Source organism: Nelumbo lutea, chromosome 4 (genome assembly GCF_056320005.1).
Source record: "Nelumbo lutea isolate HS-2025 chromosome 4, American lotus-T2T, whole genome shotgun sequence".
Classification (NCBI taxonomy): Eukaryota; Viridiplantae; Streptophyta; class Magnoliopsida; order Proteales; family Nelumbonaceae; genus Nelumbo; species Nelumbo lutea.
Window position 1 is genome coordinate 30,371,925 of NC_142687.1, and position 72,089 is coordinate 30,444,013.

General features: G+C 35.7%; 3 protein-coding genes and 1 pseudogene across 4 annotated transcripts in view; all 4 read left to right on the forward strand.

Annotated features, from left to right (window-relative positions):
* The first annotated feature begins 2,108 nt into the window (after positions 1-2,108).
* Positions 2,109-2,983, forward strand: LOC148854932 (large ribosomal subunit protein uL24z pseudogene; annotated as a pseudogene). Its single transcript, XR_016112167.1, has one exon. The product of XR_016112167.1 is annotated as a large ribosomal subunit protein uL24z pseudogene (transcript).
* A 14,491-nt stretch (positions 2,984-17,474) lies between these two features.
* On the forward strand, positions 17,475-17,879 carry LOC148854933 (uncharacterized). The gene has a single exon (XM_088984868.1). The coding sequence runs from the start codon at positions 17,475-17,477 to the stop codon at positions 17,877-17,879; it is 405 nt and encodes a 134-aa protein (XP_088840994.1).
* Positions 17,880-21,936: 4,057 nt separating this feature from the next.
* On the forward strand, positions 21,937-28,428 carry LOC148854934 (amino-acid permease BAT1 homolog). Its single transcript, XM_088941798.1, has 8 exons — positions 21,937-22,282; positions 23,982-24,242; positions 25,651-25,669; positions 25,806-25,875; positions 26,125-26,306; positions 27,198-27,487; positions 27,620-27,832; positions 27,991-28,428. Exons 1-8 carry the CDS (start codon positions 22,086-22,088, stop codon positions 28,355-28,357), a joined length of 1,599 nt encoding a protein of 532 aa, XP_088797924.1. The 5' UTR covers positions 21,937-22,085; the 3' UTR covers positions 28,358-28,428.
* Positions 28,429-61,337: 32,909 nt separating this feature from the next.
* Positions 61,338-72,089, forward strand: part of LOC148854935 (Ubiquitin-like superfamily protein) — an 11,995-nt gene continuing 1,243 nt past the window's right edge. Inside the window, exons 1-5 of the mRNA XM_088981872.1 lie at positions 61,338-61,611; positions 61,713-61,791; positions 61,874-61,938; positions 62,050-62,189; positions 71,309-71,519. Coding sequence (XP_088837998.1) covers positions 61,609-61,611; positions 61,713-61,791; positions 61,874-61,938; positions 62,050-62,189; positions 71,309-71,519 — 498 coding nt within the window. The 5' untranslated portion in view covers positions 61,338-61,608. The remainder of the gene's footprint in view (positions 61,612-61,712; positions 61,792-61,873; positions 61,939-62,049; positions 62,190-71,308; positions 71,520-72,089) is intronic.

Below are 72,089 nucleotides of genomic sequence, written 5' to 3' on the forward strand. Positions count from 1 at the left end.
TGTCTAGAAGCCAATACCTCATCATTCACACTTTTATAAGTAGTATATATATTAGCAATTGTGTCGTGCTGCCCACGACCTAGTACGACAGCCCATGGGTCGGCCCGGCCCAGCACAACCCGCGGCATGGCCCATATATACTATATATATACACACACATAATACTTATACATTTTATATATTTATCTATAATATATAATATATTATATAAATTATAATTATATAATAATATATAGTATGTATATATATTAATAAAATAAACAATTTTTCAATTTTATTATACTAATTTATTTAATTATTGTATATAAGCAATTGTATACATCAAAATTGATATAAAATTAAAATTTTAAGTTTCTTTTTCAAAATTTTTAAATAAATAGGCAAAAATAACTTTGGCTCCGTCCATGGCCCGACTTGGGCCAAGGCTTAGCCCACGGGCCAGCCCGACCCACACAAGCCTGGGGTGTGGGTTGTGCTGGGCCAACCCCTAAAATTTTCACTAAGTGGCACATTTCGCACTTTATGCAAGCAGCCTGCGGCCCACTTGTATATATATATATATATATATATATATATATATATATATATATATATATATATATATGCCCAGCACAGCCTGCGGCATGGCCCATATATACTATATATATACACACACATAATACTTATATATTTTATATATTTATCTATAATATATAATATATTATATAAATTATAATTATATAATAATACATAGTATGTAATATATTAATAAAATAAACAAAATTTTTTCAATTTTATTATACTAATTTATTTAATTATTGTATATTAGCAATTGCATACATCAAAATTGATATAAAATCAAAATTTTAAGTTTCTTTTTCAAAATTTTTAAATAAATAGACAAAAATAACTTTGGCCCCGTCCATGGCCTGACTTGGGCCAAGGCTTGGCCCACGGGCCAGCCTAGTCCACACAAGCCTGGGCCGTGGATTGTGTTGGGCCGACCCCTAAAATTTTCATTGAGTGGCACAACTCGCACTTTACGCCAGCTGCCTACGGCCCACTTTTCCCACTAGGGGCCCACTATGCTAAAAGCGAGAGAAACCCCATCCCTCTCTTTCATTTTTGTGCCCCCATGTCGCTAGACGGGAGGGACATGGGGACGTAAAAAATGGGATCCTATCAACTTGTTCTAACCTAGGATGATAAGCTCATGGGCTTGGTGTTACTTCACCGTCGAGAAACGAAAGAAGACTTCCATCTCCAAGCTTAGCTCAGACGTAGCTCGCTTCTTTTAGGGGGGGTGGGAGACAAAAACATCCATAATAAAGATTCTCTCTCTCTCTCTCTATATATAGATTGATAGATAGATATACAAAGTCGTGTATATATATATATATATATATATATATAATTTATATATGCATGTACTATATATTAGGTGTATCATATTGTATTTTGGGCTATTGGAGGCCTCAACCCAAGGTTCAAAATTTCGATACAATATGCCTTATATTAGGTGTATCATATTGTATTTTAGGGTGGGATCCACTCTTTTTTAATAAAAAATGTCTAAATATTTTCCCAAAAACCAAATTTTGAAAAAAAAAACTAAAAAACCATGCCTCAACTCAAACGTAAGGGCCCATTTGGCAAGTTTTTTAGAGAAGATCTCGTAGCTCTGACAGTCAATAGACACATTGAGCTTTTAACATAAGATCTGGGCAGCTCAAAAACCGTTTGCCGGATGTGCACATTTCTGTGCATCGTTTCAGGTCTTTCCACGCGAGATTAAAACAGAAAAGATGAGGGAAGCTTCACTTGGAGCTTCCCAAAATCAGCCCAAAATGGGCTTTCCGCATCTTTTCAGTGTCCCATCTTTTGGCAACGAGATCTTCTACGTGCCAAACTGGAATATACCGATTTTCGGTTTTCCCAGCTGATAAGCAGCCGAAAGACCGTGCAAATTTTTACCAAAAAAAAACAAGCTTAATTTAAGCCCGAGATTTCAGGCCCGGTCCGCAGCTAGAAAATATAGGTCCAACCCGTGCAAAAACTCGGGTTGGACCCGCCCAAGTTGCACCGCTTTAAATACCGAGGTTTTGGGCATCAAATGGAGGGTCTTATAGTCAAAACACCAAAACCCTAGCTTTTCTCGTCTTACGCCCATACTTGTGTGCATCTCGTTAGTTTTGGCGCCGATTGAACCCTAAAAAGGGAGAAGAGAGAAAGAGGTGTTGCACTCTATTCTATCCCTCTCTCCACAGCATTCATTCCTGGTAAGATCAGCCATGAAGTACAATCCACGGGTCTCCAGCTCCCGGCGCAAGTGCCGAAAGGCGCACTTCACGGCCCCCTCTAGTGTGCGCCGGGTGCTGATGAGTGCCCCACTATCTGCCGACCTAAGGAACAAGTACAACGTCCGGTCGGTGCCGGTGAGGAAGGACGACGAGGTACAGGTTGTTCGTGGAACCTACAAGGGACGAGAGGGCAAGGTGGTTCAAGTCTACCGTCGCAAATGGGTCATCCACATAGAGCGCATCACAAGGGAGAAGGTTAATGGATCCACGGTCAATGTTGGCATCAACCCCTCAAAGGTCGTCATTACCAAGCTCAAGCTCGACAAGGATCGCAAGTCCCTTCTTGATCGTAAGGCCAAGGGCCGCGCAGCCGATAAGGCCAAGGGCAAGTTCACAGCTGAAGACGTCGCCGCCGCCGCCGCCGCTGCACCATCTCTTCAAGAGATCGATTAGGTTGATCTTGATTGCTCTCCATCACTTGTGCCTTTTTCTTCTTTCTTATTAGTTATTAAGGGCATTTGTTTAGCAAGTAAAGTAGTAATTTTTAGCGTTGCTCGTCATTTTAGAGACAGACAATTACCTGCATTTTCTTGGTTGTGTCTTGTCGATTATGATAATCAGCAAGTTTTGTGTTTAATCTTTGGTTAAGTGAACTATTTAGCGAATATGATATATTGGGCAGTGATATCGCTTGTTTCATTTTATATGTTTGGGTGGAAAACGATGATCGCGTTTGACTCAAGTAATTCGCTTACTTTCGCTTACTTTGGATTTAGTTTTATCCGTTTGGATTAGCAGCTTGAATGTGAGAGATTTGGGTTTTGAGTGGATTGCTGATATGTACAATTATACGTTTGAGTTTGATTAGACATTTGGATTTTGCAATCACTGAGCATATTTGCGGTTCTGAAGTTGTTTTCACCAATTCTGAATGTTTGATACTCAAATCTGAGTTTTATGAACCTTTATGCGTTTGACAATTTCTTACGGCTTTGTGGTTTTTTATCAGTGGGCACCTAGGGTTCTTTGCGTACCAAAAAAAATGAAGTTGTTTGGGTAGAATTTTATAAATTCAGTTAAGTGATTAGAAAATGGGCCCTGGTAATTTTCATTGATGTCTTAGTCATTGGGTTGGAATTTTATTGCTTTATTGATTCATGTTAGCAGTTAAATTGATAATTTACTTGCTATAATCTATATGGATTTATTTTAAGGTTTTCTAGTGTTGTACAGCCTCTCCTAAATGCATGAAGTGTCTGTGTTGGACATTTGCCGAGTTCCAAGTTCCAACACTCAATTGATTCTTGATGGACACTTCTATGTGGCATATTTCTCTCTCATTACTTATTTGACATAAGTGAACAGTTAATGTACAGATTAAATGTCATTTTCCCTACAAAACGTTATATTAAGCAAAAACAACAATGATAACCTTTCTAAAACTGCTTCTATAGGTTAAGATGTTAAAGTTCAACGAATTATTTTGTGGGTTATACTTGTTTGTAGACATATTACCAAGTCCTTTTTTTCTTCATCTTGTTGAGTGAGGCTCCTGGACATGTCTATTTCCATGCAACACAAGGTTTCCATTTTGAGTTTGAAATTTTGATAAAAGACACTTGCTGAATGCGGGATTTGAGCCTCCAGTGATTGTTTAAGGTGGTTGGTCTCATTGTGTGGCTACCGTTTCTGGTTGTGAAGAGAAATACCCTGTTGATGTTTTTATGATGATCTCCAAAGGAGGTAGCTAAATATACTGCATTTATCAAAAGATGCATCTAATCAGCTCTTCCCTTGGTTGCCCAATGTAATACTGGTAACTTGTATAGCTTAGCATGTTTGAACCTATTGGTGCTTTACATTAATGTGTACACTGAGCATCTCTGCTTCCATAATAAGGTATTAAGTGTCAAATTTTCTAGCCCTTTGCAAATTTAAATAGATCACATGCTTATTGGTATAGAATTCAAATTGGCTAACATCCCTCAAATCTTTTTTGGATGATTGTTTCTATGTTGGGGTTGAAGATGAAGCTGAATGGGTTATAAACTTTCTTGAGTAGAAAGGGTTGCTCAAGGAAGCAATGAGGGTTATAATAATATGGGATATGGCATTGCATATTTCTTCATTTAGTGCTTCTTAAAAAGTGGCAAGAAACATAACCTATTTTTATTGGATTTATCTGGATGCAAAGCATGGTTCTACTCTGAGCCTAGGACTGGAAGTAGGACTATCTTAGACATATTTTGGTCTACTTTGATTTGCTAATGTGGCAGTGGAGAACTATAGAAAGTCAGGGAGGAAATAATTTGTGTTTCAATTGGACTTGGAAAAAGCATATGATCATGTTGATTGGGGTTTTCTCCAGTGGGTCATGGGGAACATGGGCTTTGGTCAGAGATGGATAAAGTGGATCATGGGGTGTTTTGAAGACCACCCTTTTTTTCATGCATGTTGTTTACCGTAGTGGCTGAAATTTTTAATAAACTGTTGAAAGGGACTGGTGAAAGAAATATCTTTTGAGGTTTTAGAGTGGGGATAGAAAACTAAGTACTTTCCCACTTGTAGTTCATGGATGGCACCATGGTTTAAAGTATCGATATGATACACCTTGTATCGGGGTATCATATTGTATCTTTTGAAAAAGATATGGTTTGAAATGCCTGTTTCCAGGTGTTTCAGAACCCCAATTTTTTTAATAATAAAAAACATGTTTTCAGCTTCCCAAAAAACCAAATTTTGATAAAAAAACTTGAAAAAAAGTGTTTTGGCTGTTTCTAAGTACCGATACGATATGGCCAATATGCGTATCCTATCGATACTTTGAACCTTGGAGGGCACCTTGATTTTGGGAGAATTTAGGGGAATACAAGATATGAGGGCTTTAAGGTGGATTCTGGAGATAGGGGAGAGGGTTACAGGTTTGAAATTTAATTTAGGGAAATGTAGATTGGTGGGGTTTGGAGAGGGGCATCCTAGAGGAGGCTGAAATTGTTTTGGGATGTGAAATTCAAGAGTGCCTTAGATACTTGGGGCTTCCATTGGGGGGCAATTCTAGAGATGTGAGTTTTTCAGAGGGCATCATTGAAAGGTTTGTTAAGAGGCTGGTCTGGTGGAAAAAGAATTATATTTTTAAAGGAGGGAGAGTTATTCTAATTAAAGTGAAGAGGATTGAAAAAATCACCAGGGATTTCTTGTGGGATCCAGTGGAGAATAAAAGTGGTCATTTCCTGAATTCAGAAGAGGTGTGCCAGCGAAAAGAGTTGGGTGGACTAGCAATAGGTAGAATCCAGGAAAAGAAAATGAATCTGTTGGGGAAGTGGTTTGGAGTTTCCCAAGAGAGATTGAGTCTTTATGGCGTTTAGTAATAAAAGTCATCTATGGCGTGCACCCGAATGAGTGGGACTTTGGACCACCTTGGGGTACAGCTATGCAAAGCCCTTGGAAAGCATTTCAGGCTTTACTTCCTACCTACATATGAACTTCATATGATATGATGTGGTTTCTGGACAAAGGATGAAGTTTTGGGAGAATACTTGGTGGGGGAATCTTCCTTTCTGTCAAATGTCGAACTTTCTCTTGAAAATGGACAGGTCACTGGTGTGGGACTTGGGATTGAGAAGACCCTTGAGTGATTATGAAACAAACGAACCGATTCCCCTGTTGAATCTTTAGGAAGTTAATCTATGCCAAACAGGAACATCTATACAAAAAGTCTATGCCAAACGACGGTCAATGAGAGAATTTGGATACCCATTACCTTGGGGAACTTTACCCGTGCCTCCTTTTTTAAGACCTATCCAACTAGTGAGATTCAACCGTTTCCTGTGATAGAGGTGTTGGGAGGCTGTGTTAACCAAATACCTGTGAAGGGTTCCAAAGAAAATGGAACTTCTGTATTCTCTCCTCATGTGTGTGTGTGTCCTGTGTATGAAGAGTGGGGAGAATGCCAATCATCTCTTACATTGCTTCTATGCCTCTAGAATGTGGCAGCTAGCTTTCTGTTTGTTTGGAAAACTGTGGACTGAACCAGCTGAAGTGGCTGACTTGTTCAAAGTAGTGGTGATGGACAGCAGCACTAGACAATAGGTTTTGGCAATGTATGCATGGGCCTCTGTTGTGAAAGAAATGCAATAGTTTTTGAAGAAAAAAGTTGGGATGTAGAGGAGGTTTTTGGTTTGACAAGATTAAGGGCTGCTCACTGGGCTGTGGTTTAAAGGAGTTTTACTAAATAAGTAAATAACCTACTAGGAGGGTAGTGAGCAGGTGGTTGATGATTTCTAAGCACGAGGAACAACGGATGAGTGATCCCCTTGTGCAGGAGGGGTGGCCAATTAAACTTTGCTGGATGTTGTCTTGTAAACCCAGGGGCTTCTGGGGTGGGTGGAGTTCTAGACCATGTGGGCAATGTTATTCTCAGCTATTCAGGTCCGGTTGGTCATGGGAATCCCCTCATTGATTGAAGGCCTCAAATTACTGAAGATGCAGGATTTGAGCAATGTGCAAATGAAAGGTGACTGTCAAGTAAGCATAAGCTGGATGGGGGGCAAGTGTTCAAGTTCCTTGGCAATAGGGGTATTTTAGACCATTCAAATCAAAATCAATTTGGACGGATTGGACAGACCAATGAGACGTTGAATTTGGATGGACTGGACCTGGTTCATCCGTAATGAATTTATATTGGATTGAGCCAATATTTGATCCATTGATAGAAGATAAGAACATAGGTGTCAATGGACCGGGTTTGAGTTGGATTGGACCAAATCCAGTTCAATTGGTCTACTTGGCAAGTTAGGTGCCTCCCTGAATGCCTCGTTCAATTTGGGTACCTAGAAGCGCTAATGTGCAGGCTTGACTCTTTGCCAGAACAGGGGTTGGTAGGGATTGTCTAGTTTGGGGTTGTTCAGGGCCAGGTGCTCTATTGTAAGCTGTATTGTTATAATGTTATGTCGTGTTTTCTTTCGTTTTTTTTCCTTCTCTCTGCTGTTGCTATGTTTGTAAGATTACTGACTGGGTGATCAGTAGCCTGCTCCCTGTACAAGTTTCCCTACTGCCATTTTTCAAGCAGTTGATGCTTTTTAATGAAACGCTTTATGTTGATGATAAAAAAATAAATATCTTCAGGCTTCAGCACAATAGCACTTTTATCCACTGGGGATTGATGTTTCTGGCATAACAGAAAACTGTGTTGGTGATGCAATTGATTAAGAGCAATACATTAAGGGTCCATTTGTTTCACTATCAGGATCAGCATCGGAATGGTCTTTTTCATAGTCTCTTCGGTGTTTAAAGGAATGTGAATGGGAATTTGAATAAGCTGGAATGGGATTTCATTCCAAAGGGAGGGGGAGGGAGTCACCATTCCCTCAAATGGGAGGATGCCATTCCACCAGGAATGGGAATGGGATTCTCAATCTGTCCAACCAAACACTTGGAATGGGAATGGGCCCTTCCAAGTCTGATTCTAGCAAACCAAATGGATTCTAAGATGTGGTGATATATAGCCAACGGCCTACATGCCTTCTTGAGCTTGTACCAAGCAATTAAAGGGAGGGGAACTAGCAGTATATATTGATAAAAACGAAAAGAAAACTAGACTTGCAGTATGGATAAGCAGCCATCCAACACCTAGGCATATTGTCGTGTCAAGAAAGATAATTTGGTTCTTTGGCAACAACTAGGGCCATGTTTGGTTCAATTTCTCATTCTTTCTCATTCTTACTCAAGATGAAATTGTAAAATAGAAAAGAATGGATAAAATATGCATAATGAGAAAATATTGCTATGAACCAAACATTTTTCCAAAAAATGAATTCTTTTTCGGTCGGCAAGTAGAGATGGCATTTTTCCTCATTTCTCCAATCCCCGTGGGGATCTGTCTCGAATGGGGCAGGGATAGGGATGATTTCCCCCCCGCGAGGACGGGGATGGGGAAATTTTCATCCCTGTTAGCAGGGATGGGGCAGGGGCGGGGAGAGCACTCCTCGCCCTGCGGGGACCCTGATCCCCGCCCGTGGGATCCCCACTAATATATATGTATATGTTATATATGTACACATATGTCTATATATTAATGTTTTAAAAATATGGTTGAATCATTTTTAATAAATTGTAAATTTTAATTGTTTTATTTTTATTTTTTAAATAAAATAAAATAAAAAACAAGAACAAAGTTATTAACATTATAAAAAATTATGGCGAATGGGGATCCTCGTGGCGATGGGGATGTCCTTGTCCCCATTAGCGGGACATTCCTGTTCGTAATTGTCCTATGTTGTTCATTTTTATTCTTCAAAAAAAAAATTGTGTCGGTGTTCACAAACTGCCAGCCTAGGTAGGTCTCCAATAGTTAATGTTTACCAACTGGCATATATGTTTTGCAAAAGTACTTTAGTAAAAGTGCTTTTATAAAAGTATTTTTGTAAAAATGCTTTTATACAAAAGTGCTTTTTAAAAGTATTTTAATAAAAGTACTTTTGTACTTTGGTAAAAGTGTTTTCATAAAAGTACTTTTAAAAGTGCTTTCACAAAGTGTTTTTATGAAAGTACTTTCATAAGAAATGCTTTTATAAAAGTACTTTCGCAAGTGATTTCGTAAAAGAACTTTCATAAAAGTGCTTTCGAAGGCTTTCACAAGAATAAGCATATATGGCAACAATTATAGGTAGAGTTTACTTAAAGAATGAAATGAGCAAAGATGGGGCATGATTATTTTTCATGTTATGGGTTAGTCAATTTTTGTGCTATGGTGTTGTTTTTTCATTCTAAAAAGAATGTGGCTCTTGGTAAGAATTTTATAACCAAACACTCTAATGTTGTTCATTCTTATCTATTTTTTCCAATGAATGAGCAAGAATTAAGAGAATAAGGTTAGAACAGTGAACCAAACATGGCTTAGATGTCGCTCATTTGACAAAATAAATAAATAATTGTTCATGTTTTTATGATGCATGTTATTATTGTGCTGAGTGACAACTTGCACCTGATTTTCCAAAACAAAGTGAGATGATATTTTATTAATCTTGATGGTTCAATGTCAACACAGAAATTTTTAGCTCTACATAACTTGTTATTGCCCTGGGTTGCGAAATTAAACTCATATCAATGTATAAATTAAAAGGGACATAATTGCTTATTTGCAGTTTGCACATCCAAGGAAACTGGCACGAACACCTGGGTGATAGCCTAGTCGATGCCTAGACAATGCTTTCCCGTTCAAGAATTTAATACTCTTCCTCTTGAAAGGCAAGATTTTATAGTGTGAACTTTAGCTCCTTTAGTGCAATATTCAAAGGCTTTTTTTTTTTTTTTGTCTTCCCCTCTCTCCTCTCAATTCAAGACAAGGCTCTTTGAGACAACCACTTCCCCAACAAACGTTAATGAATTTTTTCGAGGCAGCATCTTGAGGATAATCAACACTGGTAGTAAGATATTCCAACATAGGTGAAAACCTAGCCGCCGTCTCCACATGTAAATTTGTTTGGTTTAAGAGCTGGTAAGATATTCCAACTGGTAAGATCTTGTTCCTCAATAATAAACTCCCATTGAAAAGCCTTCTTAGATGGAGGGGATGTAATATTGACATCGGGTGAAACATTTGTGGGGAAGAGGATTTGGAACATGTTTTTAAGAGCTGTACATTTGCTAAACAAATGACTAGGATAGTTCTTTGAAAGAGTGGTGGGAATAAGTGTGTAAAAATGATACTGTAGGGGAAGAAAATAAAAAGGAAAAATGTGTTTTCATCCTTTGGCACCTATAGAAGAACAGGATCAAAAAAATATTCAACAATTCCTCTGCCCAGAATCGCCGTTTTCTCAAGGTCCAGTATAATCACCAAAATCTTGGCAGTTGATAACGTCGTATCCCCTGAATATGGAGCTATTAAAAGTAATTTCGATGCTGCTTGTTTTAATGGCAGCCTTTTCTCGGTGGCATGTATTGCGAGGAATCGTTTAGGAGAAATAGTGAACCTTAAAGATTACAACTTAAGACCTGGGGTGAAGCTTGGGCAGATTGGGAAGCCCATAACTTGACTTTTGATTTTTAAAGGTAATTCTATCATCATCGAGGATGATTCAAAATTCATGATCTCTTGCCTTCATCTCAAGTTCGATCCTCCATGGAGATTTAGGAACACCATTCAAGATTGCTTGAAGTTGAGGGAGTCTCTCATCAAAGGTGTGGTCTATAAGCACCTTCATGGTTTTGTTTCTCTAAATCTGGGTAATCTTTCTGGGTCTTTAAATTTTATTTGTTCTAGTGATTTATGGGGACATGCTACCCCCTTGTGTAGCTCTTCTGATTTAAGCTTATCCCCTATCTAGACTATCAGAAGAAAGATCATGTGGTGCTAGGGTGCTAATTCTCGAGAGCTTGGAACAAAAACTTGGAATTTTCAACAATAAGAGCTGGGGGCTAGAACTTTTATTGACCTTATTGCAATAAGTTACGGCCACTGGGTTTATACAACTAACAAGAGAGGAGTTCAAGAGAGTTTGGATTCTATTCTAACCGGGTTGAATGTGATGGCTGGATTTGCAACCATAGGACATGTTAAATCCAGAATGGGTAGGCTGGGTAACCCCTGGCTAATGGGGTGACTAAGCTTTACTTTAAAAGCAATAATCATATATGGGAGAATAGAATCCAACCCAGCCCAAGTTGTGGGGGAATTGTGATCTGTTCCTAACAGAGTGTGCCTCACACCGACCTCACAACCGCATCCCACCCTGCATTGGGAACATCTCTTCATGAATAATAAATACAAGTACGGAAAATGTTTCCGATGTGCAGCCAGGACATGTTGTGAGGTCTGTGTGAGGCGTGCTTTGTGAGGAGCAGATCTGGACTCATCGTAGGGACGTGCTAATCCATCCCAAGTTGCACCAAACCTTGGTACACTTGGCCAAAGTGGATCCCAGTGGCACCATAAAAGCAATAATTATATATGCGACTGGGAGATTGGGACAATCAATTCACTCAAGCTTGACTAGAGCTATGGAGTAGGGGTGTCCACAGTTCAATTAACCAAACCATGGGCAATTTTTACAAACCGAACCAGTACCACTGGTTTAACTAATTCACGATTTCGATTTTTTATCGGTTTGGTTCTTTGGTTTTTTGGTTTTTTATATTTATAATATATATTATATAAATAATAAATGATATATAATATATTATAAATACTATAAAAATATATAATATATTTATAAATAGATTATTATAAATATAACATATGTATATATTTATATATAGTATATAGAAAATATGTGACATATATTAAAAATATATATAAAACATACATGCACACACACACACACACACACACGTCGGCTCGGTTAACCGCTGGTTTTTTTGTAGGTTAACCAAAAATTGAACCGGTTCTTTGATTTTTCAAAAATACCAAATAGAAACCGAATCGATCAGTTTGATTAATTGCACTTTTCAGTTCAGTTTTCTCACTTCGGTTTATTTTTTGGTTTTTCATGGACACCCCTAAGTAACATCAAAATATCACATATCATCTATCTGGAAGAAAACCAAGCAGTTGATTATTTCTTCTTTTGCAATGGCTTGAACTTGTTAATAGAAAAGCTGCTCAACGAGCAAAATATCTAATTCCTTTATAGATAGCTTTCGAGAAGTTTTGTAGCTGGGCTTATACATAAAGCTGCTCAACTGCTCAAGATAACAGTTTAGTTTACACTGTATAAAGTGAAGATGTTCATACGTAATAGCATTTTCCAAAGAAAAACCCCCAAACTGGTAATTAATGAGAAAATGATATTTGAAAGATTATCACACCATCCAACCATATTATGATAAAGTCCTTTTTTAGATTGACGGAATGTATTTGTCTGGGAAAAAGCTCGGAATTTTGGCCACCGAATGGTTGGAAAGAATAAAGTATGAGTCCCATCTAAACAAATCAATAAAAATAAAGATACATAAAAGCATAGAATACATGGCTGAAAATCGAGATTCTTATTGACTTTAGAGGTTGCTGACATCAATAAGTGGAACTCTATATGCACCATTTTCGTGTGAGACTGAGACTAGACGACGAGATCATTTTGTTTGTTTGCCCTCGATAGTATGTGATTTTACAGGATTCTTTTATATTAGGGTGTTTTTTTTTTTGGATTTTGAGAGGAGGAAAGTTGGTCAATGGGATTTTGATTCTTATTGATAAAGAATTTTATATATTTTTTTTTAAGATTTATGTGAAAATCAGGAAATGTTTATTTTCTTGGGTACACATCTCTTAGGTGGATAAATAATTTTCCCATTTAAGGGAAAAGTTGCCAACACTTGAATGAGACAAAAATGCCCCTTTTAATAATAAATTATTATAGTTAAAATGATCAGTGCATTATTTACATGAAAAATAAAAGAACATGGATAAATACATTTATCCAGATAAATGTTTCCTAGGAAAAATTTACCCAAATAATTGTATTTACCTGGGTAAATGACTTACAGAAAAGCAAATGAGGCCTAAAATTGTATTTACTACCATTGCATTTTCTTCATGAAACATTTTGAGGTTGATTAATATAAATCGGCTAGAAAGAGGAATTGTCACATTCCACAAGAGAATCACTTCAACTGAAAAAAATGATGTTTCAAGTAACAACAACAATTTGTATTGATATCTTTCATTACATGACATCACATTTTAACACCAATTTCTATTGATCAACCCCGAAGTTTCATGAACGAATAGCAAAGACAGCAAAGAATTTTTCTAACTAATTATAGTTATAATACCTTCTTAGTCCCCATTTGGGAGGGCTTTCAGGCAGTGATGGGTGAGCAGAAAAGTCCAAGATCTCTTTAATAAGCCATATTTGGTAAAAAAAACCAGAAAACTGATTGATTTACATGTTAAAAAATCGACTTTCATGGGATAAAATTACAGAGAAGTACGGATAGACTTAATGCAAATTTTTTATTTCCACTAAAGATCTAAAATGTCCAAAACCCGCACTGTATCCATCTATACCTGTCTATGAATTGGCATTAATTTCAAACTAACACCTAACCTAAATGTACTTTGAATCTTATGATCCTGAGCTGAACCACGCGCATTCTCCTATAAAATTATCTTAGTTTCTCCAAAACGGCTCAGTCAACCCAGCTCAATCAATCATTCAACATCGAGAGTTGGTATTAACTGAACGGGAATGCATTGTTATTGGTTACACAGCATCATCTAACATAGTCATCCATCGCATTTAGCAAATCTCATCTCCAGCACTGATGCTACTCTTAAAAGGAATCTCTGCTAGGTTTTCCTACACAACCCATCGGTGAAATGTAGACACGTCAGTCATCAAATAAAAACAGATGACTGATGTTTTGACTTCAAAATAAACAGCTATCGTCTTCTATTGTGTGGTCATCGAACATGCACAGAACACATGTAAAAAATGGGTGTCTATATGTATTTTCATTTTTCGGTGTCTGCTTATTAATTACAGGCAGTTTATTGTTAGATGTTAAGTAAAAAACTAACAGCCAAAAATAAAAAATAAAATCAGATTGAAGTATTCGACAATTGATTGACTCTCCCTCGAATTAATGGCAGCAACTAATAACTAAACATGATATACGGGACTAACTAACTGATGTAAGCGAAGATGCGTGCAAGAGCTTTGAAGCCTTCAATTGCTTAAGGCTGCGTTTGTTTTCGATGCAAATGCAAATATGTATCCTGCATTTTTGTCCTCATCCCGGTTTATGAATGCAATGCCAGTTCACATGTTAGTCTTGTTTTTGTACTCTTCTCGTTTGTTTGGATTTGATATAAATGAAGTTACAAATTTGCTGGCGTTTGATTGATCTCGATGTAAATTGGACCGTCCATTATTTGACATGTGATTATTTATATATGATATATTTGAATCTGAGATGGATTTTATCACCCAAGTTCAGCTGTGAGTCGGTAAAAGTAAACTAAAAAGTGAAGATCGAACATGCAAATTGGATTTATACATGAATATGAGAAAGAAGCAACAAAAAAAATGAAAAAAAAAAAAGTCAAAGCAAAATACCAGATCTGTACGTGTGTATGGGCGAAAATGGATTTATACATCAGATCTGTGAAGCTCAAGACAGATCTAATATTACCTTGTTTAGTTCGAAGTAAAGATTTCAACCCAGATGAAGATCGAACATGCAAATTGGTAGGAACCCCGACCATCAACCACCCAAATGAAGATTGGCAGGAACCCTGCAACCTAAATGACATGAACATAAAAATAGCAAAGACAAGTCAATTTAAACACAAGAGGAGATCAATATACTGATCGCCGACCACCGACGACCATGCCATGGTCAGAGATGGAGGTGAGAAAGTTACCGTTGGAAGAGGGGGCGCAGAAGATCTCCTCTCACTCAACACCGATTGGCTATTTTCTTTCACAGTCGAAAAGCACTATAGCATACCCTATTTACATCGTCAATCGAAGAGTGCAAGTTTGCATCCAAAAAATCGATGCAGTAATGCATTCTTCGAATGATACAATCCTGTCAGAAAATGCACTTTTATGCTTATAATTGATACATCTATGTATCTCAAATAAACGCTTGCAAATACAAACAAGAGTACATAAATACCCCAATTCGACGTTTGTATCGCAAATAAATGGAACCTAAGGTAATTAATAATTCATCTACTATTCTGTGGTTTCTTAGGATAAGATGAATTCATCTGAAACCCAAGAAAGTTTTTCTCCTTATAAACGAGCTTTTGCTCAATTAAAATTTAAATTCTAAGTTCGATAGTATTTTATTATTTGTATAAAAGTCTATACAAAATCAGGATATATCTATCTATAAATTTTGTTTATTATCGTACTTTTATTATATATAATTCTCCTGCAAGCTATTTGTAATTTATTTTAAGTAGTCTGTGATCTGAATCCAATCGAAGTTGAATATTAACAGGACTGAATTGAAATCTAAAATCTAAGTAAATCAACCTAATCCGTTTATAAACCTATTCTCAAATCGGACTTGTTGGTGTTGTTGGACTGTAGACTTTTTGTCAAACATTGAGCTGATTTATGTCCTTTTCATCTTTGAAACCTGCACATGGCAAGAACATTACACGGGCGTACTACATTTACAAAACCTGAGGTTGACAAGATTTTGACATCTACTGTGGATGAAAATTAGCTAATGGTCTTTGCTACAATTGGGCGGTCAAAACATCTAGATGGTTGATTGCTTATTTGGTTTTGAGAAAATGGGTGAGGGGAGTACCATGTACTTTTCTATTTGTCGTCAAGAGACTTAAAATATCATTCGAAGTGGGCTGGATTTGAGCCGAGCTGAATTGAATATTTGGCTATTCGAGTTCAATTCGAGTTAGAGATTTGAATTCAAGTTCGGCTCGGTTTATAGCTCACAAGTTTGAGTTTGGTTCAGTTCGAGCTCAACTATAAGCTAAGTTTTTTTTGAAAATAAATTATAAAAATTATTTACTATTATATATAAAAATAAAAATATTATATTAATAAAAATATTATTATACATAATAAAATTATATATATATATATATATATTTGTATGTATGTAATAAAAATTATTTATTTAATACTAGGCTCATGAGCCTCACGAGTCGAACTTCACTAGGCTTGAGCTTGACTCTATTAGCAAACGGGCCTATATATCAGGCTCAAATTTGACTCGAAACTTTGTTTAAACAGAGCTCGAATAGCTCATAAAAGGCTCATGGCCACCCCTAATTCGAAGGAACCTAGAGAGAGAGAGAGAGAGAGAGAGAGTTTTTAAATGCAGCTGCATTATTAAGGTAAACTAAAGCATGGGGGCCTACAATATTCCCACCTACCCTGGTTTGGACGTAGGATATGCTCCTTTCTAATCTGCTCCTCACACCAATCTCACAATGTGTTTCAGCCACACATGGGAAATATATCCTGTACTTTATGTTGTTTTTCATGGGGTGGAGTTCTGATCTGCTCCTCACGCCGATCTCACAATGCGTTTCGGTCACACATGAGAAATATATCTGCACTTCATGTCGTTTTTGATGGGAAGAAGTTCTGATCTGCTCCTCACAGAGCATGCTTCACACTGACTTCATAGCATGTCGTAGTTGTACATGGGCAGCATTTCCAGTACTTATATTTATTATTCATGAGAAGATATTCCCAATATAAGGTGGGATGTAGCTGTGAGGTAGGCGTGAGGCATGCTTTGTGAGGAATAAATCCCAATTCCATGGGAAGATGTTCCTAATATCAAGGCTTTGAGGTCGGTGCGAGGTGCGCTTCTGTGCCATAAAATAGTTGTATTTCTGGGCTGGCCTACTAGTTGAGTTGAGATCTCGGCTTAAGTCAGCCCATCTGTTGGTCAGAGATCGACCGAGTTTTACATTAAATGGCTTTTTAGTAACAGCTGAAATAGCTAAACTGAATATAGTTTCTTGCTCTCTTTTAATTAGCTAGAAGTCTTTGAGGACTAAGGAGGTTTTGAGCTCAAAACCCAAATAGGAGAAGATTCACTGATTCAGACTCCAGACTCCAACCTACGTTTCAAAAGATTGCATGCGACTGGCATAGATATAAGGCGGCAATCAAAAGGTCAAAATTATTTTAGAAAATCAACCCAAAAAATAAAGAAAACAAATCATCTAGAAGCCTCTGTTTGTATCCTTTTCCTGTTTTTCCTCTCAGCCAAAGTAGGACGAATTTGAGCAGTATAGTAAAGCGTGACAATGTTATCTAACTCATGGGAGTGTGTAATCGTCGCCACCAACCTTGAGTTACGTCTAAATAGCAGTCAAATTCGGCTGTTGGCATATTAGTCGACGAAAGCCCAATGACATATGCTCTTATTCATTTATTGAAATCGAGATGATTTGATTATAGCCAGACCGGCTTTGTTGACTCACATGGATGAGAATTTCGCTTGCTGGGAAATGGTTGGGGGGCCTTTGCTGTGATCAGATAGAACTCATTTTCTTTATTTATTAGATTATTGTTCTTTGTCAGACCTATAGCATCTACCACTAAATCAGCCTATTTAAAGGGGTTCTCTTATCTTTGCCTCAGAATTATTGTTTCCATATTCACCTTCTCTCTTCCTAATAATCTCCCTGTCTCTTTACCAGAACTTGGCCTAAATAAGAATTAGAAGAAAAGAAATAGGAAAAAAAAGAGGATGGAGAGCCTTTCTTTGCCATTTTATGGGAGCTTGAAGAGGTACTGGAGGAGGAGAAGATACCATCGGCTCGAGGGATCGACCACCGGAAGGAAGAACATAAAGATAGTGATGATCGGAGGTAATACTCGGCGGGTTTGGAAGATAAGACCGATACCCAGGTTGCGACTAAAGATGCTTTCGCCGATGAAGGTGTTGGTGAGACTGAAAGAAGCTTACATGAATATGATGCTTAAATTGGCTGGCAACGTTGGCTACCTGAACAACAACAACATGTTCGGAAGCAAGAGAATTCCAAAGGCTAGGCAGGTGAAGACAGTTTCTTCGAACGAAGAATTTGAGATGAGGTTGATCCTTGAAATCTACAAGTCTCTGGCAGCTTCTCGTCAACTGTCTTCGTATTGAAGAGAATCAATGTAAATATTTTCTATTTTGTTTATCTTTCTTCAAATTTCTCTGGGTGTTTGTTTTTCTATCATGGGAATTAGGATGCGTAATATGCATTTTTTTTTCCACCGAGCTAGTCTGCTTGGGAGTTGGAGGCCTTGTTCGAGTAAAACGATTCGAATTTGTTTTTGTTGTCAACTTCCAGCTGATTTTGCTTGGCAGCGTAATGACTAATGAGTTGCTTTTTGAAATTTCAAAGGGCTTGGGTGGTTAAATGCAGAGACAGAAACTATTTCAATTAATTGCAATCCAAAAGTCTAAAGTCTAGCTATGATATGCTGCACTCTCTAATCCAACTAATTGTACCGGTAGAGCATGTTGTACTGGCCAACAATGGCCTCCCAGGTCTAAACAGCTTTTAGGATATATATTGATAGATTAGAAAGATGTGAAAACTGGAAAGCAAAGAAGGATTAAAGTATTGTACATATAGTGATGACCATAGAAACGCGCACATGGATGGACCGATACAAAAGGGGTATGAGAATTTTCAAAGTTTGGGAAGGCTGCCCTGATAGTGATGACCATAGAGACGTGCACATGGATAGACTGATACAAAGGGATGTAAATGTAAATGGCCCATAGGGGGGACCAACCGTTGGGTTGGGGAGTCGGGAATTTACATGAAAAAATTGTATTACTTATTAGTGGGGGATTTCTACACCATAGGGGGGCCATGGAAAATGAATTTTTTTGACAGTAATACCCTCCAGGGGGTGGCTAAGTTGCTTACCCTTATGCTGAAAATGATAATCCCCTCCCGCCTTTCTCTTTACCCAGGTAAGTGAGAACACACATTAACATTGTCACAAAACTTTCTCAAGCAACTTTTGCTCGGGAAACACTTGACCGGCGGGGTAAACTTATCGTTTACCCAAGTAAGTGAAAATGAACAGGGCCTTACTAAAACCTCCCCTAACGTTTTGTATTTGTAACCACCTCTTTTAAACTTTTGGATACACTTGTAAGTAGATCCCCTCTATTAGAAATCTCTAACAAGAGAGACAGCAATGTCCAAAATACCCATGCAATTGCTATTGAGACTAGTGTCTATAGGAAAAAAAGAAAAGAAAATGAAAACTTAATTAACAACAAAAAAAAGAGTTTAAAGTCACAACTTTACCTTTGAGCAATTGATATTGAGGGGAACTTAGGAAAATAAATCAATTTCAGAAAAGGGATTGGAAGGCTTTGAGGTAGCAATTGATGTGAAGAGTTGGAAATAAATATTATGGTCAAAATTAATGGCATGGGTATTTTGGACATTTTCATGCCTCTTGTTAGAGGATTCTAAGAGAGAGGGAATGCTTCCAACTATGTTTAGAAAGTTCAGGTGAGGTGAATGCAATTACCAAACTTTAGGGAGGTTTCATCAATTTACCCTAAAAAGGGTTGAATATCCTTTTGTTGTTTTAAAAAAAGGGTTGAATACCTGTCAAACCATGCCACATCAACAAATGTATATATGTGTGTAGGTATGTATACACAAGTATATTATCAATAAAAATGTGTAATCATTTTTGAGATATAATATATGTATATATAAATATTATTTTATGTATAATTTATATTTTTATTTCAGTTTTTAATATTTTATTTATAAAAAATGTTAAAACTTACAATTTAAGGCCTTTTTTTTGTGTGAAAATAGTAGGACAAGGTGCCTTTGGACCCTTGGGGCTCAAAAAGTTACCCAAAATCAATATATAAAGATATTAGGGCTGTTCACAAACAATGCCAAACTGACCGAACCGACCCAACCCAACCCAACCCGATTTGGTTGGTTTTTCTTCACCACTAGTCGGTTTCGGTTTGTGAAGAGGGATAAACTGATAATTTGGTCCAGTTTCGGTTTTCATGTGTAAAAACCAAAATCAAACCAAATTAGTTAGTTTCTGATTTCCTAGTCTTTCCCTAACTAGGTAATCGCTATCCCAGTTTCTTCTGTCTAGTTAGTTACTTATTTTTAACATTAAAGAACAATAAAAAAAATTAGTTAAATGGGAACTACTTTTGTCTTTATTATTGTTTTCCTTTTTTGAGTAGAAAATTTTACACAAAATTTAGGGTTGTTCACAAACAGTACAAACTGACCAAACCAACCCTTCATGCTTGGGTTGGTTTTGCTTAATGGCAAGTCGGTTGTGGTTTGCTCTTTAAGCAACCCGACCAGATCGGGTCGATATCACCACAATTAGACATTGGAGTGCAAAATTATGACCTCCAGAAATTTGCACATACATTAAGTGTGCAATATGTGATATAGTGATCGGGTCAAATGGGTTAATGGTTAAACCACCCAAATGTGATCTAATGATCTAATGATTAGGTCAAACGAGTTTCAAAGCAAACCCAAAATCAAGATTAAGTGATAGTTCCAATGATTCAACCAGCTGGGTCAATGGTGAATTGAGAACATTTATCTCTATGTATTTTTTTTTCTTTTTATCTTTAAGCTGTTTTTGTTTCAAATTTTAGCTTATTGTATTTGATTGCATTAAAAATAATACATAAAATAGAATAAAATAAAATCCAAAACAAAATTAAATGAAAGTTTGCATTTTCTTCATTTACACTCCCATTCATTTATACTGGTGCAAATAAAATTTCATTGCAACCAAAACTCCCATGCATTTGTATTATTGAAAAGGAAGGTTCAAAGTATTATATTGATTTTCAGCAGTTATTGGGAATTAGGAATATCTTTGAAGTTTGAGCTGTGGCAGTGGCGTTGAAACCAATGTTCAAATTATTAATACGAATTGGATAAGTATCAATCTTGGCCATTATATTTTTGAAGGTCAATACCCTTTTTATTATTGATGTCCTGTCTCCATTCTTAACTTAAAAACATTTTAATGAGAGGATGTCACCCCTTTGAATCACCACCTTCCCAGCTCTAAACAGGTTTTATGACTTTTATTGATGGGTTAGATCAATGCGGAATCTGGATAAGAAGGTTCAAAGAATCGAAATGCATGCCGTATAGATTTTCAGCATGGGCGTTGCCAGGAATTAAGAATATCATTGAAGTTTGAACCGTAGCAGAAAGCCAGAAAGTGTGAAAACCAATGTTTAAAGTATCAGTTCCAATCGGATATGTATCGGATTTTTACATTACTCTGAATTAGGACGTACGACCGTACGTAGACATTTGGCCACTTCCAATATTTTGGACCTCGGTGAAAATCAGCTAATCAAGTATTCGATTTAGAACATGTGGTCCGGCCTAGCTCGACCCACATTATTTCTAGGAAGGAGATTATGTGGTCCCAATTTTATACGAAAGAAAATTAAGGTAAGGTGGTGCAAATTTTACATTAATTTTTTATTAGATGCTAAATCTCCATGAATGACGGTTGTACAATTATACTATGACTCTAATTGTCTCGTAACTCATATCGAATATAACATGAATTATGAATAAAGGGTAAATTTTTTATATTATTTTTATAGTTTAGCTAATTGATTAAGTATACTTTTATTCTTTTTTAAATTGATTAAGGCTATTCTTACTGTTTTTCAAAATTATCATCACTATTAAAATATTGACTGAAAGGCTAAAATATCTATTTTGCCGTTAAATCAAATTCGAAGCTCCTCCATTCTTCTTTCTCCCAGGTTTTTGACGCTTTACCGGAATTAGTCTCAGCCACTTGTGTCCGAGAAAGGAGAATCACCGGCAAAATTGCACCGCCCTCGAAAGTTGCCCAACCCCTCTCACTCTGACTCTGACCAGAGAACTTGTAATCGTCTGGCATCTTCAACGATGCAGGAGGAGAGAGATGCCGTTACTTTGTGGTCATGGTCTTGGATTCAAGACGACGCCACTGCTAGGAGTTGCAGCAACGGTGACCAAGAAAATAAAGACGAAGAAGAGGGTTTGATTGCAAAGAAAACATTGAGTAACCGGGTTCGCTTCATTGGTTCCCCATAGGGGTTTGATTCAGGACAGGCGCTTGGTTGCAAAGAAGACGAAGAAGAGGGTTCACTTTAGGACAGGGGACAACAGTTCGATTGCATAGAAGACGAAGAAGAGGAGAGAGAGGCATGTTCGGTTTGTTCGATTATAGAGAAGACGAATAAGAGGAGAGAGAAAGATGGAGCCTAGCAGAGTTGTTTGGTTTTGTTCGATTACAGAGAAGGCGAAGAAGAGAGAAATCCATGTTCGATTGCAAGCTCCCCACCTCACCTCGCCGTTGCATCTCTAGTTCAGTCGATGAGGTGCTTACAGTTATCGCCGGTGATGAGGTACTACAACACAACAGTTGTCGTCGCCAAACCCTCCCTCCCCCACCTCACCTCGCCATCGCATCTCTGGTTCAGTCGGTGAGGTGCTTACAGTTGTCGCTGGTGATGAGGTACTACAACACAGTAGTTGTTACCGCCTAGCCCTCCCTCCCCCACCTCACCTCGTTGCTACATCTCTGGTTCAGTTGGTGAGGTGCTTATAATTGTCGCAGGTGATGAGATACTACGACAGAGCAGTTGTCGCCGCCAAACCCTCCCTCCCCCACCTCGCCTACCTCATCTCGGGTTCAGCTGGTGAGGTGATTACAGTTCGAACACAACAGTCGGTGATGAGGTTCGAAACTGGGCTTGGTCAAAAAGACCTCTGCAATACTATGGATTTGAAGGGTTTGGGGATTTTCGATTATAAAAGGGTATATTGGGGATTTTTGAAAATATAACGATGTGATGTCACATGTGTACAGTTTAGATAGAATATTAACGGTATGAAAAGATTTAGGTAATTTTTAGAAACAGTAAGATAGTCTTAGTCAATTTTCATATAGTAAGAATACAGTTAATCAATTAACTAAACTATGTAATTTAAGAATATACTGCTATAAGAGAGAGAGGAATTACCTCATTATATAAAAACTTGTAAAATTTCTCATGTATGAATGTTATTTGGAATATAGAGCTCGAATGCTGCACTCTTGATGCAAATAATTATTCATTTTGAGATCATTTGTACTCAAATATCTCAAGCATTTAATTTGATTGACCATTTCGTTCTTTCTTCAACAAAAGTACTTCTACTACAACTCAAAGCCTTGGCCAAATTTCAGAAAATTGTTTGCATGACAGCAAGCACTTATGCACCAATTCCTCTGCTCTTTTTAGCCTTTCTCGTCACCATTTCTTTTGCATTCATGTCTCGAGATTGAAGTGATTATCTATGTTTTTTACCCACAGCAATTATCTTTTAATCTGCATTTGCAGCCACACCAAGATTATGACTGGTTAAGTAATTAATTGCATATATTATATTTGTTGACTCCAGCAGTATTTGTTTGCTGGGCTAGTTGCAAATCCAAAGATTGTTTAGAAAAAAAAATAGAAAAAAAAAAACCCTACCAGCCCAATTAGAAAAGTGGAAAATAATCAAATGTGAATAAACAGGATCGGAAAATACTTAAATTTCCAATTAAACTACCTGGAAATCATGAATTTTAATGCCATAGACCAAGAGTTTGGTTGGTAGGGCGAGGTATCCTAGAGTTGCATACTCTCGTTGTTTAATAGAATTCCTCTTAAACAACTCGATAAGAACATCACACGGCGCCTCCATACTCTGCTCTGCGTGTGCAGACTGTAGTGTGCACCATGGAGTTTGGTATGCGGCTGAACAATTCCATCCAATAATGCATAATTGCCTATATGTATATATGCGTCGCGTGTGTGTGAGAGAGGGAGAGAGAGAGAGAAAACACACCCACCTCTCAGTTGGTTTACTTTAGAGATGGCCAGGAGACATGAAGAGACGGCCCTTACTTCCCATATTCGGAACGGGAATGCTCCAGAGGATTCAGGTCATGCACGGCTGCACGAGCTTGGTTATAAGCAGGAACTGAAGCGCGACCTCTCGTAGCCACTCGAAACTCTTATGTTTTGATTTTACTCATGATTCTACTATATTTCTTCAGATGCTTTCTATCGACTGTTCCCCAATGCAACTCTCATGGATGAACTGTGGGATTCTTTTTTGGTAATAATGAGGTTAATTGGTTCGTGGTGGAGTTTTAATTCATGGGTCTTCTTTGGAATTTGCAGGGTGATTTCGAATTTTGTGTTTTCATTTTCGATTATATCAGTGCTCACAGGGATAACGACCCTTTACAATACAGGGCTAACATATGGAGGCCCTGTTGTTATGGTCTATGGCTGGTTTATTGCCGGTCTCTTCACCATGTTTGTTGGGCTGTCGATGGCTGAGATTTGTTCCTCCTATCCTACATCGGGTGGTCTTTACTACTGGAGCGCCAAGCTCGCTGGCCCTGACTGGGCGCCTTTTGCTTCATGGTTAACGGGCTGGTAATTCATTTCTTCTTTTTCTTCTTCTTTTTTTTTTTTTTTAATTTTTATATAACTTTGTTTCTAGTTGCTATCGTTACTAATTCCAAGCTGAAGTGTTGATCCATGTGGACTGATTTCCAACCTATCCATTAAAAGAATTGGTAATTGCCAATTTCACTTATTCTTCCACTTTATGGGGGCATATATACACGCTCGAAGTGGATCAATGAGCAATCTTGTCAACTTCAACTGGGATTTATAATTGATACTGTCAAGCTCCCTTAAGGAGACAACAAAGATAAGTACCCCAAGGGAGCTTGTAATCTTCGTTTTGGTAGGCTGCGCTTGACATGCTTTCATAAAATTAATTATGATGAATTTTGTGATTCTATCATTTTAAATCTGTATATATGAAAACCATTGGCTCAAAACTCATTCTTCAAACAGTGATACTTTGGAGAAAAATTTTAACCAAAGAAAGCCTTTCTGAAGTTTGTTATCTATCAAGTACTAACAGTAAGTTGATCTTGGTAGGTTCCAGTATTCTACCAAGAAATGGAGGTTTAAGATTGGACTATGCTGTTGCAGTCTACCATCCTATACACCCCAATTAGCATATGGGATTGAGCAGACCTTTAATAATCTAATATAGCTATTACTCTAATGCATGGGCAATGCTCACATCTTCATCCCTACTCTGATCCAACCTCTAACAATCTACTTAAGGAACTGGTGTAATGCTTTACAGCCCCTGCTGTCAGATGTCATAGTTGTCAAAGCTCAAAAGTGAAGTAAAACTTTAATTTCTGAAATAGATGTTTTCTGTATATACTTGGTTTGTTTTGCTTATTGTTAGGATACTTGGTAATGGTGTGGTGCAGATGAGAAATAAATATTAAGATGACAAACTTGAATAGGATATGCATTAGTTGGAGTTTCTAGGATGGATGCACGGAATTGCAGGAATAAGTTTGGATGGATATCACCCAAATTTGCAGGATGATTGTGTGAGCCATCATATTTAAATTCTGAGGAGAACCCACAAGATGTAATCTGTGGCCCTCTTTATCATACTTTCCAAGAAGATTATGGCTTTCACAATAGATTGGATCTGAAAGCAAAAGAATCTTTGATTGAAGTACATTTCTGTCCCTTTACTTCTTTTAATCTGTGCGGACTGCTGAATGACTTCAGCATCTTCTTACCCTGGGTAAATGTGAATAAGAACTGAAGAACATCTGGCATTATTGTTGCTATCATCTACGTTTTTATTTGTTTGTATTATTTTGATTGTTTGTCTTTCTTTACAACAATAATAATAGTTTACCTTATGATGCTCCTGGTCCTGTATCAAACTAATTTCTTTGTCAAATTGAATTTCTGGATCTTCTGACGCTTTTCTTTTCTTTTTTTTTTTCCTCTGCAGGTTCAACATTGTTGGTCAGGTATATCTGGGAATGGGAATGCATCTATTTGAATTTGTTGTTCATTTCTAGCCCATGCTTTCTCCGGGTATTGTGTTACCTATTACAAGTTCCTGATCTGAGTCTCTAGCATCCTAAAAGACTTCTACATTTGCAGTGGGCTGTCACAACAAGTGTGGATTTTTCACTTGCTCAGCTGATTCAAGTGATCATTCTTCTTAGCACAGGTGGGAAAAATGGTGGTGGGTATGAAGCTTCTAAATATGTGGTTATTTGATTCCACAGAGCAATTTTGCTCATCCATGCCGTTTTAAATTGTCTTCCTATTTCATGGTTATCTTTATTTGGGCAACTTTCTGCCGCATGGAATGTCATAGGTACGTTTCCTAGGATTTTAACTTAATTTTTCATCTTCAAATCTTAGCACTTGATGTAGTCTAAATCTTGTACCTCTAACTTATATTTGCCTTTTTTAGGTGTTTTTGTCCTTATGATTCTCATTCCTATGGTTGCAACGGAGAAGGCTAGTGCCAAATTTGTTTTCACTCACTTTAACAAAGATAATGGGGAAGGCATCCACAGCAAACTATATATACTTGTTCTGGGCCCCCTTATGAGTCAATATACGCTTACTGGGTATGATGCATCTGCACATATGGTAAGTTATGGTGTCATAGTAATTGTAGTCTTAGATTAACCCGCTGCCTTTAGAAGTAGAAAATCTAAGCATGCCATATATTTCGAACTTCATGTCTCAAACCAGGACATGTTTGAGTGATGTTGATAACCTGCCTAAGATCACTTATTAGTTTGTCATTCCTTGCTGAAGCTCAAATCCTTGCTTGTCATACATAATGGTTACCCTTGTTGGTTATAGCCAGTTTGGCAGAGACATTTTCATTAGATCTCCTCCGTGACTATTTAAACTGTATTGGTGGATTACTGTTTTTGTACAATCTGGCATTTTGAGTTTGGAATCAATGGATATATCTGATTCTTAGTTAAAGCAACTTGAAGTAACTATAGAAATTTAGCCAAAAAGAAAACACACTTTTTCACTTACATTACAAGTTAATTCATCCACTGACTTCAGACATAACCTAGGATTAAAATATCGATATGCCCGATACGAGGTGTATGGTATCGATATTTTAATCCCTGGATATAACATACTGAGCTGGTTTTTCCTTTTATTTTTCTTTCTTTACTTCCTTTTCTTGTGTACTGTAATCCATCTTTATCTTTGGAAGTAGGGCTGCAAGTTGGGTTGCCTGACTCGAATAATTTCAACTATATCAGGTTTGGGTTAGGGTTCAGATCTATTCTACACACTTATACATGAGAGAAACTCTCTAATTTAATACAATTATACTTGTAAAAAAAGTTAACAAATTCCCAACCTAACCTGACCCAAGTTGCACCCCTATTCGGAAGGAATTATTGTTCCCTTTCACAGAGTTTTAGTCCCAGTATCTTTCTCATGTTAGTTGCTTAAATTTTATTCCATTACTTGGACCAATAATTATGTTTCTCTTTGAACTTACCTCAGACAGAGGAGACAAAGAGTGCAGACAAGAATGGGCCAAAAGGAATAATTAGTGCAATTGGAATTTCTATTGTTGTTGGTTGGGGTTACCTACTTGGTATGACATTTGCAGTAACCAACATCTCACAGCTCTTGAGCCATGACAACGATTCTGGTGGTTATGCCATTGCTGAAGTCTTTTACCAATCCTTCAAGAGTAGATATGGCAATAGAGTTGGGGGAATCATTTGCTTAGGAGTGATTGCACTTGCCACATTTTTCTGTGGTATGAGTTCAGTAACAAGCAACTCCAGGTGAAATCTCCCTTTCCCCTCTTTGTCTCACATTTTTGGAAATGCTTACTTCCATAGTTGCAGTTTTTCTTTTCTTTTTTCTTTTTTTTTTTCCATTTGAAAGCTAATTAAGTGTGATTCAATTAATTTCAGAATGGCATATGCATTCTCAAGAGATGGAGCTATGCCCTTTTCATCATTATGGCATCAAGTGAACAAACAGGAAGTCCCAATAAATGCAGTTTGGCTTTCTGTTTTCATCTCATTTTGTATGGCATTAACTGTACGTACATCATTGTTTTCATCATTGTTTTATGTGGAGAATCTGGAGATTGAAACCATAGGTTCGAAATTCAGCTGGGTCAGGTGCAACTCTAATTCAATGTTCCATTTTCCATATTAAAATCTTCAGTAGATTGAGCCAAAGTTGTATCATAGCATTCATGATCACCACAAAGACTTGTATTACTTATCTGACTCTCTAAATAATGCTTACAAAGAATGGCATTTCAAGTTGATTGCAGCCTTTGTTGTGTTTTGCAGTCTCTCGGGAGCCTAGTGGCATTTCAAGCAATGGTGTCAATAGCAACCATTGGACTCTACATTGCATATGCTCTACCGATATTCTTTAGGGTGACCTTGGTTCACAAGTCTTTTGTTCGAGGGCCTTTCAACCTGGGCCGCTATGGGATCCTTGTTGGTTGGATTGCAGTACTCTGGGTAGCAACAATTACAATTCTCTTCTCTTTGCCTGTCGCATATCCCATTACAAAGGACACTCTCAACTACACTCCTGTTGCAGTTGGTGGCCTCCTTATTCTTACCGTGTCTTCATGGTTCTTGAGTACTCGGCATTGGTTAAAAGGTCCCATAACCAACATAGATATTTAAATATGATATTGCCTGTCAATTTACAGCTTCCATAATATTAAATCAATTAAAAATATATTCATTTATTGTCATATAGCTGCCCTTTTCTAACTGCAACCAAATTGTTTCAATTCAATCTACTTTGGTGAATAGGAGTTGAATACATGGGCACTGAAAACTATACCTAGTAGCTTTGGAGTTTCCCAATGAGACTGATTCTTAGACTCTTCCTTTTGATGCATAGCTGTAGTGGTTTTGCTAAAAATTGGACTTCTGTAGCTAGAATTCTAATATGAGAAGCAATGGTAAATTGATACCATGAAATCTAGAGTCACTGCTGAGATGAAAGATGAAATAGAGCAAAACATTCAAATGGAGACACTGTAAATCAAATTTATTAGTCTTAATTCATACCCTCAGTAACTTGGTAAATAAGGAAGCAAATACATAAGGATTTGAAATAACAAAATTAACGAGCAAGAGCTTTTTCCAATTCCTCTTTCTTACCACCCCAACATTAGTCATTTGATGGTTATATATTTGATTTTTTTCCCTCTGCATTGTTGTTTTTGTCGTTGGTCATGGTGGTGGTAACTTGTGGGCTGGTGGAAATTCTAATCTGCACTAGGGTTACGTTTTGTTGGTTTTGAGAAGTGGGTGAGGGCCATAACAGTATTGTCTTGATCCAAAAGAAAACAAGTTTCTTACAATGGTGGCAACCAACCATTTTCCATGAAAAGTGAAAATGCAAGAAAGTTGAATGTGCCAGCGTGGGTGGATGAGACCTACAAAAAGCTACCTTTCTAAAAAGAAAAAATAACTTTAGTTTTTAGTTTTTTTCTTTTATTTTTTATAGCCAATCAGACACTTTCTTTCTAGCAAATCAACCAAATGAAACATACGAGAACTTAGAAATATGATTCTACACACCTCATAAATTTTTACGGAGAATCTGCTACGATCCTTTAATGTCAGCGAATTCAATTTAAATAACCATTGCGCATAATTTGGCCATGATGTTTTCAACATTAAGGATTCAACTAAACATTTCTCCGGAGCTTTGACGACTTATGGTCATTGTTATTGATAAATCATGTCTTTTGGCAGCACCCTGCTGCTCGGAATACTATCAGGTGGTCAATGACTTAAAGGTTAAAGTGGAGGTTTTTTGTTGGATGAGGATTTGGATGTTGAGCTGATTAAGCCGAGCAGGAGGGTAAATTAGGTGTCAAGCTAGGTTGATTGCCGACCTGGGTAGTTCTTTAGAGAAACCTGCAAAGAATCAATGTTAGAGGACCCGAGGTGGCTAACCTAGCGAGGTCACTCTGATGCTTAAGTCAGTATTGCATTGTCTTGGTTGTGAGCTGAAAGCTTGAGTGTAGAGAGAGTTAGTGAGCAAATAATCGCACGTACCTCTTCGTGTCATTGGGGTTGGTGCCTTTATATAGGCTTTGTTTGGCGGTGGCTTCACGCACCACATCCGAGATTTTCGGGAGGTCTCCTAATCGGTCCGAGATTCCCGAAGGTAATCGCCTCGCATGTTGGTCATCCTCAGGAACACTTGGTACATGGGCCAACTTCCAAGAAACTTGAGAGTGTTGGGATATGCATACTAAATTTTTCGACGAGCACAACTCGTAGGTCGGCTCTTGGACCTCAGCCAGGTCGGCAAGCCCTCGAAGGAGATCGCTCCCTGCGTTGAGGTACACATCGACCAATGACGAGGTGCTACAAGTCGGCCCTAGACGAGGTGCTCCTAGTCAACCTAAGTTGTGGTCAAGCCACGAGGTTGGCGGTAAAGGTAGGTTGCCAGGTCAGGCAAAGACGAACTACGATTTGGGACTCCAAATCATCGCCTAGGTGGCATCTGGGTGTCATCCAGTTGTTTCGGGATGCCATGTGTCACAATGTCATTGGAGTGCCAAATCCGCACTCATCAATTGCCCCCCACTCTCGAGCTGAAAGTAGCTCGGAAAAGGGAGTAGATCACTCCTTTTGGCCCAGAATGACTGATTCAATAAGCTTGTAGTCATAAGCGTTGGTCCAATTTGCTCATGAGGTCGGAAGAGTTCGAGTGTTTGCAGCCTTACGCGGGACCTCGTCATCTTGATTATCGGGGCACGAGAGCGAATTCATCCGCTCGAGGAGAGGTGGAGCAGGTACCCTGAGGACATCTACCTTATTAGGGATGGAACCATCAAAGGGTTCTACAATCTGGCCATTACCTCAAGAGTGAAGTTTATCAAGCCATCCTCAAGAGGGGGGTTCTATGTGACTGCTTTATCAGGTTGCTCCACCTAGGTAGATTTCGACGTAACGTCCTTCGAGCTGGTTCTCAAAAGAGTAGCTAGTGAGTTCGATGCGGAGCCTGAAACCGAGGTGGAGGTCTACTGTGAAGAGATCGACTAAATTTACGTTTGTCATGGTGCTGAAAGCAAACTAGTCTTTCCTTTGTTCTCTTTCTTGTGCTGAATGTGAAATGCTTTTTATTTTGCCCATGCAAAAGAGGTGACTAGGTCTTATGTGATGTCAAAGGTCTTTTATTAATTCGGCACCGTAGCCCTTAGGCTCTGGGAGTGACTCGCGGTCCACTCTCCTTATCCTTGATTTTGCCCATGCCGAAGAGGCGATTAGGTCTTAGCACACCTATGCCGAAGAGGCGACTGGGACTTAGCACGCCTATGCCGAAGAGGTGAATATGACTTATCTGCCCATGCCAAAGAGGCGACTGGGTCTTGTATTGTGTCGAGGTTTTTTGTCAACTCGACACCATAGCCCTTAGGCTCAGGAAGTGACTTATAGTCCTCTCTCCTTATCCTTGGTCTTGCCCATACCAATGATGCGATTGGGTCTCATGTGGTGCTGAGGTCTTTTATCAGCTTAGCACTTTATCCCTTAGGCTCTGGGAGCGATTCGTAGTCCACTCTCCTCATCCTTATTTAGCCGACATGTGGCCTAACCTTTCCGCCTAAGCCGGTGGTCATTATCTAGTAACTTCTCATATGACTGCTTCTATGTCGTCCCGCATGATTATCTTCCTGGATGAGTGCTTGCAAGACCACAGCGTACATGTTCTGTCCCCCCCCCCCCTTGCGAGGGCATAATGTTGTTGTCGGTGTGAGTCAGAAATTTGGGGCCATGGTTGCGCTGCATCAACCTCGTAATGACGTCGGTCGTCCACTCCTATGAGAATCCACAGGGAGCTCGACTTCCAAGGGTAGCTCTACTAACTATAGGTCGCCGACTTGCTCAGGAGCCTTGAGGGCTTAACCCGCAAGGGCATTCACATAATTCGTAGGCCGCTAACTCCCGCGGGAGCCACAAAGGGTTCAATCTGTAGGGGAGACCTCATGAAGAGGATTGATGAGGCTTATCCGGGCTGAAATAAAGTTGGCAAAGCTGCTTAGTCTATTGGCCAACAACTTCATGTGGGAACCATGACTGGCTCAACTTGTGGGGATGACCTTACTCTGAGGTGCTTGTTGCCAGACTGCTGGTTGTTAAGATTGTTCTGTTGCTGCCTATTCTGCATCGACATGAATACGTTGAGCTGCTCCCATGTTCACATCTGGAAATTCATGCTTCATCTCATGGAACTGTCGCGCTTTGATCCCGACGGGAACTACTTATGGCTCTACCGCGGGGAGAGGGGCGTTCAGATGCGATAGAGGGGTATTTATCTGATTATCATAGGGGAGTTCTCCAAGTTCATCATAGATGTTTTTGCCCCCTAGGTGTTGATGCTACTCAAAAGTGCCTTTGAGTTCATAAAAATGAAAATTAGAAAGTGACTTTAATTTCTAAAAGGTGAGATCTTTAGTTTTCTGGAAGATGAGGAATTAGCCTTTTAGAATGTGAGAACTTAGCTTTTTGTAGCGTTTTGCCACAAACTGTGCCAATTGATGAAGCACGTTTTTTGGCAGAACCTTTTTGTTCGGACTACTTCTAGGTGACCGATGACTTAGAGGCCGAAGAGGATGACTTTTTACTGGATGAGGACTTGGATGCCGAGCTGGGGGGTAGAGTGGGTGTCGAGCTAGGTTGATTGCCGAGTTGGGTAGCTCCTTAGAGAAACCTGCAAGGAATCAATGTGAGAGGACTCGAGGTGGATAACCCAGCAAGGTCGCTCTGATGCTTAAGTCAGTATTGTGTTGTCTTGATTGCGAGCTGAAAGCTTGAGTGTAGAGAGAGCTAGTGAGCAAATAATCGCGCGTACCTCTTCGTGTCATTGGGGTCAATGCCTTTATATAGGCTTTGTTTGGCGTGGGCTTCACACACCACATCCAAGATTTCCGAGAGGTCACCTAACTGATTCGAGATCCCCGGAGGTAACCTCCACGCACATTGGCCATCCTCCAGAACACTCGGTACGTGGGCCAACTTCCGAGCAACTTGGGAGTTTCAAGATATGCATATTGAATTTGTCGGTGAGCACAACTCGCAAATCGCCTCCTAGACCTCAGTTAGGTCGACAAGCCCTCGAGGGAGGTCACTCCTCGTGTTGAGGTCACATCGGCCATTGACGAGGTGCTATAAGTCAGATGAGGTGCTCCTAGTTGGTCTAAGTTGTGGTCAAAGTTGCTAGATTGGCGGTAATGGTAGATCGCCAGGTCGAGGCGAAGACGAACTACAATCTAGGACTCCAAATCATCGCCTAGGTGGCATCTAGTTGTTTCGGGATGCCATGTGTCACAATGTCATTGGTGGGCCAAATCCACCCTCATCAGTTATTATTTGAACTCTTTGCAATGAGGGATCGCTTCTTATCATGTTTCTATGTACCTTTTGAACTATGTAAGATATCTCGAAGTAGGGGGGAGGTATTTCCTATTTAGGCTTGTTCGTTTTTGAGTAAACCATTTGCCATGATAGGGTCATTATTGAAGGGACAATATTGTTCCATTACCCATTAGGCTCAGTTTCAAAGGAGTACAATGCAAATATGTAGAGTGCAAAACCTTATATTTTGTATTGTTTTGTATGTATTTGCATTGTACATATTTACATTTGTTCTTTTTCAAAACTGAGCCTTAACAATTTTATGCCCCCACAGGGAAGTTATTTATCCAAGTCTAAGGAGGGGTTTTTTTTTTCTTCTATTGGAACAACTAATTCTGAAACACAAATATGGGTTTCTTTTTCTTTCCATGGGACCTACCAACTTACCCACCCCATTTGTTGAAAAAAGAATGCCCCTTCATGCTCCACGTGCTGCCAAGTGCCAAGCATCCATGATATAAAAAAAAGGGGTAAAAAGACTTAAATATACCTTGAATTTTTAGAAATTGACTTTAAGATACCCTAAATTTTTAAAATGGACTTAAACATACCTCTTGATAGTTTTACCCTTTATTTTCTTTCAATTTTTCAAAAAGAAACAAACAGAAGAGAAACTCCTTTCCTTTCTCATGGGGAGCTAGCGACCTACCTGGCTATTGCAGACGTCTCATCCTCACCAACGCCTCCCTCCCTCTCTTCTATTTGTAGGGACTTAAGTTCTATTTGTATTTGTGATGCTTGGGGCTGAGCTACCCCCATCTTATGTAGCTCCTCCTATTTATACAAAAAAAAAAAAACAAGCCTTAGCCTATGCTAAGCATATTGAAATTCACACTGATAGGGCTGGCCACATCCTTAGTGCTATGTTTTCTAGCATTCAATATAGAGAGCGGCCAGAGGAATGCTTACAACCCATCAAAGGATGTTGGGGGCAAGGCCATAACTAGGGTTTACAATGATGAATTTGCCAAATCATTTGAGCCTACATTCTATAGTGAACCTGCTTTACTTGATTCTTGAATGCTCATCTATGATTACATTGGGGCAAATATCTTAAACTATCCTTGTGGTTTAGCTAATTGATAACTCTACCCTAACTGTTTACATATTGTCTTAAAGTACCCCTAGGTTCTTTGACAATTGTCATTGTCATTAAACATTGACAAAAAAAGCAAAAAGTCAAATTTACCCTTCATTATTTCTCATTGATAATTTGGAGACTTAGTAATCAAGCAACAATCATAGAGACCTTAAGCCACCGAGGAGCCGATCAAGTACCGAGAACTCATTATTCTCTTCTCAGATTAAAACTCTACATTTTTTTATTAGAATCTCTCTCTCTAACACGGCCACCTTGAACAACTTCCTCGTTATTAGCAGAGAGAGATTAGGTAGTGGCCCATTTGGTAGAATCTACTGTTCACCAACACTATTCATCGTCCTCAACCTCCCAAAGCACCGAACAACGGCTGTGGAATAAACCTCCCCCTTCCGACCCAACGGAAAAGAAAACAAAGAGAGGTATTGAGAATGATGTTAACTATTGACGATTTCAGTTGCGTCTTTATATTTGGTGACGACTTCAGGAGAAATGAGATCTATTGACGATCTCAACTGCATTCTTGTATCTGGGAATGATATTAACATCTGCTGGCACAATTCCTTTTTCTAGTTTCCACTAGACTTTTTCATGGGTCGGGTATTCAGACGGGTCTAGGCCAGCCCAACCTGTTCTAAATTGAGCTTCAACATTATTTTAGGGCCCCGCAGGTTCGGGCTCAAGCCTAAAACACCAGACCTTACCTTTTTCTGGGCCGAGCTTAGGATTTTTAGAAAAGGCTGGCTTGAGCCCGAGCCCAACTTAATAATACATATTATATAATAAAAAAGATATTTTATTTAATAAAAAAATATATATAATATTTTTTCTTTTTTATCTTTTATTTTTTGAAATAATATTGAGATTTTTAATTATTTTTGAATTTTGAAGATTTTTAATATAAATAAAACATTTTTTATTAAATACAAAAGAAAAAAATCTATTTTCCCTCAGGTTCGAGCCTAAATGTATTTTGTAAATACATAGACCCCAGCCCGAACCTAGCCTGGCTCGGCGCGTGAATAGGTCTATTTCTTTTAAGTCCTTCCTTTATAAACCGCACCTCATCATCGACGCTCATTTATTGTTCTCTCTTCGATTGGAACTCTAATTTTCTTCACCGCAACATTGGCCTGGCCAATAAGATGCCAGATGTGGTATTATCACCGGAACAGGTGATGGTACGGGAGTTGTTTTCTCAAGAATCTTCTGCACGTAGAACTCCCTATCCAATCTATGCATCTTCTCCGTCGACGCCTACAACACAGAATCACACCCCTTAATCCTATCAGATTCGAGAACTTTTTATGAAGAGAACTTTTGATCTATTTCTTGAAAAAGAGAATTCCAGCTATTATACTTTTTTTTCTTTTATCGTTTCGTTATTTCTAGCCATCATGAAATTTCTTGGAATGCTTCTCGTTTTACTGAAGGTTTGATCATTTTGAGAAGATGTGCTCCTTCAAGTTTCGTTTTGTTGTTATGTCTGGAAAATAATTCAACTTCTGTTTGATTTGGAATGCTATTTCATTCTTACTAAAGTTTGAGACGATTTTGAGCCTCAAATCTGTTTTTTAAACCAAATTCCATATTCATGTATGAGTTTTTCTTTCATTTCATCTGGTTAAAGCCTGAAAGGACAGAGGTGCTTCGATCCACTTCAGCAAATGGAACTCCCAGCGTCGACTTCTTTTATCCGAATGGAGAAGTTGATTTGGATTTTGAACGTTCTGTTGCTGCCATGGAGTTCCGTTCGGCTCCCTTCTCTCTGTCTCTCTCTTTTTGTCACTTAGGCCACGCATCGACGACCTTAGCAGGAGAGTGAGCGGCAGCGGCAATGCATGAGCCCACCAACTCAGAGTTGATTCTTGCCCAGCTTACAAAAGAGGGACGGAGGGTAATATTGGATTTCAAAATAATTTTATACGTTATATGATATCACGTGTGTATAAATTGTCAAAAACAATAGGGGTGGTTGAAGACAATAGTTAACGGACAATTTGTCTCAATTAAATAAATAGTTTAAATAATTTAATTTACTGTCTGTAGTTTGAAGTTATATCACTCTGTAAATCTGTTAGGTATTTATTTGTCCTGGCTGTGCCCACATTGGTCACCTACATATATTGTAAATTGAACACTAATTGATCAAAATAGTTTCAGATTTTAAAAAACAAAGTCTCGTCTATGAAGTATATAGGATGCCAAAATAGGATTTTACAAATTTTTTGAGTTAAAAATTGATGAAAGGTATGTTTAAGTTTAGTGGGGTCAGTCCACAAGGTATATATTTAAACCCATTTTAATAGATCAGCGTATGTAATTATGTAAGTCAATTACTCAAAATTCAAGATATGTTTAAGTCTTTTACCCATGGTTTTTATAAACGAACCGGTGATCGAACTGGTTAGGGGTCTGGTTACTGATTCAAACGGTCGGACCGTTCGATTCGAATGATCGGCCTGTTTTGACAAAAATAAATAAAAAAATTAAAAAAATTAAAAAATTAGAAAATTGTCAAAACCGTTCAAATGATTAACCAGCCGGTTCAGCGCTTTGCTGACCAAAATCAACAGTTTTGGGGGGAAAATAGAACTGATCAGGTGACTGGTTCCCAATTTTTCTGATCCGACCGTCTGATTTGGTCCGATTTTGAAAACCATGCTTTTACCCAAAAAAAAGCCCATGGCAGTAAGCCTTTGTACCTGCGGCCTGCCAAGAGACAACAAGACCGCAAGAAGGAAAGGGATTTTATTGTAGGTAGATTTTGAGCTAATCAGCTAAAAGATAAAACAAGGTGGGCTGTTATCGGCCCATTAACCCATCAGACGTTCTCTCCCTGTGCTACTGGATCGCCAAGCTTGCTGGCCTGGAGTGGGCGCCCTTTGCTTCATGGTTGACGGGCTGGTAATTCTTTTAGCCTTTGCCTTTTGCCCTCTTTGTATCTACCTTTTCTAATTGCAAGCTGAGCTGATGATTCAAGGACTAATTTCCACCCTTCTCAGTTGTTCTTAGACCCACTTAAGCACTTCTTTCATTCTCTTTGCAGACTGGCTTATTTTCACTCTATTTATGTTACCAAGAGTGCTTGAAGTTTGGATTTTTTTTTCTTTTGTTTGTCTTTTATTTTATTTTTTGCAATTTCGTCAATAAGTATGTTTGCTTGTTAGTCCAAGCGGAAACCACAATTGAGATGTGGATTACTAAGAGTTGCTTGGTCCATCCAAATAAACTTCCAAGGAAAAAAACACTTGATGGATGTTATGGCCCTTCTAGAATGTTGAGAATAGGCAGAGAGACTCTGATCTTTAGAACAAATTAGTTTGGGGAAGTAGAGAAGTGTTCTTGTATAGTTGTGCATTTGCTCTGGGCCTATTGCGAGTTGTTATACGGTTATTACCATATTCATTGTATTCATGGATAGACTTTCTACATTTAGAAGTGGAAATACTATTTACTCATTTAGAGATATGTAAAACAGGGTTATTCAATTTGTTTCGAACTTGATGTGTCAAGCATGACATGATTAGAGGTGTAAGGTGAGTCGTGCCGGACCTTTACGCCAGCAGGCCATTACAGGCCGTGCTGCCCTCCCCAGTGAAAATTTTGGGGTCGGCCTGGCACTGCTCACGGCTCAGGCCCATGCCGGCCCATGCCATGTCGTGCTGTGCTGCGGATTGAGCCTTGGGCCAGGTCGGGCTGTGAATTGGGCCAAAGCTATTTATTTAATAAAATTGATAAAAACACTTAAAATTTTAATTTTATATGAATTTTGTGTATACAATTGCTTATATATACAATAATTAAATAAATTAGTATAATAAAATTAAAAAAATTAATTATTTTATTAATATATTATATACTATATATTATAATATAATTATCATTTATATAATATTATACAAATATATACGGGCTAGGCTGGGCTGTGGGCGAATCAGCCACGAGCAGCACGGCCTGCTTGATCATACCATGTGCCAACCTGTGGACCTAAAACCCCAGGCCTAGCATGGCCTGCATGATCGTGCTGGGGCTGGCACAACCCACAGATCATCGTACTAGGCCATACCGGGCCGTGGGCGTAGCACAAACCCAATTTACACCTCTAGACATGATTAGCAAATGTTGGATCACTTTTAGGTTGTGTTTGGTATATATATAACTTAAATACTTGTTGTAAATGTGCACATATTGTACATGGAAATTTTAAATTATAATAACAATTATTATTGTTATTGTTGTTGTTGTTGTTGCTATTATTATATTATTATTATTATTATTATTATTATTATTATTATTATTATTATTATTATTAACTTTTTGTATTCCATTTCTATCATAAATAAAAATAATTTTTATTTTAAAAATTATGTTTATTTAATATGATGAATATAGAACATTAGAAATGTTTCCAAATGTTTTCGACAAAATTATACACTTTTCATTTTTTGTGGTCTATCTTTTTTTAAATATTTATTATTCAATTATGACATCATGGGTTTCTTTGAAAAGTTGGACCTTTGACCCACCATCTAAATAAGAAAATAGCTTTACTTTTGGATTAGTTTTAAGTTATATATTTCATCTACATTTAATAAATAATTTTTATTTATCATACTTAAATTTTGTTTGACATAATTAATATATAATTTTTTATATATTCTATTGATTACTTGAACTTTTTTTTTTTTAAAGACTAGGGCTGTTCATAAGAAGGCCCAAACCAACCCAACCCGAGTGGTCAGGTTTTCATAAGCACTAGTCGATTTCGGGTTGTACAGATTCATAAACTGACCCGAACCGAACCGATTTAGTTCCTACTTAACTAAGTTGCCTCTATCCTAATTCCTAATTACAACTTAACATAGTCTTCTAGTTCCTAATTAACTAAGTTGTATCTATCCTAGTTTCTATAGTCTTTTACACCAAATAGGCAACCAACTAGGCAATTACAATTAGAATTAGGTACCCTTTTTAACTTAGATTAGAACTTAGAAAGTTTCTTGAAATATACAAATTTCAGCCTTCTTTCTATGAAACAGTTTGACTTTCTATTTTCTTGATAACTTTTGTCTTCTATTCCAATTCTAACTTGGTCTGCCCCTCTTAGCCCCTCAACTCAAGCACAATCTCTATTCTCTAATACAATTTGACTCTCAACTCAAGAATCAAAAATTTAAAATTTAAAATTCTCAAGTCTCAACCTCAAGACATCATTTGAACTTGGCTCTCCCAACTCCCATCTTTTCAAAGTTCTCATTCTCTCAACTCAAGCTCAAGTCTCATTCTCAAAGTCTCAACTTCAGTCATTCAAAGGTTAGTATTTTTTTATTTAATTTTTTTTAATTTAATGCATGTTACAAGTTGATATATTTTATTTGTGTTTTGTTTAAGTTTAATCTTTGAAAAAAAATCCGGTTAATGATGATATATTTGCACAAAAAAACTTCAGTTTTGTATGAAAAACCTAATATATTTAAATATATATTTTGGTTTTAATCTAAATATATTTTATATTTAAAACTGTTAAATAAAGATATTTCAGTTTTTAGGAAAACTGAAATATCTGAAAAAATCTATATCTAAAAAATCTATATTCTGAAATATGTGAGATATATATTTCCAGAAAATATATATTCCAATATATTTGTATGTATACTTTTGTATATATATATATATATTTATAAAATACATATTTCAGTTTTAAATATATTTTCAGAAAATATCTTAAAAACTTCAGTTCTCAGTTTTGTATGGTTTTGTATGAAAAACTTAATCTATTTAAATATATTTTATATTTAAAACTGTTAAATAAAGATATTACGGTTTTGCATAAAAACCAAATTATCTGAAAAAATCTATATCTAAAAAGTATATATTCTGAAATATGTGAGATATATATTTCCAGAAAATATATATTCCAATATATTTGTATGTATATTTTTGTTTATAATATATATATATATATATTTCTAAATACATATTTTAGTTTTAAATATATTTCCAGAAAATATCTTAAAAACTTCAATTTTTAATTTTCAGAATAGATATTTCCTTCTAGGCTTCTATGTCCTTTTTGTACAGGAGCAAAACCGAAACCGACCCACCCGACTCAAACCGACCAGGTCGGTTTTGCTTAACACTGGGTCAGTTTCGGTTTCCATCTCAGGTAACCCGACCAGGTCGGGTCAGTTAGGAAAACCCCAGTAAACTGACACAACCCGACCCGTGAACAGCCAACCCTATTAAAGACTCACTATTTAGCTATCATATCATCGATTAATCATTTTGACCTAAAGCACTAACCCATCGCCCAAAAAGAAAAATAGTTTGATGTTTATGTTGACATTAAATTTTGTATTACATTTCCATCATTAATAAAATCATTTCTTGTGTATAGTACTTATTTTTGTTCAATATAATGAATGTATAATATTAGATATGTACCGAATATTTTACTTCTTATAAATATATAACATTAGATATGTGCCCAAATGTTTCTCTATTTTTTATTTTTGTGATTCTTTTTACTTTTTTATTTTTTTTTTAATTTTATTATTTCACTATGACATCATTTCATTTCTAAGTTGATTTTAAATTTAGCATTCCATTTTCAACATTAATAAGAATACTTCTTACATTTCATACTTATTTTTGTTTAGTATAATGAATATACAATATTAGAGATATGCCCAATTCTTTTTATTTTATTTGTATTATATGTTTAATTTATTTTATTATTTAATTATGATATTATTTATTAGCCCATTTGACCCCATATAGTAGAATTGCTTACCCACCACTGGGAGGGAAGAAAATGGCTTTGTTTTTAAATTCCTTTTTTAAAATATTTATTTTTATACTATTAAAGTTAATATTATGGATTTAATTAGTAGAATTTAATGATGAGAAAAATGTATCTTAAATATAGGATTTAATGAGAGAATATACCTTAGATATGAGATTTAATGAGTTAAAATAGAAAAATAGTTTTATTTCCAATTAGTTTTAAATTTTACATTCTATTTTCATCATTAATAAGATTATTTCTTATTTATCATACTTATTCTTGTTTAATATGATGGACATATGATGTTAAAAATATTTTCATTTTTTAATTTTCTATATTTTTTATGTTTTATCTATTTTTGAATTTTTTTATTTAATTGTGACACATGGATTGTCCCATTTGACCCAAAATGATTCAATTTCTTACCACCACCTAGATGAAAACACTTTTTTCAAGGTATACTTTAAAAGTATAAGCTTTTGTGTTATTAAAATTATTAATTTATTATATATGGATTAAATTCATAGAATTTAATGATGTGCAAAAATAAAAATGCTCTAAATATGTGATTCAATGAAGGTGAATGCAAGTTAATACCTTAAATGTTGGATTTAATGAGAGGGAATTGAATGCATTGAATATATTAGAATTACCACTTTTAAAGCCATTTAGTATCAATAACCAATTACCTTATTTGCCTTCTTTTTTATCAATAAATTTAAATGTGTAGGGGTAAATTTTGTCCTAAAAAATTCCAAAAATATTATTGAGGCTATCCGTGCTTTTTATAGTAGTGTGTGTGTGTGTGTATATATATATCCACATCCAAGGTTCAAAATAATGATACGCCCAATACATCGGTAGGGGTGTATCGGGTGAATCAATACCCTTTTTTAATTTTTTCAAAACCGGTTCAGGGGGGCGATTTAGGGCTCCTCCACTCCTTGAACCGGTCAAACCCCCGATACACCCACTATAGAGGCGTATCGGAGGGGTCCCAAAATGATACGGACTGATACATATCAATACTTTGAACCTTACCCACATGATTCTAATAAAAACAGTAACAACCTTAGTGATGCCTTTTCTTTCTGAAGTTCAATGCCTCTGTCGTCATATATGATGAGGACCCCTTTTTATAATAGCCATGTTTTTGTTAATCTTCTCTAAAACTAATTGAACCAAAACTGTATGCACCAGTGATCTAGCTAGTATTCCGTGCATGAGAGCAACTGAAATCAAAAGTCATATGATTAAATTAACATAAAGAAATTTTATTCACAAAAGAGGCATTTCGAGTACCTTCTTCTAGGGTCATTATTTGATTAATGGTAAAATATCAGGCTGGCAAGCATGAAATGTGGGTTTGAATATGAGAGCACCCACGTTGGGCAAAATAATACAAGGTAGGAGTGTATTCAGATAGCTAGGACCGACATTTGGATAATGGCTTTTTTTCAAGAGCCTTTCATCTGCTGACTTCATTCAGATGCAAAGTATAAATGCTTTTCTGCTTTTTTTTCCTTCTCCTTGCTTCTCCAACATTTCATCTCAGTAAGCATGAGGATTGCGTTGACATAGGATTAGTGGGTTGCAACAGTTTATGGGGCACAAGCAGATGCTAATACCCATTTGCCATTAAACTTTGCACCGTTGTAATCTTTTCTTGGAATTTTCCTGTTCTCAGTAATCTTTCTTGCTGTTGTATTCGATTTCTTCATTATCTCTTTGATCTCCTTTTTTATAGCATTCCTTTTCATTCACTAATGTTGACACTGTTTAGGAGTCTTTCTCTTGGGCTTCTCTTGTACTGAATCTTCATTATGGTGTCATATTTTCCTTAACCCTCTTCGTTGTCTTTCTTCTATCTCTTATATCGCATTTTCTTTCATTCCCTTCAGTCGCGAGGGATTCCTAGTTAATACCATCTATTGCCTTGGTAGGCCCTTCTTTTCCCATATGGCCTACCTTATCAATTTCCTCATGCTTAACAACCCTCATCATGAACACATGTGGCCTATATGCCTCAAAGAGCAAGTGAGAGAAAGAGCTTCATAGTTGATAAGAAACAAACAAACCCCATTTTCATGTCTTCTTCAAGCAACAGACATGTCTTCACCAGCTCAGGCTACTGCAAATGGGATTGATTTAGAAAGCAGAAGAAATACTTGAAAAGGAAATAAAGAAACTGAAAAAAGGGAATTATATATCGGAATTAGAAGGTAAAACTTACATAATAGAGGGAGGTCCATTTGAACTGCTATGTGCTTTAGAAGAACAAACCCATCCATATAAGGCATGTCAGATTCAGCCATAGCAAGGTCGAATTTGTCCTCTCCTTCCCGAAGCATGGACAAAGTATCACATGCCAGTTCAACTGTTGTAAGTGAAAAGAATTTGAACAGATCAAGCAATTCTTAAGAGAAAACTCATGCCAATGGGCAGATTAAGGCAGAACTCAAACTGCTATATACCAGATAATAATGATCTGAAACCACCAAAGGAGTTATAAAGGATTCAAAATAGCTAAATCAATAGTGTCTCAATAAGAATCTAAAGAGTCCACAAACCCAACTAATTAATCTCCAAAGTCATAAAGGCATATATATTGGATGAAGAGATAGATAGATAGATAGAGAGAGAGAGAGATTACCAGCTCTTCATCTTTCATTGAAATGCTATGAACAGCAACCTTGATTGAGACAGGGCCATTGTCTGCCACCCGCATTTTGATATGAAGAATATTGTAGCTTATCTCTTCCAACATCAAGAGAAGAAGGAAGCACTGCTGATCTCTATTGCTAATACTGAAAAAAACCCATCACGTCGTTCATTGCAAAAATGGGTTAAATTGGAGCATTTTATAGCCCCGTTAGAATGTATAGTTGAATTGGAGCATGAACCCTATATTAAATACCATTTTCAGGAAAGATTTCGCAAGGTCATACTCACTGTAATGTTGCTATAGTTGGTCAGACCTCATTCAATATGCTAGATTTGGTTCTTTATCAAATTTTTAAAATTTGAGTAACCTGAGTTGGATATATTTGTCTTGCTAACAATTATCACAAGTATTTCTGTTGGGTTGTGTTACCATCCTACTCCTTAGATATATAACTCCAAGCCAGTATCATAAGCTAAAGCCATCTCATTGGCACTCTTGTATAATACTTGATTTGTCAATTTGCATGGTTAATTTTACAATTTTACCCTTGTTTCATATAAATGCATATACGTTTGGTATCATTGTTATTTTCTCAGCGACGTTTTATTCCTGGAAAGGTTTTGTGGGAGAAATGATAGATCTAACTGCTTTGTCAGCGTGGATTAGGAACATCTCCTGTAAGCACCATTTTAGAGCTAAACCATTTTTAATGTTTTCTCAATACCCAGCTGTTTATTTACCAGTAAGCCTATGTGGAGCCTAGTGGCGTTTAATGGCATTATCAACCACTATCTCATTTTTTAAGATAAAAAATAATATAAAGGATTTATTAAATAAACACCTACACTACTAAACATTTCCTAATCACACAAGATTATTGCATGGAAATCTTGCTGCACATTGGGAACATTTCCCAATGAATTTAACATAAATGTAGGAGAGATATTCCCAAATTATGGATGGATGTCATGTGAACTTCTTTAAGCCAAAATTTTAATTTTTAATAATACATTTTTCACCAGTTTTGAAAAAAAAAAGAACACATCTAATCAATTGCACGGTATTACATGTTCTAAAAACCAACTAGCGGGGACCCTTGCGATGCACGAGATTTGTTAAGCAAAACCTAAACAATAGGTACAAACATATAATAGTATACAATTGTTTTATATTTTTAACTTTTTAAATAGTTAATAATTATTTATATTTTATATACTATGTACTTTTGATAAATTTTTTACAATACAAAAATAACAATAATTAATTTTATCTAGGGTTGTTCATCAAACTAATGAAACCAACCAACACAATCAACTCGACTTGAGTTGTTTGGTTTTCTAGCATTTCCGGTCAGCTTTGGTTCAATAATTTTTGATCCGACCAGGTTGGATTAGTTTTGCTTTGGCCATTTGTAAATCAACCAAAATCGAATGACCTAACCATAGATATATATTAATATTTTTATATTTAATATAGAAAAGTGGGAAAATTCTATATTTCTTAGTCTAAAATGTTTATAAATTTAATTTTTAAATTTTTTATAATGCCACTGTAATTTTTATGTTTAAATCTTTTGAACCGAATGACCAAACCAAAAATCGAACCAAACCAATACAACCCAAGTGGTCCAGTTTTCACAAATGGTCAATTGATTTTAGGTGACCAACTCCCCAACTAGACCCTATCGATTTAGTTGGCCAAACAATCCACAACCGAACCGAACCAACCCATGAACACTCCTAATTTTATCTAAATGAATAGTCTAATCTCTAATAAATAACAATAGTTTAATCTCCAATAATTATTGAAAAATTATAATGAAAATACACAATTATTGAAAATGAATAACTACAATAAATACTAAAAATATATTAAATTATTTAATAAATAGTATAATCCCAAATAACAGTTTAATCTCCAATAAATATTAATAAAAAAATTATAGCAAAAATATAGTAAGTACAATAAGTACAATAAATTAAATTTTAAAAAGTTTAATAATAGTAGTTTAATCTCGAATAATTTCTGTTAAATAACAAAACAAAAACAAATTATTCATAATTATTGAAAATATATTTATCACAAAAGAATAAATAATTACTAAAAGACAAAAAATTTAATTTTAGTATATATAATTATATAATAAATGTAGATTAAGAGTTTAAAATTATTATTAATAAATATTAATTTTCTAAAAGTAATTTTCTCAAATTATTAATTCATATAAGCAAAATTAGTTATTTACAATATTATTTGGTTATTTAAATAATATCATTATTTAAAATTTAAAATATTAATTATTTATTGAATTTAATAATCCATAAAATTATAATCCATACTATTATCACATAATTTCATTATTAATTTTATAAAATATTAAATTATTATTGTTTTCAATATTATGTTATTATTATTTTTATACTTTTATGAAAATTTTTAAAATTATTACATAATTTATTTATTTTAACTATTTAAAGTCTAATTATACTAAATATTTCGGTATTTAAAATATTTAGTTATTTAAATAATATGTAAAATATTTAAATTTTAAAATACAATTATTTATTGAATTTAATAATCCATAAAATTTTAACTTATTCTATTATTACATAATTTCATTATTAACTTTGTAAAATATTAAGTTATTATTAATTTCAATCTTATGTTATAATTATTTTTCTACTTTTAAGAAATTTTTTAAATTTACTACATAATTTTGCTATTTTAACTATTTAAAATCTAGTTATGTTAAATATTTCATTATTTAAAACATTTAGTTAGTTAAATATTTAAATAATGTGCAAAATATTTATATTTTTATTTGAAATTTATTTATTTTAAAGCTATTACATAGTATGATATATTTTGTTATATAATTATTTAGATATTTTTAATATTTTGTTATTTAAGATATTTATTTTTTGAATATTTAAATAATATTTTATTTCTTTAATGTTAATTATTTATTATTTTAATAACATTTAAATTGAATAATCGATAAAATAATAATTTATATTGTTAGTACATAATTTCGTAATTAATTTTTTAAAAATATAAAATTATTAATAATATGAATATTATTAAATCTATTAAAATGATTTTTGTGTTTTTAATAAATATTTTAATGTTATTGTATAATTTCTTTGGAATATTTAAATAATTCTTAAATTTTTTAATTCAAACTTTCTTTAGATAGATATAGATAAAAGGGTAAAATACAAAAATAGTTTTGCATTATTTAAATAGTTTTGGGGAATTTTTTTGTAGATTAATTTTCTAATTTTTAATTATTATTTATTTAAAAAACTATGGATTATTAGTTAAAAAGTTTCCCTAAATTATTTGATAATTGTTAACATAGATATTAGTAAATTACACCAATTAGTAATATATTTTTATGAATAAATAATTGTTATAAAAATTTAACAAAATTTTATTAAACTACAATGATTGATGTAAATTACACTAAATATTAAATATTTGAACATTTATTAATTAATTAAATTTTTGTTTTCACCAATGGTTGGTTAGTTTCGAGTGACCAACTTCTTAACCCGACCATATCAGCTTGGTTAGCAAAACAATCAATCTCCAACCGATTTGAATAATTGCCTAGTGAATACTCCTAATTTTATCTAAATTAGTAGTCTAATCTCTAACAAATAATAATAGTTTAATTTCCAATAATTATTGAAAATTTATAGTGAAAATACACAATTGTTGAAAAATATATTTATAATGAAAATACAATAAATAACTAATAAAAAGCTTTAATACCTCTATGTTAACAGATCTACTTCCACTATTTTAATAATAGTTTTTTTTCATTTATTTATGTTTGATATTCTTGATGTAGATTTAGTCATGTTAAATATTTAAATAATATGTAAAATATTAAAAAATTCATTTTTTGAATTTTATTTATTTTAATGTTATTACATAATGTTAAATATTTTTTATGTAATTATTTTGCTATTTTTAATGTTTTTTATTTAATATATTTAGTTACTGAAATATTTAAGTAATGTTTTATTTTTATGTTAAATTTTATTTTTATTTGAATAACATTTAAATTGAATAATTCATAAAATTATAATTTATGTTGTTACTACATAATTTCATGATGAATTTTGTAAAAATATAATAATATGAATATCATTAAATCTATTATAATTAATTTTTGTATTTTGAATAAAAATTTTAAAGTTAGTATTTAATTTTGTTATAATATTTAAATAATTCTAAAATCTTTTAATTAACACTTTCTTTAGATAGATGTAGATAAAAAGTGGGGGAGGGGATAAATAGGAGTTAGAGATAGTTTAGGAGAGGATCTCTTTAATAAATTAAAGATAATTTAAGATATTAATAGGAGTTACCGAGTTAGAGATAATTTAGGAGATAAATATGAATTATTGACAATTTAGGAGAAAGTGGTGCCATTTGACTAAACATTGAGAAACCAAGTCCTCTTTCTTTATGGTTGTTTGAACTTTGAAATAGTTAAACTTATGTTATTTCTTTGTTGGTTAACGAGTAACTAGCGAGGGGCCCCTATTATGCAGGGGCTAAACATGATGATAAATTCGAAAGAAAAAATCAGAAATGAAGAAATTAATAGAGAAATTGCAAGTTTGTAGACATATTGGATCATTGAGCAGGGATAGACAAAGTAGTTTAAGGTGTGATACATAAGGAAAAAAAAAACAAAGCAATAACTCTAAAGTTTATAAAAATGTTGTAATGTGCTTAATAATTCCATATTCGTTATTATGAAGGTGACAATGCTTCAATGAAACTTGTTTCATTTGTAAGAACTGAAGCAAAGAGGGGGTTATTAAAGAATGTTCTTGCCCCATTTATTTGATGAGCTAGTCTCTCCAATGTACAAGTTCTTGCCAATGCCTAGAAAAGGAAGAACCAATGTAAATTGTGAACAGTAGTGTCAAAGTGTGTTTGTTGTCACACTGAATTTTAATATTCTTCCATGGAAAGAATGTTGTGTTTGTTGGGCAAGTTTGATTATTGTTCATATATGATATATAATGAACAAAAATAATTATATGGTTGCAAGAATTGGGTTCAAAACATGAATAGTAATCACAAGGCTGGTATTATAGCCACGTTCATCATTTTCCACCAAGCACACGGGCTTAGGAATCCTAAGGAATCGAAGCAAAATTCTGAGGATGCTTTTACAACAAATAGGGAAAATAGTGTCGTCCTAGTAGTCAATATCTTTGTAATAAACAAGACTTTGTACCTTTTTAGTAACCCTGTAATAAATGTGTAGTAAGATTACATCATAGAAGGAGGCTTATAGCATTTAAGGCACATGTTCTTTCATTTAGAGATCAACCCCAACCACAGATTTGCTCTATGGAGCTTCAATTAAAAAGGCACCAAACACATACGACATGAGTAACATCAAACAAAATTTGCAAAGTCATTAACAAAAACAGTCACAAGACCTTGAAGTTAATGTTTCAAAGTCTATGGGGATGAGAAACCTTGAAATACTTAGAATCTTTGGGGATGAGAAAAAGACCAAAAAACCTTGACATTAATGCTTAACCTTGGAATCTTTGGGGATGGAAAAAAGACCTTGAAGTTAATGGTTAGAAGCTGAAAACAAGAACAAAAACGGTGAGAATAAGATAAAAAATCAAACTAATAAACAAATGCTGAATTTATCAAGTTCCTGGTGGATGCAGTGAATCAAAGTAGGCTGAGTCAAACAAGTGAAGGAGGATGTAAAGTAGGCAAAATCTGAGAATAAACCCAAAAATATATACCATGAATCCGAGAGGATGGGGTGGGCCATGTCATGAGTGCAAAATGTAGTCACTCATACTATTGCATTAAATTCTTTGATCTTGAAAGGATTTTAAGGATACACAAAATCATATAACTGCTACACTTACAACTTTACAAGACATCAAAGAAAAAGAAAGTACATCAAGTATTAATTAAGTTGGAGCGCATTAAATATCTGAATGAAATATGAAGTTAACAAGATCAATGGTTCAAAAAATTACACGTAACAGGCTGAAAACTACTCAATCAGTCATCTCGTCTCCAATGCCTCCTGAGCACATTAAATACCTAAATGACATCTTCTGAGCACAATAAATACCTAGATGTCATTCATGTATTTTTTGAACCATTGATTTTGAATTTCATTCTGCCTCCAATGACCGACTGAGTAATTTTCAATTGTTAATAAGAGATCAATCATAGATTTTGAATGTCATTGATTTTGAATGACCGACTGAGTATTTTTTGAACCATTGATTTTGAATGTCATTTAGGTATTTTTTGAACTATTGAACCATTTTGAATGTCCTTTAGAAAATATCATTTTTAGGTATTTAATGTGCTCAAAAGGTACATAATGTGATGATCGGCTTAGAATATGTCATTTTAGCTTGTTACATGTAAAACTAAAAACCTCTCTTCTTTGGTTGAAAACTATTCAGCCATTGATCTACCATTGATCTCCTGTTAATGGCTGAAAACTACTTAACCGGTTATCTACACACATTTCTTGCCTCCAATGCCTTTCACCAGTTGGGTCATCTACACACGCTTGAGTTTCATACGTGTAGATGCTTATTACTATTTCCTCAAGAAGCCACGCCTTATCTCCTTATGCCCCCTTGTGCTTTATATATATATATATATATATATATATATATACTACTTATAAAAGTGTGAATGAGGAGGTTTTGGCTTCTAGAATTTTTCTTTATTGAAATATCCCTCTTCTTGAATTTAGTTCATCTCCATTGAAAGAGCATAAAATGTTAGGGGTGTTCACGGGTCGGGTTGGATCGGTTTTTTGGGATTTTCCCAACTTACCCGACCTGATCGGGTTAGCTAAGATGGGAACCAAAACCGGCCCACTGACAGGCCAAACCGACCTGGTCGGTTTGATTCGGGTTGGGTCGGTTTCGGTTTTGCTCCTGTACAAAGCCAAACAAAATCTGAATTAGTTGATAATTTGATTTTTAATAGTCCAAGATAAATCTAAATTTAATTCAGGTAAAGAATAAAATCAATAAATTCTTCATGTAAAAAACAAGTGTCAATAATGGGCCTTCTAGAGTAAAAAACTAGGTAAATCTAGGTAGGTAAATCAATAAAATAAAAATTTAGAAACCTTCTAAATTATAATCTAGGTAAAAAACTAAAAAATGACACCTAATTGAATTCTAATTGTAATTGCCTAATGGGCCTTCTAGAGTTCTAGTTCTAGTAGAAGTCTAAAAGTAGAAGACTAGTAGGAATTAGGAAACTACTCAAACTAGGAAGTAGGAACTACCAACATGCAAGAAAACCAAAACCGACCCGAGAATTCGGTTTATGTATGTGCCCAACCCGAAACCAACCAGTACGGATGAAAACCTGACCGATTCGGGTTGGGTCGGTCCGGGTTGGTCGGTTTGGTCGGGTTGTGCATTCTTATGAACAACCCTATAAAATGTAATTAAAAGAATGTCATTAAGTACATTTAATTACCTCTCATTAAGTCTCACATTCAAGTCATTAAATAAATCACATTGTCTAATCCAACATTTATACTTTTGTTTATCATCATTAAATTCCACTAATAAATCCATACACAATAATTATTAATAGAATGAAATTTTATATTTATAAAATAAACATAGAAATGAAATCATATTTTTCATCTAGGTGGAGGATAAGTACTTCAACCATTTGGGTCAAATAGATAACTTCGTGATGTCATAAATAAATAATACAAATTTAGAAATATAAAAAATGCTTTTATTTATCATCATTAAATTCCACTAATAAATCCATACACAATAATTATTAATAGAATGAAATTTTATATTTTTAAAATAAACCTAGAAATGAAATCATATTTTCCATCTAGGTTGTGAGTAAGTACTTCAACCATTTGGGTCAAATTGATAATTTCCCGATTTCATAAATAAACAAATTTAGAAATATAAGAAATACAAGTATAGAAAAAAAGTAATTTTGAAAAAGATGGACACGTTTCTATTATTATATATTTTTCATATTAAAAAATAACTATGATAAAATAGACATAATTTTATTAATGATGGACGTCAAATATACAACTTAAAACCGACAGGAAATTAAATCATCTTCCTATCTAGGGGGTGGGTTAGTGGTTCAACCTTTTCAGGTCAAATAGGTTAACCCATGATGTATAATTAAAATTAAAATTTTAAAATAGAGTAGTACAAAAAAATATGAAACAATTTTGGGCACATCTATAATATTATATACTAATAATATAGACAAAAGTAAGTATGAAAAATAATAATTATTTTATAAATGATATAAATGATATAAATGAAATGCAAAATTTTAAACCAGTTTGAAAATGAAACCATTTCCATATCTAGATGGTAGGTAGATCAATGATGAAACACACACACACACACACACACACACATATATATATATATATATATATATATATATATGTTATATATTCACCATATTAAACAAAAATAAATGTAAAAATAAGAATGACTTTTATCAATGATGAAAATGGAATACATTATTTAAAATCAACCAAAAAAGGAAAATGGTTTTTCCATCCAAGTGATGGGTTAGTGGTTAAACTATCCATGTAAAATGGATGTTATTATTAAATAATAAAATACATAAAATTCTAGAAAATTTTAAAATTTATCGATAATTTTGGGTACATTCTATAATATTATATATTCATCATATAAAAAAGTGTGATTAATGAGAATATTTTCATTAATGATAGAAATTGGATAAAAATTTGGGCAAAAAATAAAGAACATTAATGTCTAAAACATGACCCACTAACCATGTCAAATGGTTAAATGATTTAATTAGATAGGTCATTGTAGACAAGTGGTTTGATAGGGATGCAAATAGATCGGATAGGATTTGAATAAGGGTATATTTGAATTTGATTCGGTCTAAAGATTTTATCGGATTTTATAAATATTGGTTTAAAAGAAAATATAATTTAAAAAAATAATATGTTTGATATTTGAATTTGATACAACCCAAGTTAATTTAAAAAAATAATAAATTATTAAAAGTAAAAGAAAATATAATTGTTGAAGTAAATAAAAACAAAAAATATATGTATTTTTTCAACTATTTCATCATATAAAAAGTTTACAAAAATGTAATATAAATGATATATTTATAAATAAATAATAAATAACATATATATATAATTGATTTGACCATAATAAATAACATATATATATAATTGCATTTCCTCTTGGTAAATAAGTAATTTTTATTATCTCATAAATTATAATAATAAAACATAAAAATATAGAATTTTTTATAAATTTTATAGAAAAATTTAAACATGCATTAATATTATGTATTCTTCGTATTAAACAAAAATATGTTTGAAAAATAAGAATTATTGTTAGTAAAGATAGAAATGACTAAAATACAAAGAAAAAAAAAATGAATTAATGTCTTAATCATAGTCCATTTTCCTAGTTAAGTAAGTTAATGGTTCAAATAATAAGGTCATTTGGTTGCTGGCTACATCATCATCATCATTTGATATTGTCAGGTGCAACGCACACGTACACTTTTACTAGTTATATATATATATATATATATATATATATATATATATATATATATATATATACTTGATTATTTAGAATTAAAAAATAAATATTTAGGATGGGGATTTGGAGAAAGGAGAGAGGCATGTTACGTGGAACCATCGACATGAAAAAATACTTTGGATTGCCACAGTGTCACTCGTTCAGCAATTTAGAGCTATTGGCCCCCTGTCAAAACTATCAAAATTCAAAAGGATACGCTTCCCTTTCCCAAGGAATTGGTGTCTAATCTCTCGTCATGTCTCTCTATAGTACTTGTTTGAGCTTATGCGCTTGAGTTCCTCACTCCTGGCACCTCACAAGCGCCTCACACGCACATCTGATCGTATTTTTTAGTTATTATTCACGGGAGATGTTCTCAATGCACAGTGGATGTGCATGTGAGGCGCCCATTTGTGAGGAGCAGATCTCGTCACGGTCCAATGTTCCCCTGAAGCTGGCTTGGATCTACCTCTTCAGACAAAGCTATTCTCTCATCAAATCTTCCACTAGTGCGACTGTTAAGGGTTTAAAAATGGTTGAGTTTACAAAGATGATATGGTGGAGGAGCTATGAAGTTTGGGTCTTTTTGGCAGAGTTCTTATGGACAAATGGATGAATGCTGATGAAGTTGTTGAACAATTAGGAAGCTATGGAATAATCCTAAAAGATATGAAGTTGAAATCCTCAGGGGTGAAGTGTTATGGCTAAGCTTTGATCGTGAAATGGATCTAAAGCTATTCTTGGAAATGAGCCCCTGGCCCATCCAAGAATATCCACTGTTGTTGCAAAGATGGAGCCTAGACATCAACCCCATGCCCCGGCCCAGTTCAGTGTGCGCGTGTGAAAAGCACTCCAACCTCCTTCATATGCATGGAATATCTATAGTCCTCTCCTTCTATGGGTCCCTACCTATAGAAAGAGCAAAACTACAAATATACTCCACTTTCACTCCTTTCACATAGGTTGGGTGTCCATCATTAATGACTTTATAACTGGCTTTAGCCCCATTCTTACCGATGCCTCATAAACCACCATTGAAGTTTGTGGTTTGGTTAATGAATCTGCCAGGTTCTTATCAGACCTTATAAAATCCAGAGCGATTGTACTTTCGCTGAGATATTGTCTTACTAGGTTATGCCTTAAGTGGATGTCCTTCTTTTACCGTTGTACGTCTGGTTCTTAGCTCTGGTTATTGCTGCTTGGCTATCACAATGGAGAGAAATGGATGGAATCGGTCGCGGCCAAAGTGGTATATCTGCTAGCAAGTTCCTTAGCCACTCTACCTCGGACCCTAGCAATTCTAGTGCAATGAACCCAGCCTCAATTTTTTAACTTGTATTGCATGACTGCTTTACCTATTTCTACAATACTGCTCCTCCACCTAGAGTAAACACATATCCACTGGTGGAAGTATTATGCTTTGAATATGAAATCCAATTCGCATCAGTAAAGCCTTCTAAAATAGGAGAAAAACCTGAGTAATGTAAACCAGAGTTTATGATTCTTTTTAAATATTTTAATAATCTTACTAAAACTTCCCAATGTTCATTTCTAGGATTATGAGTATGCTAATTTAATTTTCCCACAGCTATAGCTATATCTAGTCTTGTACAGTTCATTAAGTAAGATACAAATCCAATTATACTTGCATACTCCTTTTGTGAAACAGGTTCTCTTACATGTTTTTTTAAGTGAATGTTACAAATAAGAGGTGTTTTAATCGGTTTACAATCATAGTGTCCAAATTTCCTAAGAATACTCTCTACATAATTTGATTGGGAGAGAATAAAGCTTCCTTGTTCTTTATGGATTTTAATCCGCAAGATTACATCAACCTCACCCAAGTCCTTAGTATCAAATTTGGACATTAGAAATTGTTTTGTTTCTTTTACAACTTCCATACTAGTTCCCATTATTAGCATATCATCAACATATACACAGATCATGACTCCTGTATTATTTTCAAATTTGCTATAGGCACATCTATCAGAATAATTTCTGCTATATCCATTAGTTACTAACACATTATCAAATTTTTCATGCCAATGTTTGGGAGCTTGTTTTAAGCCATATAGAGACTTAATTAATTTACATACTTTATTTTCTTGTCCTAGCATTATGAAGCCTTTACGTTGCCTAATGTAAATTTCTTCCTCTAATTCCCCATTTAAGAAAATTGTTTTCACATCCATTTGATGAACTACCAGCTTGTTAATGGATGCTATAGCAAACAAAACTCTAATTGTTGTTAATCTTGCAACCGGGGAGTAGGTGTCAAATAAGTCTACATCTTTCTTTTGTTTGAACCCCTTAGCAACTAATCTGTCTTTGAATTTGTCTATTGTGCCATCTGGTTTTAGTTTTTTATTAAAGATCCACTTACAATTTAGTGCCTTAGTTCCAGGTGGGAGATCTACAAGTTCCCAAGTGTATGAGGTGAAGTTACAACTTCTTGCTAGGTTACTGGATCCTTGTCCATCCAAAATGTGAACATTCCATTACATTAGTTTGTTTCTCTTCTTGGTCTTTTACTTCTCTTTAAGTCTAGGTCATACCTAAGTGAAGTACTGGTTCCTTGTGCACTCACTTGTTCTTGATTTCTAACTTGGTTTTGGAAATGTTCCCTATTTAATGTTTTATTTCTCCAAGAGAAGATGTGCTCAAAGAACTTTGCATCTCGGGACTCTATTATTGTATTATTTTCGATAACATTTTTAATTATTTTAATTACAAAGAACCAATAAGCTGCATTGTTTTGTGCATAACCAATGAACAAAAAGTTACAGGTTTTTGATCCTAATTTCTTTCTTTTAGGTTTGGGTATTCCAACCTTTGCTAGGCAGCTCTAGACTTTTAGGTAGTTCAAACTAGGTTTTTTGTTGTGCCAAAGTTCAACGGGAATCTGTCATTTCTTCTTAAGTGGAATTTAGACTTGTTCATGGGCCGGGCCGGGCCGGGCTTTTACTCTTCATTAATGGAAATATGTTAGGCCCGAGCTCGAGCCCGAGCCCGAGCCCGAAGCCTAAACTAATAAAAAAATTAGAATTTTTTCCTATTCAATAATCAATATAAATTAGAATATATTTATACTAATAAAAGAATATAAATTCAAAATTTATTTACATTAAAAAAAGAATATAAATAAGGGAAAAAGGATGTGGAGAAGAAGGGTTCGACTAGAAAAATAAGGGAAAGCGGTGAAAAAAAGAGGGGTATTCGACTAGGGTTTTTAGGTTTAATTATAGGTCGAGCCGGGCCGGCCCGGCCCATGAACAGGTCTAGTAGTATTCTATTATATAAGAGACAAGCTGTTAGGATTGTTTTCCCCCCACAAATTCAGAGTTGCACTTGAACTAATTAGCATTGCATTCGTTATTTTTTTTAATGTTCTATTAAGTCTTTATGCAAATCCATTAGATTCAGGTTGATAGGGAACTATGGTTTCATGTATGATTTCATTATCTTCAAAGAATTTTCTAATGGTTTGTCCATCATATCAGTTCCTCTATCTTAGGGGTGATCACAATTCGATTAAGACCAAAAAATTGAATCAAAATTTTGGTTTTGGTTTAATTGGTTCGGTTTAATCAGTGTTTCGATCAACTTCGGTTTTGGAATTCGGTTAATACATAGTTCGGTTTTCGATTTTGGTTCTTGTGATTGGCAGATCAGTTAACCGAAAAAACCGATTTAGTTTTGAAACTCTATGTCATTGGGTCATTCAATGGGACACAATACAATTGTGGTCCCCATTGCATCTAATGTTTTCCAAAAGGCCAAATTTATTAAACAATTAAATAAATCCAATAAAAGAGGGAATACGAATAGGCAGCCACCGCGGCCCGCAACCCTCCCTCTCTTTTCGTAGAAACCGATCAACAAAATAGTAGTTCTTATTCCTCACTTCTTCCTTCTAGTTTTACTGTTCTGAACTTTGTTACTTTTGATTTTTGAGTTTACCTTTGACCTTTGAAACTTAGGATTTTAGAGACTCTAGAGATACAGAGAGAAAGACAGCGAGCTAGCGACGAGCCGACGACTTCAATCCAGAGTTCAAATCCAGACTCTAGTCCTATTGTGAGTATTGTCTAAGACTCCAAGTGTGCAATGCCCAGTATGGTAGTGCTAGACTGTTAGTCCAATTGTTAGTTCATCACTCAACTCGCTCCCATCAATTTCAGACTTTAGTCCATACTCCAGAGTCCATACTTCACTTTCAAGACTCATTGTTGTGCTCATATTTGGTTACAGGTAAATAAATCTTCTTCTTCTTCTTTTTCTTCTTCTTCTTCTTCTTCTCTGTTTTTGATAGAACCTAGAAGGCTAGAACTCAATATTTTCTTTTAAAATGGTTTGCAATATTAGCATAGGTTAGAGTATCTTAGCAGAGCCCGCTAGTTTTAACTTTTTGATTGCGAAATTTCTTTGTAAGGGACTTTTATTTGTGTTTAGAAATCAGAGGTTAGAAGTGGTGGAGCTTTTGATAACATTACAATGACAATTTTGGTTTTAAATTTCAAGTGATTTTGAGTTTTGATAACTCTATCAATTTCACATAGCACATAAGTGCTTCATGCTCATGTCCATTATTTTGGTTTTAATCGAAATATCCAAAATAATCAAAAAAATTTTGGTTCGATTTAATCGGTTTTAGTACCTTTCAGTTTCGGTTTCAGTTTTTCATTTCACTAGATCGGTTTTTAAAAATTTGGTTTTTTAGGTAATTAGTTAGGAAAGAAAATAAAAAGACTTAGAACAAATAGAGTAGGGGTGAGCATTCATTTTTTTTTTCGGCTCAAAATTGAACCAAAAAAACTGAAATTTTAAAAATCGATCTAGTGAAATGAAAAAACGAAATCGAAATGTACTAAAACCGAACCAAAAGTACATTTCGATTTTGGCTTTTCATTTCACTAGATCGGTTTTTAAAACTTTGGTTTTTTCGGTTCGGTTTTGAGCCAAAAAAATGAATGCTCACCCCTACTTTATCTATTCTAAGTCTTTTTTTATTTTATTTTCTAACTAATTTTTTACTTCAATTTTGTAGATTGTGAAAGCTTGATCAGCTTCATCTTTTGATCTAAGTATAACATATTTTTGCATATCTAGAGAAATCATTTGTAAAATGTTATATTGTATCTTTTTCTTCCTCTTGCTTCATGACATTTAAGGTTTCCTAGATCTCTATGTATAAGTTGTAACAATTCAGTTTCTCTTTGTTCACTTTTTTGAGGTTTCTTAGTAAATTTTTCTTTTACACATGCTTGTCATTTTTTATTTGTAAAATTAATAGGAACATTCAAAACTCCTAATTTACATAAACATTTTAAATAAGGAGCACTACGATGTCTTAGTCTAGCATGCCAAATATCAAAATATTCAACGATATAAGTAGAAGAAGAAGTAGTTTTGTTCATAATAATAATATCAGAAACATTTAGTACAAACAATCCTTCTGCATTGTATCATTTTCCAATAAATACATTATTTTTAGTCAACACGGCCCTTTCTGCTTCAAATGTGAGTTTCAATCCTACTTTGTTGAGGAGTGCTCTCGATACTATGTTCCACCGGATCTCCGGCACATGCAGCACATCATTCAGCATGAGAATTTTTCCTGAAGTCAGTTTTAGGAGCACCTTTTCTTTGCCGATGACCTTCGAAGTTTGTGAGTTCCCCATGAAGACTTGCTCTTCTTCAGTCTGAATTGTATACTCATAGAAGGAACTGTAATCCCCACAGATGTGCTTGGTAGCACCAGTGTCCAGTACCTATTCCTTCGGCTTATCAACAAATTTACCTCAGTTACCATGGATGCAATAACATCCTCAGTCAGATTGACTTTTGGTTTCCTAGAGTCCCTTTTTTTTCTGTATCGGTAGTCCTTCTTGTAATGTCCGAATTTGCCACATACATAGCAATTTCCTTTCTTTTGTTGCTTCTTGAATTTTTGGTCCTTTTTTACATTCAAGTTTTTTTTTTTAATTTTGTAGTCTTTTCCTCTACCAGATTGGTTTTGGAAAACTAGTCATCTTTTTCTTTCTGTTTTTTTCTTCAATCTTAATTTGGACCACTACTTGGTCCAAAGTAGTGTCATTCCTTTTGTGTTTTATACTAGTTTTGAAATCATTTCATGTATGTGGCAGTTTCTTTATGAGAAAATCGGCAATGAATTCATCTAACAGTATCATGCCTTCCTTTGCTAGTTCCCCCACAAGAACCTAGAACTCATCTATTTGGGCAGACACGTCCATGTCATCTTTCATGGTGAAGTGTAGGAAGTTGGCAATGGCATATTTCTTGTTTTCGGCATTTTTTAGAACATACTTAGTGTCCAATGCAATCCCGATTTCATAGGTATAATTGTAGGAAGAGTAAACATTGTACAGTTCATTGGACAAGCAGTTTAGGATATGGTTGGTGCAGAGGTGGTTGGCTGTAGTCCAGTGTTTTACAAGAATTGTGGGTTCCTCCATGTTTAGTGGGTTCGGTTCGGTTAAGGCAAAAGCTACCCCTAATTGCTCTAAGGTAAACAACAGGCGTTGTCTCCAACGCTTGTAATTGGTTCCATTGAAGGATTCAATCTTAGAGAAATCGTGATCTGTTGACAGTATCCGGTTCCTCATGAAGGATTTAAGAAACATAGGTTCCATAAATGCGGTTTTTAGAATGTTGTAATAATAATAAAAGAACAGATGAAATTTATCGATAATCGCTTTCCAAACCAAAGTTGCAGTGATGTGAAGTTGTTGTACGAACTCGAAACTGAGAATTGTAGGAAGATGAACTTGGTCACCCACCTTAAAACCGTATTTGCCCCCTATGGTACAGCCGGGTGATCGCAAACCGGTTGTCAAGATAAAACAGTCCACAGTCCATTTGTAGATGTGTACCCACTTATTAGACCTCCGAGATGTTTAGATTTTTCAAAGAAAATAATAATGTTGAAAAATGATATGTATACTGAATCGGCCAAAGGAAGAAGAGACAAAAAAAAAAGAAAAAGTATTAATTTGAAATTAAATTCGAAATTTTAAAAAAGAAATTGAGTCACGCGCACGCCCCCGCCGCGCCCACCTGCGGATTCTTGGGTCACACTGAAAGCTCTGCCCAAATAATACAGATAATCAAATGATAGAGGATTTAGCGGTAGGCAGCGCTGGAAGAGAGAGAGGCTATGGAGACCGGTTGGAAGCTCCGTTAGAACCGGAAGAGAGCAGCTACATTCGTCCAATCATACTTCAACCCAAACCGTCTGGTAATCCGGAAGATGGTAGTTCATCGGGTGCTGTATGTTCACAGGAAACAAATAACCAGTCAAGCCTGCAACCTGGTCAAAGGGTAGAAGTGAAGATATCTCCTTCTCAGCTGCAACCCCAGGTGGGTGAGCAACGCAAGGCGGATAAACGAGCTCGGTTCGTTGGAGAATCTAGTTCGCAGGCAAAGGTTAGCAGGTCGGAGTTTCTGAGCTCCGGCAGCCTGCGGGTGTTTCTATCTCCGGTGAAAGACCGATTGACGTGGAATCCAAACAGTTCCTTTTCGGAGAAAACCGACCTGGGTAAGATGTGTCAGCAAAACGACTGTGATGGTTATGGATCTTCGGCGGTGCAGCAGCTTGGATTAAATGGAGATCAAATGGAGAACATGGAGTTGACCGGGCAGGAGGAGTATGTCATGCATTATCCGGCAAATAATACGGAGCAGGAGGACAATACTGATGGATGTGGCAGTGACGAGTGGAAATGAACCAGATTATGAAATGATGAACCAAAACAAGGACCCGGAACAAGTGAGCCGGAAAAGGGACCGAGTTGAGAGCGAACCGTCATCTGAACCGGATCACTCAAGAAAGGGCTTAGACATGGTGAAGAAAATCAAAATTGGTGATGGTGACGAAAATGCAGGGAAAGAAGGAAATGAAACAAATCAAACATTGGATGCACAGCCTGACAGCAACGCTGATGATGTACCTGAACTGAATCTTTTCATTTAAAATCCAGTTATTCTTTTCATTTATAATCAAACAATCAATGAGCAGCCCATTTGGGACGTAGCCCAATCCTTGAAGTTCATTGGGCCGATATGGCCCATTTAATGGAGAACCGGGCCTATTGATCTTGGTCCGTTTTACTGGAGAAAACAAATTAACAAACAACAAACAACAAACCCCTGCCTTCGCTTCGGCGCGCGATACTTGAATTTCTGAATTCTCTCTAAAATTTCAACTATCTGAGCTTGGACTGTCCAACTCTTCTTCCTAAAATCATCATACGTCTTGATTCTTAAAGAATATAGTGGAATCTTCACACTCTGTACATGGTGAACTTTCTTGATCCATCAACCATGCCGAGCTCATTATTTTTACCATCTTTAGGGTTTCTTTTAAGAACTCTTTCTCTGTTACTCTCATTTTTGTTCAGGAAGAATCCACCGAAGAATTGGAACCGCTTTTCGATTACAGCCGCGTTCAGCCGAAAGATGTCATATGGATTGATGATGGTTAGTTCTCCATAGATGTTTTGAAGTTTTCAATACTGCTGAATTGGGTTCACTTTCATTTCTTTTTTTTCCCTCTTTTCAGCCGACGACTGCCTCGATTCGCCCCCAACTCCCTCTCGGAAACGTAAAAGTAGTAGCACTTCCATAGTAAGTGTCAACTTAACTTTTTCTTTTTCTTTTTCTTTTGAAGTTCGTCATATTTGAATTTGAATACGGATTTCCCCCTCTGGTTTTGGGGTTTTCTTCTATGCTTATTAGGTTGAAGAGGCGGGTAAAAGCGGCAAAGTTGTAAATGTCACTGATTTTGAAGAAAACGAAGAGGATTGGCTCCCTCCTCCACCTAAGATTTCGAATGCTGCACTGAAAATCGAACCCGATTCAACCATAAAAGAGTTGAGGTATATAATTCATTTTTCCTTTTTTTTTTCAATGTAGTTTGTTTCTCATGTGCTTCCTAATCGTAAATATGTAATCTTGAGTTGATAATACTTCAAATTTGGTTACTATCGTATTTTGTGATTCGGTATAGCTCATTTGGAAATTATTACACTTTAATTATTTAACCATCACTGAAAAAAAGTAGTAAGAATATGAAATTAACTCTATTATTTTTAAAGAGAAAAAGCAATGCAGCCTTAAACAATCCGTTATGCAAATCAAGAATTTGTTTCATTGTCAATCATGATTCCCTGGCTAGTGCTCCTACTGAGGTATGCTTGCTGCTTTTAAATGAGAAAATACAAGTTTAGTAGTTACCGGGCCTATCTAGCCTCCAGAAGCTAACTGGTTCTGTTTGTGCCATGTTGCATGCTTTTGGTTGCAGTCGTTGGCTGTAGATGTTGTCACTTGTCAGATCTATTGTAGCCTGTAGGTTCTATATGTGGAATTTCTTGACTCTAGATCTGGTTCAGGAAGTCCAATGCATGTAAGCTTATATACTTTTTAAATATCCAACTTGTTCATGAACTTTGAATAAAATCCACTTTTGTTTAGTCCTTAATCCTTAAGTATTGGGTTTTGCTAGAAGTTAGACGCCACTAAACCAAAGTAATAAGCTATAACTTGGACCAAAGTCAATGAACAAGCAATCAGAATCAAACTGAACTAGAAAAGAAGTAACAGAAAGTTGGAAACCCAATTCTCAGGACCGGTGGGAGTGGGGGACTCTACAAGGGCAGAAATACTAGCTGCTGTACAGCAGCTTGGGGTGGAACATCTCTTAGTTGAAGGGGATTCTCAGGTGGTAACAGGGTGGCTTCTAAAACTGGATGCTGCCATTTGGGGCTACAAAGACCTCATAACAAAAGTAAAGTGGTTAACCAGTAATATGAGAGTTGAGGTTAAATGGGTAAGCAGATTGGCTAATACCCTGGCTGATTCTTTGGCCAAACAGGGGGTTTCCAGGGAAGTCTTTTTTGTGCTACATTGTAACTTGTTCTAGTAAGCTGGAAAGCTGTACTTAATTAGCTTGGAGAGGTTGCATCTTGTGCCTCTCCGTGGGGTCCTTGTACTATTTATCTTTGCTGACTAATAAATTTCATTCGATTATCAAAAAAAAGTTGGAAACCCAATCCTATACTCCTCGTTCATCAGATTCTTCTCTCTTAGAGACTGTTAGTGTTGTAAACTGCAAAAATAACCAGGCTGGGCAAGTATAATTCCTCATTCCTTTTCTTCTTAGATTGTTTGATCACTAGAATTTCACTATAGGGAAAATGCCAATGGTGGAAATGCTATACAAAGCAAGATGTGGTAAAAGACACCCATACAGCATAGAATTAAGATAGGTGTTGAACATGGTAAGTTCCAACTAGAAGGTCTGTTGCTTTTACCTATCTTCAATGGGTAACCCTCCTTCAGCTTTATAATACCCTTGGGAATCATGTTATTGATTTGAACAATTTCAACTACATCAAAGTCAAGCGTATTCCAAATTTAACAAATACTCAACCAACCTATCAAAACCAAGGTATTGCAGACAAAATGTTCTAGTTTTGCCAATGGTTTACTATGTTTTGATCAAGAACATCATTTCTAAGGAGAGTTACATTCTTTTTCAAGGTCAAATTCTTGATTTGTTTAGCTTAAATTGGAAAAAATTATGATATTATCCTTCTAAGCCTGTTGTAGATCCTACCTCATTTAATTTTTTTGAAGAAGGTAAGTTTTTGAATTGTATTAAGAGTGAAGTCAAAATACATCAGCCCATATACAATGAGAGCTTATACATCGGGAATATACAAAAAGGTTCATCCAAAAAAAGGTTCGGCTTGCAAAAAAGACCTACTTCATTTAATCTAATTGACAGTTGTTAGGTGGTGTTTGATAACTGCTGAAATAGGTGCTGAAAGTGGAATGTGGAAAAGATTCCAAGCTTAAAACAGCTAAAATCCGAGGATGTTATTGATATATGATAAAAATTTTTGGGTAAAGTATCACCCCAATGATTGGGAAACCGGTTCACTGACTGAGATGTTAAGCCTCATTTAAGTATAAAGCCTAACCTTCATTCTGATGATGAAAGAATATGGTCTTGGGAGTCTACAGGTAAGTTTTCATCTCAGCCCTTCTACCACAACCTTGTGTTTAGAGAGGATAGTGATTTCCCTTGGGTTTTGATTTGGAATTCCCATTCTCCCTTGAAACTTGCTTTCTTGGTTTGGACTGTAGCTCTTAGTAAATGCCTAACATCAGATCAGCTGCTCGGAAGGGGGTTGCATCTTCCTAGTATCTTGTGCCCTTTTTGCAATGAGGTCCTTGAATCCTCTAGTCACCTCTTTATCTACTCTAGTTTTTCTCATCAGTTGTGGGAAATGGCTTGGTCTTGCTTTGGTGTTTGTTCCCACATACCTGAATCAGTACTTCAGCTTCTGCAAGGGTGGACTTGTGAGGGTTTGAATGCTAGGGGCAAGTTGCTTTGGAGGATTTTTTGATCTGCCATCTTGTGGGCTCTTTGGAAGTAAAGAAATTGCTGGATTTTTTGATAAAAAATGTTTTGTTTTAGCTTCTCCCACGTTCTATTCCTGTGATCAAACTTTAGCAGTCTACCACAACATTTGTCTATTTCTTCAAATGTCAAGATGCTCCAACCATTTAGTGGTATACCTAGCACTCCAATCCACACTGCAATTTCTTTCCTTCCAGAGAAATTGGAAGACCTTTTGAAGTCAGCAATTTCTCTCCTTGATGATTAGTCATAGGCAGTGTTTTAAAAGCACAAGGCGCAAAAAAAGCACAAGGGCCAATTTGCGCCTGAGGCTCAAGGTGCAAGGCGAGGCGCAAAATTACAAAATAAAGCTAAAAAATAGAAAAAGTCAGAAAATTCAAAAAAATGCCAAAAACTTAAAAAAAATGCAAAAAATATTAAACGTAATGTTAATAAAAAAATATAAACTTAAGTTTTAAAATAAATGTTTTAAAAAACCTATTATCTAAAATTAAAATACATAAACATAACATGTAAAGCATATTCAAATGAAAATTTAAAAATAAAAGCAGACATATAAAGCATTTTCAAGCACGTAAAACCCACAATCTCTTTTTTTCCTTAATTGCATTTCTTCAAGTAGCTAATGTGATGTAAAACATATTGCACTCTTGATTCTATGAGTTGCCTTTGTACCACACCCCTCGAGGCAAGCCCAAACAAGTTTATGTTAGGGTCTGAAATTCTTATTTCTCACATAAAAAATAATGATTTTATAACTTTCATTGCCTTTTAAGAAGATATTTTATTGCAATGAATGAATGAACAACATTAGCAAATAGGGGGTTCTCGGACTTGGGCGCACCAGGTGTGCACCTAGGACCTGGGCAAGGCACATACCCCAAATGTGCCACCTGTGCGCCTAGGCGCGCTTTTTAAATCACTGGTCTCAGGTCAATCCATTTGGCAACTTTTGCAAAATTCAATTGCAGTAGAAGTCAATAGAGGAAATGTCTCGGCTTGTTAGCAATGTTCATAGGAAGGCCGATGGAAATCTTGGGGTTTTAATGCAGTAGGGCTGGAACAAACTATCAGAAGACAGAAATGAATCACTCCAAGAATCAATCACTCTAGGGTTTGTAGGAATCACTCCATACAGCATGGGAGCTCTTAAGAAATCCTCATTCATTCATTCATTCATTCATTCATTAGCTTCAAAAGGAAGAGAATACATCTATTTATAGAGTGCCTTGTGTGGCCCGGAATACTGTTCACAGTTCACCATAATTACAAAAAATTCCACTCCTTGTCTTGTGCATGAAGAAACACAATAACTTTCTATCTACTAATGCACATAAACTGGAAATTGAAAGACAAACCCTACTAAACTAGAGGAACAAGATGTTAGACCCTCATAGGACTAGTTAAAATGTCGAAAATACCCATACTATCCAAATATACAAATATACAGAAAATTTCAGAAAATTCCAAATTTGACTCTTCAGCCTTTGCATTGCCTGGGTCAGGAGATGTGGTTTAAAGGGGAGCTTGTTTGAAGAGGAAAAAATCAAAAGAGGAGCACAACAAAGCCTATAATAGGAGGATAGAAGGATAAGCTAAAGAAGGGGGAAGAGAGTTTTAGGGGTGGAGAAGAGTTGATTGGGGGCTGAACTTGGAAGAGGCACAGGGAGATTTGTGAAGAGAGGGGAAAGGTTGACATAGACATCTTGGTTGTTAGATGGGTGGAAGGGAAATAACTTGGACTCTTCTTTTTGGGGGAAGGGGTAGTGAGAAAAGTGATTGTGTAGTTTGAGAGAAACAGAGGGAAGAATACAATAAAAGAAAAATAGTAGGGGAAGGAAGAAGGGATACTTGACTAGGAGTAGAGTTGGGACATTAGAAAGGAAAAAGGGAAGGGGGGTGGAGGTAGAGTCAGAAGATGAAGCTGGTGTCGTGGAATGCTAGGGGCCTAAGAGAAGAAAGAAGAAGTGTTTCAGTGTGGAATGTTCTGACAAAACATAACCCAGGCATGGTGATGTTGCAAGAGACAAAGTTGGAGACTTTTGATTTAAGATTGAAGAATGAAATTTGGGTATCTAATAATGAGGAATGGGTGGAGGTGAAGGTTTTGGGTCTATTGGGTGGCTTAGTGATTATCTGGGATCCAAGGGTTCTCAGGAAGATTGGAGAGAAGGTAGGTGCATTCAATTTCGATTTTCTTTCAAATGGTGGAAGGGGAGTGGAGATGGAGACTTACAAATGTGTATGGGCCAAATGGAGAAGGGTTAATGGGGGAATTTCGGAAGGAACTGGAATGGAGGGGGCAAGACAGGAGTGAGGAGCCCTTGGTGTGTGATGGCGATTTTAACATAGAATGTTGAGGGGGAAATGGAAGGGGGGAAGGGATGTGAGAGAAAGTTTGGGGATGAGAAGATTTGGAGACTTCATTAGAAGGCATGGTCTGATTGATCCTCCATTGAGTGGGTGTAGATTCACCTGGACAAATGGGCATTGCCCACCTATATGAAGGAAGTTGGACAAGTTTTTGTTTCCAGGAGGTTGGGAGGAGCATGTTAGAGCAAGTAATCCAGGAAGCATTGTCACTGTTCATGACAGATCATAAGCCAATTGTGCCTAGACAATTTGTGGTGATTGCTGGTCCAAAGCCTTTCGAGTTTGAAAATGTGGTTGGATCATTGAAATTTTCTGAATGGGTGGAACTGTGGAAGAGAAATGGGGTGGATTGCAAGTAGAAGGCTCAATAGGTTTCATGTTGATTAGGAAACTGCAGATGTTGAGGGAGGAGGTTAAGATATGGAACAAAATGTTTTCGGGAATGTGGGGAAAAAGAAGGAGATCCTTCAAAAGATGGCCCATTTGAAATTTGGATAGGATGGTGGAGGAGGGAGTTGTTACAAGGGAGGGAAAGATGGAAAGAGAAGGGTCGGAATCCGGGTTGAAGAAGCTAATTCATAGAGAAGAGGAGAGCTGGGGACAAAAATCAAGAATGATATGGCTGAAAGCAGGTGACTAAAACATTGCCTTTTTTCATGCCTATGCTAAGGCAAAGAGAAGAAGGAACTTCATTTCAAGAATCCAAGTGGGAGAGAAAATGGTGGAATCTTGGAATGAAATACAGGAGAAGGTGGTGGGGTATTACAAGAGCTTATACACTTCGAGAGTTTGAAGCTATATGTCTTTAGGGGAGATGGCTCCCAAGAAGTTAAGTGAACTTTTAGTAAATTGGATTGAGGAGTTCGAGGTGGGGGAAATTGTTGAAGCATTGAAAGATATAAATGGGGATAAGGCTCTCTTTCTATATGGATTTAATTTTTCCTTCATCAAAGCCTGCTGGAAGAAGAGTTGCCAATAAGCTTAGTCAGCAGTCCATATAAGTCGTTTGCCAAGGCGTTATCCAAGAGACTCAGACAAGTGCTTCATGAGGTGATGGGTGAATCACAGATGGCCTTCGAGGATGGTAGACAGATTTTGGATGGAGTTTTACCGGAAAATAAATGCATAGATTCTAAATTAAGGGGTGGAAGGGCGAGTTTGGTTTGTAAGATTGAAATTGAGAAGGCTTATGACCATGTGGAACATTGTTTTGAAAGGCTTAAGTCTTAAGCCTAGAGGCAAGGTGCATAGATTTTGCCTCTAGGCTTAAGCCTTAAGTATCAAAGATTATTTAGTTATTTAATGCAATATATATATATATATATATATATATATATATATATATATTTTATGCATCCATATAGTTCAAAATATATGGAAGAAGCACTTAAATAATCATGGGCAAAATAAATAAAAAGAGTAAAAATAAAAAACCAATGGGAAAAAAACAAGCTGTATTAGTTTCTCTTAGTATTTCAGGAGAGTTCAATGCAAAAAAGGTTAATCAAGTTCTTAGTTTCTTTTGGATATATCAAGTGAGATTTTTTTCTTATTATTCTAAATCTAACATCCCAAGTTTGTTATTTTTCTCATTTCTTTTCTTAATGGATTTGTTTTCTTTTTATTGATTTTTTTTTTGCATAGATCAAATTAACTAAGCTGTTTTCTTTCTTCTAAACTATTGAATGACCATAAATCTAATATCCTATTTCTATTGATGATTCTTCATATGTTTCCTTTCTTCTAAATTGGCCATTTGAATTATTTGAGAACTTTGCATTTTGAAATATGAAATGTAGAATGTTTATAATTGTTAGCTAACTAGTTTTTTATTTTATTTAATACTTAAACACTGAAAATTATTTCTTAGAAGCTTCTACTTTATGGATATTTATACCTTCTATCATTCTAATTTGTTATATTGTATGTTATTTTTATCAATTTATAAACTTTAATTAATTTTATTCTTAAGCTTTGAGGCTTATGCCTTGCATCACCTTAAGCCCCACCTTTTTTGGGCCATTATGCCTCAACTAAGCCTTTAGCCTTTTAAAACCTTGATGTGGAACAGGGTTTTGTAGAAGAGATTCAGTGATTAATGGGGTTTGGAGAGAAGCGGAGAAGCTGGATATTTGCATGCATGTCCACAGTCTCATTCTCAATTCTTATAAATGGCGTGTCCTTGGAGTTCTTTCATGCATCAAGAGACCTTAGGCAAGGGGATCCAGTTTCTCCTATGCTCTTTGTGCTGGTCATGGACATACTGAATTTATTGCTGGAGAATAGTGGTCAGTTGGGTTTGAATGAAGGATTGAAGGTGAACAGAGATGGGCCATGTATTTCCCATCTGCAGTATGCAGATGATACCTTAATTTTTCTGGATGCCTAAGTTGAACAGGTTCTGAATTTGAGAGCAATTCTAGGAAATTTTGAGTTGCTAACAGGGTTGAAGGTGAATCTGTCCAAGAGTGTGGTGATTGGAATTGGGGAAGTTGAAAGCAAAGTTATGTTGGAGTGTGCAGAGGCTTTTGAATACAGAATTGGGGAACTTCCTTTCACTTATTTGGGGAAGCCGATTGGGGGAGGCTCAAACTCAGATATTTTATGGAGATTGATTTTGGAGAGGATTGAAAAGAGATTTAGATGGGTGGAAAGCAAAATACCTTTCCTTGTTTTTTTTTGGGAGGGGGGAGAATAAGTCTAATTAAGAGTGTACTCTCAAGTGTACCAACTTATTATATGTCGTTATTAAAGATACCATCAAAAGTAGCTGAAAGAGTGGAGAAGTTTCAAAGGGATTTCTTATGGGAAGGTGTGGGTGGGGGTAAGAAGCTTCACTTGGTAAAATGGGTAAAAGTGTGCTGATCAAAGGAGAAGGGAGGTTGGGCTTTAAGGGTGAGGGTGTTCAATAGGGCCTTGACTGGAAAACGGCTATGGATATTTGGTTTAGGGAGGGAGGAAAAGTCATTATGGATGAGAGTGGTGGCTGGAAAATATGGGGTGGTTAGGTTTCGGTGGGAATCAGGGGAGGTGAGATCATCCTATGGGGTGAGTGTTTTTGGAAAGGGGTTATGAAGTTCAATCAAGAGTTCAGAAGTTTAACAAGATTCTCTGCAAGGGAGGGAGCAAGAATTAGGTTTTGGGAGGGTGATTGGTATGCGGTTGGCAAGCTGAGTGAGCTATGTCCAAGGCTGTACAGGTTGGCTGAGATTGATGTTACTATTAGTCACTGTTATGGAAGAAGGGGGGATCAGTTGGTTTGGTGTCCGAAGTTCATAAGACCTTTGCTGGACAGAGAGGTTGATGAATGCATTGGTTTGCCAGTATTTCAAGCCATTCAAAGCAACTCAATGTAATTACTTATGTTGTCAAAATCATATGATTTATAATTTGAATAATGAACCCCAGGGGTTTTGATTTGAATATTATGGCTAAATCCTTTTCTGCAAATATTATTTTTTTATTTTTATTTTTTGTGACAAAGTGTGAGACATATTAGTAAGGAATTTAGCCATGAGATGTGTTGTATCAGAAATCATTTCCCCATTCATGAGAAGTGAGCTTTTACCTATTCATAAATGAATTCTGAAGAACTGTTACTTGTAAAGAAATGCATGCATAATAGTTCATTCCTAATTCCTAGGATACCCAAAATAATAAATGATTTATTTGTTTCATGCATTTATACCTCATATCATTGGCAGGAATACATACTGGGAGCCTATTCACTAAACTCTGCTTTAATAGGCTTCATCATTTATGTAACTTTTCCCTTATTTTTTGCTTTCTTTTGTTTGTTCCCTTTTTTTCTTTTATACCTTCAATCTTAAACTTTTGCTTCTTCTTTCTGTGTGTGTGTTGGAGTAGTGGGACATTCCCCTTCTCTAAAGACCATACTTGTTGTCTTATTCATGGACGGGAAATGGTAAATGGAGAGATGAAAAACATCGTTGCTTTGTTCAAACACCCGTTTAATATGGAGAACCATATACCCAAACTGTTAAACATGTAAATTTTATTTGATTTGCCAGCAAAGCTGAACTTCAAATGCCCCATGAAGCTAGCCTTCTGATTGGTCACTAAAATGGGTTGGAGAGAGTTCATGTCCCTCATGGTGCCCCAATAAAGGGTGGTTAAAATTTGATCTGTTTATTTGGTTTTGATGCACTACAAACCATTTAACATTAGAGTATACAGGTTAAAGAAACAGGAGTTGGCGTCATTTGCTCAGTCAGCTGAAGATGTGTTACGAGCTGTTGAAGAATCAGCCAAAAGAGAAGTTAGTAGTTCGATGCAATCTTTGTTAAATTCTCAGGAAAGTCGACCATCTAAGCCTCTTGATGAAAGAGCTAAGGTTGTCATTTCTATCCAGGACAAGGAAGGGGTCAAACAATTTCGTGTATTCATGGTAAAAGTTTCTACTCAATCATGGATTATCTTTTCCTTTCAGTGTTACCTTTATGTTGTTTAGGTTTTATCCTCAATAATGCTGTTGCCTGTAGGTTGCATTGCTTATTATTCTTAATATTGTTGATATTTTCTTTAGTTTATTGTCCTTAACAATATGATTAACATTATTATTTTGTATTTTATAGGCCCAAGATGCATGTTGACTAGAGAAACCTTGTGACTTCAAACATCATGCATGAACAATATAGTTATGCATGTATTGCCATTTTTCATCGGCTTGACATTTTGGTCTTTCACAGAAATAAATGCATGTGCATTATTCTTTTGAGCTATTTTTCATCACATGTATTTCTAATCTGCTGAATTGATAAAGCCAATTATGAACAGGAACTGCTTAACAAGTGGTTCTTTTCCTATCCATGTTAGATGTCTAAACAGAATGAAATAAATATTTCTCCATAAGTATGGGCTTGTACTTGATGTGGTTGACAATTTGACATGCATGAGGGTTGAGGATCAGTGCAGCATGGAGGAATCAATTCTAGTCATGCAAGACATTGAAAATTAC

Coding starts and splice junctions, on each gene's coding strand:
- LOC148854934 (XM_088941798.1), top strand. CDS start 22,086: ATGTTCGATTGCAAGCTCCCCACCTCACCTCGCCGTTGCATCTCTAGT. Junction 22,283..23,981: donor CAGTTGTCGCTGGTGATGAG/GTACTACAACAC, acceptor TGGAATTTGCAG/GGTGATTTCGAATTTTGTGT. Junction 27,833..27,990: donor TCGAAATTCAGCTGGGTCAG/GTGCAACTCTAA, acceptor AGTTGATTGCAG/CCTTTGTTGTGTTTTGCAGT.
- LOC148854933 (XM_088984868.1), top strand. CDS start 17,475: ATGGAGAGCCTTTCTTTGCCATTTTATGGGAGCTTGAAGAGGTACTGG.